The 60,948-nt window shown below is 45.0% G+C and overlaps 1 protein-coding gene across 1 annotated transcript; it reads right to left on the bottom strand.

Moving 5' to 3' along the window:
- Positions 1-1,000: 1,000 nt before the first annotated feature.
- Positions 1,001-42,716, bottom strand: CALHM4 (calcium homeostasis modulator family member 4). Its single transcript, XM_069726178.1, has 2 exons — positions 42,085-42,716; positions 1,001-1,578 (listed from the first exon to the last, which is right to left on the bottom strand). The coding sequence occupies exons 1-2, from the start codon at positions 42,643-42,645 to the stop codon at positions 1,156-1,158; spliced, it is 984 nt and encodes a 327-aa protein (XP_069582279.1). The 5' UTR covers positions 42,646-42,716; the 3' UTR covers positions 1,001-1,155.
- Positions 42,717-60,948: the final 18,232 nt, after the last annotated feature.

The following is a 60,948-nucleotide window of genomic DNA, read 5'->3' as shown; positions in this document are numbered from 1 at the left end:
CCTCGCTCCATGTCCATGGATAGTCCTCAATACAGTATAATGCAGGTCCCATATAGTACATATAATATAATGCACTCCCCATGGTCCTTGATAGAGTATACTGTAGCCCCCCTTAAAGTATACTGCAGTCACCCTCAGGGTATACTGCAGTCCCCAACAGAGTATACTGCAGCCCTCCTCAATATATACTGCAGCCCCCCTCAGAGTATAATGCAGCCCCCTCAAAGTATAATGTAGACCCCTCAGAGTATAATGCAGCCCCCACACACACAGTATAATACAGCCCCCCTAGAGTATAATGCAGCCCCCTCAAATTATAATGCACCCCCACCCCCGAGTATAATGCAGCTGTCCACACACACAGTATAATGCAGCCCCTTCAGCGTATAATGCAGACCACCACACACACAGTATAATGAAGTACCCACACACAGTGTAATGCAGCCCCACATACACACAGTATAATGCAGCCCCCCTACACACACATACACACAGTATAATGCATACACATACTGTATATACACATGTACGCATAAACACACTGTATAATGCATGCGCTGAGTCACCATGCTTTCAATTGTATCGGCAATGATGCCAGAAAGTTGAATTCGCGATGCTGGGTGAGGTGGCGCCGAGCCCCTTTTACTCACGGGACCCATAGCGGGCTGTTAGCAGCACGCCACTGCTGGGGGACACTGGAGCAGCGGGGGCTCTAGGCAGCTGCCTGGTCTGCCTGCCCCTAAAGCCAGCCCTGGCTGCCAGTGAGCATTTCAGCTAACACTATTAAGAATTTGATATTAATATTCCTAAAATACTGTAGCTCAGAGGTGAGACCACGCTTCAAAAGAAAACAGAAAAAGCTTGTCATATTTCTTTCTCCCCCATAATTTGGTTCATTTGTGCACCATTACAGCACTGAAAGTGAAGGTAAGTTACAATTCTTATTTATATTCATAAGACTTGGTTGGTAAGATGGAAATATCATACAAATGACACGTGATAAGATTAGAACATTTTTTATTGCTTGAAGCCAATCATTTCTGTTCAGTCTCTTTACGTGGGAAATGATTTACATCGATCCATGCTCCCATCCAGGAACCTATACCCTTAGATTCACTGAGGCATTCACCTACAAATATAGTAAACTATAACATTTTAGGAAGTTCCAGCTGGAGGAGTCGTATCCATCGGGACTTGTCCTACATCAATAGGAATAACTTTCCCATCAGTTGGTTCCTCATCCGCCCATGCATGAAGAAGACTGTAATGACAATAGTCCTGATTGACTACCTTTAACAGGTCAAGGCCAGAGATAGTTCTCCAATCCATATGTGAAGGGATGCGAATTTCAGATATGTTTTTACTACCAGGTGAGAACCCAAAAAACTTCTTGATGTTCTGCATGGCATACACTTTCGAGTGCTTATTTGCTGCCTGCTCAAACAGAGTCTGCTCATTGTTGACGTAGCTGGTCCAGTACCTCAAATGCAGGTAAGTAAGAGGAGAACAGCACCTAGCGACACACAGGACCATGAAGAACAGGATCGCCACAAATGCTATCAAGAGCCATCCAGAAACCTGTAAGAAATCACAAGGAGGAACGATTAATTCTTCATTAAACAACCTGGAAATATCTGAGTTGCTCTGGAAAGAACATTACTTGAAATAACATAAAGTTACCTATTAAAATATCAATTTACATGACTGCTGAAAGAATTAGAATGGTATGATCTAAAGGGATATCGAATTCTTTGAAATTGATTTCCATTAACACATAGACAGGTTGGGGCCTGGCTCCTTGCACCCCACTGATAAATTGTTTGAAGCCATGATGGCTCCTGGAAGCTCCAAATGCCCTTTGTTCTTTAGATTCGTTGGTCTGCACACACAATACTTTAAGTCTGCTGGAATTGCAGTTTTGTCCCATTCAAGTGGGTGCCCCAAACCCTTCAATTGGTTGATTGGTGATGGTTCCAAGAGTCGATCTTCCACCAATCTAATCTTTTGGGCCTATGCCAGTGGCATGCCACTAACAGCAGCAGACCATGTGACTTCTATGGGGCTTGTGAGTCAGAAAATGGGGGTGGCATCATACTCTATGGGAGCCATGAAAGGGGTATCATAATGGTTGAGTAAACTAAGGGCTTCAATAGGGGCTACATTATTGTGCAAGGGTCACAATGCATGTCCCTCTCCCTGTCTTTAAATGGAATCTGTCAGCAGGGATTTACTAACCAATCTGAGAGCAGAGTGTTGGAAGAGCAGAGTGTTGCTTCAACACAATCAGGGCCCAATTCATCAATACCAGTCTTGTTCACGCAGGTCTTGACGAGAAGGCGTTCTTGGATCGGAAGCTCCTGATTTATGAAGAAGTGCATATGATGAGTGGTGTACACCTCTTATGTGCTGCGCCAGAAATCATACTCGAGTGAGATTTTTGGTGTAGGGAACGCCACGTGTCATCGTGAATTAATTAATGTTCCATCCTGCTCAGCATCTGCCTCAGCATCTCTGTCCATACCTCATGATGCTGTCAAATTACACAGCAAAAATCTGTGACAGCTTCCCTTTAAAAGTTGGGAGATATGCCCTTCTCTCTGACTGGGCCTATGTGCTGTGAACTCAGCAAATATTAATTTTATTTTAGGGAGTGAGGGAAGGACCCAATTGGGACTTTATGCTATGGAACCCAATGATTTCTGTTAATGCCCCTGGCCTATGTTAAGCCATACATTTTAAAGAAGTGGATAACCCGTTTAATTGAATACCGCTTTCCTTCTTGTCTTTTTTTATAGTTAAAGCAAGAAAAGGCAGCCCCACACTAATAGATTTCTAAATATCTATCTAAAAAGTCCCTAAATTGCCTGTAAAAGTAAACTACAAAAAAATGTCCTAAATGACCTCTAATGAAAACGACTTTCAATCAAAAGTTGGGTGTGAGCTTCTGGGTTGTGGGATCACATAACCCTCCATGGCAGACCTTCCTGTCAAAACATGAGATCTTGCCCGTTAATGAGACATCTCGCACTTTGGCATAGTTAATACCTTCCCTCAACAGCCAATTTTCTATTTTAAGTTTTCATATTCTTTTTGCGTCACTTTATCCAGAAGCCATAACTTTTTTAGAACTCTGCTGACATACCCATAGGAGGGCTTGTTTTTGGCGTATGCGTTGTAATTTTAACCCCCGTCACCCCGAAGCCTGTTTTCACCTTCCTGACCATTCCAATTCTTACAATTCTGACCACTGTCACTTTATGAGGTCATAACTCTGAAACGCTTCAACAGATCCCGGTGATTCTGCGATTTTTTTCATGACATATTGTACTTTATAATAGTGGTAACATTTATTTGATATGACTTTTTTGTGAAAAAAATTGAAATTTGGTGAAAATTTAGCAATTTTCAAACTTTTAATTTATATGCCCTTAAGTCAGAGAGTCATATCGCACTAAATAGTTATTAAATAACATTTCCCACATGTCTACTTTACATCAGTGCAATTTTGGAAACGTTTTTTTTTTTTGTTAGGAAGTTATAAGGGTTAAAAGTTGACCAGCGATTTCTCATTTTTACAACAAAATTTTTCAAAACCATTTTTTTAGGGATCGCCTCACATTTGAAGTGACTTTGAGGGGCCTATATGACAGAAAATACCCAAAAATGACACCATTCTAAAAACTGCACCCCTCAAGTTACTCAAAACTATATTCAAGAAGTTTATTAACCCTTCATGTGCTTCACAGGAATTTCTGGAATGTGAAAGATAAAAAATAAACATTTACTTTTCTTTTACAAAATTTTTCCTTTAGACCTATTTTTTTTTTACTTTTGCAAGGGTAACAGGAGAAAATGGGCCATAGCTTTTTTGTGCAATTTCCCCTGAACATGTTGATACCTGATATGTGGAGAAAATCTCCTATTTGGGCGCACGGCAGAGCTCGGAAAGGAAGGAGCGCCATTTCACTTTTTGAATGTAAAATTTGCTGGCATAATGAGCAGTCGCCATGTCACATTTGGAGAGCCCCTGATGTGCCTAAACAGAGGAAACCCCCAACAAGTGACACCATTTTGGAAACTAGACCCCTTTGGTAACTTATCTAGATGTGTATTGAGCACCTTGGACCCACAGGTGGTTCACAGACGTTTATAACGTAGAGCCGTGGAAATAAAAATCATGTTTTTCCCAAATAAATCTTTTTTAGATCTATATTTTGCATTTTCATAAGACTAACAGGAGAAAATGCTCCTTACAATTTGTTGTGCAATTTCTAATGACTACGCCGATACCCTATGTGTGGGGGAATACTTTTTGACCTCACGGCAGGGCTTGGAAGGAAAGGAGCGCCATTTAACTTTTTGAATGCAAAATTTGATTGAATAATTAGCGGTTGCCATGTTGCGTTTAGAGAGCCACTGATGTGCCTAAACAGTGGAAACCCCCCACAAGTGACACCATTTTGGAAACTAGACCCTTTTGGGATCTTATCTAGATGTGTCTGTCTGAGCACCTTGAAACCCCAGGTGTTTCACAATTTATAACGTTAATCTGTGAAAAGAAAAGAAAAATCACATTTTTCCCACAAAAATCTTTTTTTAGCTACAAATGTTGTATTTTCACAAGGGCAAAAAGAGAAAATGGACCCCAAAGTTTGTTGTGCAATATCTCCTGAGTTCACCGATACCCCATATGTGGTCGAAAACTACTTTTGAGGCACAATGCAAAGCTCAGAAGGGAAGTAGCGCCATATTACAGTGCAGATTTTGCTGCACTTTTTTGAGAGTGCCATGTTACTTTGGCAGTGCCCCTGAGGTGCCAGAACCGCAGAACCCCCATAAGTGACCCCATTTCAGAAATTATAACCTTGTTATCTACAGATGTAGTGATGATTTGGACTCCATCGGGTTTTTCCAGAAACAAGCAGCAGTGGATGTTGCTGAGTGAAAATTGCAAACTGCTGTTGTAGTGACCAGTACATTATGCCCAGCTCATTGTTCTGGAGACACAAACCTGTAAATTAGGTGGGCTCTCATCACTACAGAAATGCCAAACAAGTGGGCACTAAATGTGATTTAGTCACCATGGGGCTCAGAAGGGAGGGGGGCATTTGGATTTGGGAGAGGAGAATTTGCTGAATTTCTTTTGGCGGGTTAGGAGCCGTTTCTCTCTTCCAGAGTCTTTGTACTATCAGTAGCGTGGAAGCCCCCTATATTTCCGATAACAGATGACAAATCTGGGGAGGGACTTGCTTTTTTTGTGGATTGAGTTGAAGCTTTTATTGGGAACATTGTGATAACATTTATCTGGCGCTCTACGCTGAGCACTTATTTTGGGGTTTCCATCTAAATCTCAATGACATGATTAAGATGAAACCCCCGAGGGATCCATTCACTATAAAGAGGCAGGACGATTTTCTCTGGACTCCATCTGGCCTCTGCTCAGCGGTGTCCTTTTCAGAAGTGCACAAAACTGGCCGACAGCACTTTTTTTAATCCTAAAAAGACGGACACCGCCGGATCACAGGTCCTATGGCATCCACAGTGCCTCCATCAGCCTCTGACTCACCAGGGGTTATGTCCGAATCACATATTTGCAGAGCTCAGGATAAATGTGCACCGAGCCTTTCTGCGATCTTTGGGAAGCAGAATGAAAATAATCAACAGCATGTGAAGAATTGGTTTTATTTATTTTTACACCAGTCATCATGCGGTATAAGTGATTAGGCGACTTCATTCATCGGGTCGGGGCGATTACAGTGATACCAGATTTATATCGGGTTTTTATGTTTGGCTGCTGTCACACACTAAAAGGCGCTTTTTATTGCGAAAACTAGTTTTTGCGTCACATATTTTGAGAGCTATAATATTTTCATATTTTGGCCGACAGAGTCATGTTATGGCTTGTTTTTTGCGGGACGAGATGACATTTTTATTATTATCATTTTTGGGCACGTGACATTGTTTGATCGCTTTCTATTCTGATTTTTTTCTAAAATTGATCAGACCACTTTATTCATCAGGTCAGTATGATTACAGTGATACCTCATTTATATATATTTTTTTGATTTTAGTGCTTTTACACAATAAAAACTATTTTATAGAAAAAATAATTATTTTTGCATTGCTTTATTCTGAGAGCTATAACTTTTTTATTTTTCTGCTGATGGAGCTGTATGGTGTCTTGTTTTTTGCTGAACAAGATGACATTTTCAGGGGTACCATGTTTATTTACATCCGTCCTTTCGATCGCGTTTTATTACCCTTTTTTTTATAGAGTGGGTCGTTACAGACATGGCGATACATGTATACTTTTATTGGTTTTTTTTATTTACATAAATACATGTACTTATTGGAAAAATATCTATTTTTTTCTTTATTTAGGGATTTTAAAAAAAAATATATATATATTTTTACAGTTTGTAAATTTAATTTTTTTTAAAACTTGTATTATGTTGTCCCAACAGAGTGTCAGATCAGCGATCTGACAGGCAGGGAAGGAGGCATGTCTCACAGGCGCTCAAAAGTCACAAACCTGCAGGACCTGGAAGCACGACGCGGCCATTTTGGTGCCGGGAGTCTCCATGGAGACCTGTTATGATAAGGTAATTCAGTACCACAATGGACATAGAGGTCAGAGCACATACAGTGACCTGACAATAACCCAAAAACATAGAACGAGCTCTGAGACGTGGGAACTCTGCTGACCGCAATCCCTAATCCTCTCCAACCACACTAGAGGCAGCCGTGGATTGCGCCTAATGCTCCCTATGCAACTCGGCACAGCCTGAGAAACTAGCTAGCCTGAAGATAGAAAATAAGCCTACCTTGCCTCAGAGAAATACCCCAAAGGAAAAGGCAGCCCCACATATAATGACTGTGAGTTAAGATGAAAAGACAAACGTAGAGATGAAATAGATTTAGCAAAGTGAGGCCCGACTTTCTGAACAGAGCGAGGATAGGAAAGGTAACTTTGCGGTCAACACAAAACCCTACAAAAACCACGCAAAGGGGGCAAAAAGACCCTCCGTACCGAACTAACGGCACGGAGGTACACCCTCTGCGTCCCAGAGCTTCCAGCAAGCAGGAAAAAACAAATAGACAAGCTGGACAGAAAAAAAACAGCAAACAAAATAGCAAAGCAGAACTTAGCTATGCAGAGCAGCAGGCCACAGGAACGATCCAGGAGGCCAGGATCAAAGCACTAGGTGGAGTTAAATAGAGCAGCACCTAACGACTTCACCACACACCTGAGGAAGGAAACTCAGAAGCCGCAGTACCACTTTCCTCCACCAACGGAAGCTCACAGAGAGAATCAGCCGAAGTACCACTTGTGACCACAGGAGGGAGCTCTGCCACAGAATTCACAACAGTACCCCCCCCTTGAGGAGGGGTCACCGAACCCTCACCAGAGCCCCCAGGATGACCAGGATGAGCCATATGAAAGGCACAAACAAGATCGGGAGCATGGACATCAGAGGCAAAGACCCAGGAATTATCTTCCTGAGCATAACCCTTCCACTTAACCAGATACTGGAGTTTCCGTCTTGAAACACGAGAATCCAAAATCTTGTCCACAATATACTCCAACTCCCCCTCCACCAAAACCGGGGCAGGAGGGTCAACAGATGGAACCATAGGTGCCACGTATCTCCGCAACAATGACCTATGGAATACGTTATGTATGGAAAAAGAATCTGGAAGGGTCAGACGAAAAGACACAGGATTAAGAACCTCAGAAATCCTATACGGACCAATGAAACGAGGTTTAAACTTAGGAGAGGAAAGCTTCATAGGAATATGACGAGAAGATAACCAAACCAAATCCCCAACACGAAGTTGGGGACCCACACAGCGTCTGCGATTAGCGAAACGTTGAGCCTTCTCCTGGGACAAGGTCAAATTGTCCACTACATGAGTCCAAATCTGCTGCAACCTGTCCACCACAGTATCCACACCAGGACAGTCCGAAGACTCAACCTGCCCTGAAGAGAAGCGAGGATGGAAACCAGAGTTGCAGAAAAACGGCGAAACCAAGGTAGCCGAGCTGGCCCGATTATTAAGGGCGAACTCAGCCAAAGGCAAAAAGGACACCCAGTCATCCTGATCAGCAGAAACAAAGCATCTCAGATATGTTTCCAAGGTCTGATTGGTTCGTTCGGTCTGGCCATTAGTCTGAGGATGGAAAGCCGAGGAAAAAGACAAGTCAATGCCCATCCTACCACAAAAGGCTCGCCAAAACCTCGAAACAAACTGGGAACCTCTGTCAGAAACGATATTCTCTGGAATGCCATGTAAACGAACCACATGCTGGAAGAACAATGGCACCAAATCAGAGGAGGAAGGTAATTTAGACAAGGGTACCAAATGGACCATCTTAGAGAAGCGATCACAGACCACCCAAATGACTGACATCTTTTGAGAGACGGGAAGATCTGAAATAAAATCCATAGAGAAATGTGTCCAAGGCCTCTTCGGGACCGGCAAGGGCAAAAGCAACCCACTGGCACGAGAACAGCAGGGCTTAGCCCGAGCACAAATCCCACAGGACTGCACAAATGTACGCACATCCCGCGACAGAGATGGCCACCAAAAGGATCTAGCCACTAACTCTCTGGTACCAAAGATTCCAGGATGACCAGCCAACACCGAACAATGAACCTCAGAGATAACTTTATTCGTCCACCTATCAGGGACAAACAGTTTCTCCGCTGGGCAACGATCAGGTTTATTAGCCTGAAATTTTTGCAGCACCCGCCGCAAATCAGGGGAGATGGCAGACACAATTACTCCCTCTTTGAGGATACCCGCCGGCTCAGATAAACCCGGAGAGTCGGGCACAAAACTCCTAGACAGAGCATCCGCCTTCACATTTTTAGAGCCCGGAAGGTACGAAATCACAAAGTCAAAACGGGCAAAAAACAACGACCAACGAGCCTGTCTAGGATTCAACCGCTTGGCAGACTCGAGATAAGTCAAGTTCTTATGATCAGTCAAGACCACCACGCGATGCTTAGCTCCTTCAAGCCAATGACGCCACTCCTCGAATGCCCACTTCATGGCCAGCAACTCTCGATTGCCCACATCATAATTTCGCTCAGCAGGCGAAAACTTCCTGGAAAAGAAGGCGCATGGTTTCATCACCGAGCAATCAGAACTTCTCTGCGACAAAACAGCCCCTGCTCCAATCTCAGAAGCATCAACCTCGACCTGGAACGGAAGCGAAACATCTGGTTGACACAACACAGGGGCAGAAGAAAAACGACGCTTCAACTCTTGAAAAGCTTCCACAGCAGCAGAAGACCAATTGACCACATCAGCACCCTTCTTGGTCAAATCGGTCAATGGTTTAGCAATACTAGAAAAATTGCAGATGAAGCGACGATAAAAATTAGCAAAGCCCAGGAACTTTTGCAGACTTTTTAGAGATGTCGGCTGAGTCCAATCATGGATGGCTTGGACCTTAACAGGGTCCATCTCGATAGTAGAAGGGGAAAAGATGAACCCCAAAAATGAAACCTTCTGAACACCAAAGAGACACTTTGATCCCTTCACAAACAAAGAATTAGCACGCAGGACCTGAAACACCGTTCTGACCTGCTTCACATGAGACTCCCAATCATCCGAGAAGATCAAAATGTCATCCAAGTACACAATCAGGAATTTATCCAGGTACTCTCGGAAGATGTCATGCATAAAGGACTGAAACACTGATGGAGCATTGGCAAGTCCGAATGGCATTACTAGATACTCAAAATGGCCCTCGGGCGTATTAAATGCAGTTTTCCATTCATCGCCTCGCTTAATACGCACAAGATTATACGCACCACGAAGATCTATCTTGGTGAACCAACTAGCCCCCTTAATCCGAGCAAACAAATCAGATAACAACGGCAAGGGGTACTGAAATTTAACCGTGATCTTATTTAGAAGGCGGTAATCTATACAAGGTCTCAGTGAACCATCCTTCTTGGCCACAAAAAAGAACCCTGCTCCTAATGGCGACGATGACGGGCGAATATGCCCCTTCTCCAAGGACTCCTTCACATAACTCCGCATAGCGGCGTGCTCAGGCACAGATAAATTAAACAGTCGACCTTTTGGGAATTTACTACCAGGAATCAAATCGATAGCACAATCACAATCCCTATGCGGAGGTAGGGTATCGGACTTGGGCTCATCAAATACATCCCGGTAATCAGACAAGAACTCTGGAACCTCAGAAGGGGTGGATGACGAAATAGTCAGAAATGGGACATCACCATGTACCCCCTGACAACCCCAGCTGGACACAGACATGGATTTCCAATCTAATACTGGATTATGGACTTGTAGCCATGGCAACCCCAACACGACCACATCATGCAGATTATGCAACACCAGAAAGCGAATAACCTCCTGATGTGCAGGAGCCATGCACATGGTCAGCTGGGTCCAGTACTGAGGCTTATTCTTGGCCAAAGGCGTAGCATCAATTCCTCTCAATGGAATAGGACACTGCAAGGGCTCCAAGAAAAACCCACAATGCCTAGCATACTCCAAGTCCATCAAATTCAGGGCAGCGCCTGAATCCACAAATGCCATGACAGAATACGATGACAAAGAGCAGACCAACGTAACGGACAGAAGAAATTTTGACTGTACCGTACCAATGGTGGCAGACCTAGCGAACCGCTTAGTGCACTTAGGACAATCAGAGATAGCATGAGTGGAATCACCACAGTAGAAACACAGCCCATTCAGACGTCTGTGTTCTTGCCGTTCAACTCTGGTCAAAGTCCTATCGCACTGCATAGGCTCAGGTTTAAGCTCAGGTAATACCGCCAAATGGTGCACAGATTTAAGCTCACGCAAGCGTCGACCGATCTGAATGGCCAAAGACATAGACTCATTCAGACCAGCAGGCATAGGAAATCCCACCATGAAATCCTTAAGGGCTTCAGAGAGACCTTTTCTGAAAATAGCTGCGAGCGCACTTTCATTCCACTGAGTGAGTACGGACCACTTTCTAAATTTCTGACAATATACCTCTATCTCATCCTGACCCTGACACAGAGCCAGCAAATTCTTCTCTGCCTGATCCACTGAATTAGGCTCATCGTACAGCAATCCGAGCGCCAGGAAAAACGCATCGATATTACTTAATGCAGGATCTCCTGACGCAAGAGAAAATGCCCAGTCCTGAGGGTCGCCACGTAAAAAAGAAATAATGATCCTAACTTGTTGAACTGGGTCACCAGAGGAGCGAGGTTTCAAAGCCAGAAATAGTTTACAATTATTTTTGAAGCTCAGAAATTTAGTTCTATCTCCAAAAAACAAATCAGGAATAGGAATTCTCGGTTCTAACATAGAATTCTGAACCACAAAGTCTTGAATATTTTGTACTCTTGCCGTGAGCTGATCCACACATGAAGACAGACCTTTAATGTCCATCGCTACACCTGTGTCCTGAACCACCCAAATGTCTAGGGGAAAAAAAAGGCAAAACACAGTGCAGAGAAAAAAAAATGGTCTCAGAACTTCTTTTTTCCCTCTATTGAGAATCATTAGTACTTTTGGCCTCCAGTACTGTTATGATAAGGTAATTCAGTACCACAATGGACATAGAGGTCAGAGCACATACAGTGACCTGACAATAACCCAAAAACATAGAACGAGCTCTGAGACGTGGGAACTCTGCTGACCGCAATCCCTAATCCTCTCCAACCACACTAGAGGCAGCCGTGGATTGCGCCTAACGCTCCCTATGCAACTCGGCACAGCCTGAGAAACTAGCTAGCCTGAAGATAGAAAATAAGCCTACCTTGCCTCAGAGAAATACCCCAAAGGAAAAGGCAGCCCCCACATATAATGACTGTGAGTTAAGATGAAAAGACAAACGTAGAGATGAAATAGATTTAGCAAAGTGAGGCCCGACTTTCTGAACAGAGCGAGGATAGGAAAGGTAACTTTGCGGTCAACACAAAACCCTACAAAAACCACGCAAAGGGGGCAAAAAGACCCTCCGTACCGAACTAACGGCACGGAGGTACACCCTCTGCGTCCCAGAGCTTCCAGCAAGCAGGAAAAAACAAATAGACAAGCTGGACAGAAAAAAAACAGCAAACAAAATAGCAAAGCAGAACTTAGCTATGCAGAGCAGCAGGCCACAGGAACGATCCAGGAGGAAACAGGTCCAATACTAGAACATTGACTGGAGGCCAGGATCAAAGCACTAGGTGGAGTTAAATAGAGCAGCACCTAACGACTTCACCACATCACCTGAGGAAGGAAACTCAGAAGCCGCAGTACCACTTTCCTCCACCAACGGAAGCTCACAGAGAGAATCAGGCGAAGTACCACTTGTGACCACAGGAGGGAGCTCTGCCACAGAATTCACAACAGAGACCATCAGGACAACACGATGCGATGTCCTGATTGTCCCCTCCCTGGGCGATGCCCCTCTATGTCACTGTCACTACTGACAACGGCATTAGAGGGGTTAAATGCCTGTGATCGGTGCTAGCACTGATCTTTGGCATTGCTGTGGGGTGTCAGCTGTCACATACAACTGACACCCGCATGAGATCGGTGCAGCGCTCAGCTTGAGGTTGTGCAATCATGTTGCTGTACCAGTACTACGGTTTGAGGGAACGCACCTCCCGCAGAGCAGTACTGGTATGGCGCATGTCGGGAATGGGTTAAATGATGCCATTTCATTCAGTGTACTGGAAAAAAGCAGGAAAAAAGGCCACGTGTGCTGACATTGTGAATAAAACTGTACTTCTGCCATGCTTTGTGGGGGGTTGCTTTTGTAGTCTACATTCTGTTATTAAAAATGACTCTGAATCATGATTCTTCATGTCAGTACGATTACCGCAATACCATACTTGTATTGATTGTTTTGCATTCAGGGCTCATTCAAAAATTCTTAGGCCATGTTCACACAGTGCGTTTTTTACCGCGGAACCGCGGCGGTTTTGCCGCTGCGGTTCCGCAGCTGTTTTCCATGCAGGGTACAGTACACTGTACCCTATGGAAAACAGGACACACTGTGCACATGGTCCGGAAATTGTTAAAAAAAAGACGCGCTGAATAGCTCCCGGAAAAAAGAAGGAGCATGTCAATTCTTTTTCCGGAGCCGCAGCGGTTCTGCACCCATAGACCTCCATTGTGAGGTCCAAACCGCAGTAAAACCCGCAGATCAAAAATATATCTGCGGGTTTTACTGCGATTTGATGTGCAGAACCGCTGCAGCAGGAAGTGCGGGGAGCGGGCGGAAGTGCGTGGGCGGAGTGTGGCTGCCCCCCCCGTGTTCCGATCCCGCCCCCCCGTGCTCCGATGCCCCCCCCAGTGCTCCGATGCCCCCCCCCCAGTGCTCCGATGCCCCCCCCGTGCCCTAATCTCCCCCCCTTATACTCACCCGGCGTCCCGGTGTCCGTCCGGCCGTCTTCTCCCTGGGCGCCGCCATCTTGCAAAATGGCGGGCGCATGCGCAGTGCGCCCGCCGAATCTGCCGGCCGGCAGATTCGTTCCAAAGTGCATTTTGATCACTGAGATATAACCTATCTCAGTGATCAAAATAAAAAAATAGTAAATGACACCCCCCCCCCTTTGTCACCCCCATAGGTAGGGACAATAAAAAAAATAAAGAATTTTTTTTTTTTTTTTTCACTAAGGTTAGAATAGGGGTAGGGGTAGGGTTAGGGGTAGGGTTAGGGTTAGGGGTAGGGTTAGGGGTAGGGTTAGGGTTAGGGTTAGGGTTAGGGTTAGGGGTAGGGTTAGGGTTAGGGGTAGGGTTAGGGGTAGGGTTAGGGGTAGGGTTAGGGTTAGGGTTAGGGGTAGGGTTAGGGGTAGGGTTAGGGGTAGGGTTAGGGGTAGGGTTAGGGGTAGGGTTAGGGGTAGGGTTAGGGGTAGGGTTAGGGGTAGGGTTAGGGGTAGGGTATTTTCAGCCATTTTAACCCTAAAAAAATTCCTAGAAAACACACAGACTCTGGCTAGAAAACTGCATCAAAAAAACGCATCAAAAAACGCATCAAAAAACGCATCAAAAACGGACCAAAAAAGGACCAAAAAAAGGACCTGCGTTTTCTGCCAAGAGCTGCAGTTTTTTAAAAAACAGTCAGGAAAAAAAAAGGATGGAAATCCTGAACGTGTGAACATACCCTAAGGATATGCTAAAAAAAAGTTCAGAAATGTATAAATCAAAATGTTTTTGTTTGTGTTACTATTTTGCAAGACTTGTAACATTTTTATTTTTCTGTCGATTGAGCTGGGTGAGGGCTTGTTTTCCGTCTCATGTCAGTTTTATTGACACTAATTTGGGGTACATACAACATTTTGATTGATTTTCATATCATTTTTTTTCTCTCGTTACAGTGCAACAAAAGCCATGAGACATCTGGAAAATTAGTGCAGGATGTGCCATTAATAAGGAGAGACTGCCATCTGCTGGCCAGCCGATATCAAGCAGAACCAAAGTGTGCTGGAAGATTTGCAGAGGAAAGACCTTGTGTGCTGGACCGGATCAAGTGACCCTCAGTAAGGCCTTCCCTGGTGTAAAAGCCCTGCGCCAAACCACGAGGAGATTTGTTGCCAGGGAAGAGAGTGCTACAGAGACACCGCTGAGACCAATGTGAGGCCTCAGCAGGGACTCTGTGCCACCCAGGTGTCGGTCACCACCTGGCACAGTCCGGATCCCTCAGTACGGCTTATACTGGTCAGTGCCACAATCTGCACCCTGCGCTGGTCAAGCCTCCAATGTCTGACTACTCCTGTCAAGACCTGAGGCACGGTCCTCTCTACCTCAAGAATGAGAGACTTCGGGTGATGGTCAAGCCAAGAAAAGCCGTGCAACAACTGTGACAGGAGAGAAAATTAGTGCAGGATGTGCCATTAATGAGGAGAGACTGCCATCTGCTGACCAGCCGAAATCAAGCGGAACCAAAGTGTGCTGGAAGATTTGCAGGGGGAAGGACCTTGTGTGCTGGACCAGATCAGGTGACCCTCAGTAAGGACTTTCCTGATATAAAAGCCTTGCATGCTAAAACCAGGAGGAAATTTGGTGCCAGGGAAGAGAGCGGGGCAGACGTGCTCCAGAGACACTTAAGAGACCAACTTAATGCTATTATAACAACCCCTGGGTGCTTCCACCTCATGATCTCTTCTCGTTGCATCCAGACACCTGCATTACAACAGCGTTTATTCATTCGGGCTAATTCATTTTATATTTTGATAGATTGAACATTTACAGTTAGGTCCATATATATTTGGACAGAGACAACATTTTTCTAAATTTGGTTATAGACATTACCACAACGAATTTTAAACAAAACAATTCAGATGCAGATGAAGTTCAGACTTTCAGCTTTCATTTGAGGGTATCCACATTAAAATTTGATGAAAGGTTTAGGAGTTTCAGCTCATTAACATGTGCCACCCTGTTTTTAAAGGGACCAAAAGTAATTGAACAGACTCAATAATTTTAAATAAAATGTTCATTTTTAGTACTTGGTTGAAAACCCTTTGTTGGCAATGACTGCCTGAAGCCTTGAACTCATGGACATCACCAGACGCTGTGTTTCCTCCTTTTTGATGCTCTGCCAGGCTTTCACTGCGGTGGTTTTCAGCTGCTATTTGTTTGTGGGCCTTTCTGTCTGAAGTTTAGTCTTTAGCAAGTGAAATGCTGCTCAATTGGGTTGAGATCAGGTGACTGACTTGGCCATTAAATAATATTCCACTTCTTTGCTTTAATAAACTCCTGGGTTGATTTGGCTTTATGTTTTGGGTCATTGCCCATCTGTAGTATGAAATGACAACCAATCAGTTTGGCTGCATTTGGCTGGATCTGAGCACACAGTATGGCTCTGAATACCTCAGAATTCATTCGGCTGCTTCTGTCCTGTGTCACATCATCAATAAACACTAGTGACCCAGTGGCACTGGCAGCCATGCATGCCCAAGCCATCACACTGCCTCCACCGTGTTTTACAGATGATGTGGTATGCTATGGATCATGAGCAGTACCACGCCTTCGCCATACTTTTCTCTTTCCATCATTCTGGTAGAGGTTGAGCTTGGTTTCATCTGTCCAAAGAATGTTCTTCCAGAACTGTGCTGGCTTTTTTAGATGTTTTTTTTTAGCAAAGTCCAGTCTAGGCCTTTTTATTCTTGATGCTTATGAGTGGCTTGCACCGTGCAGTGAACTCTGTATTTACTTTCATGCAGTCTTCTCTTGATGATAGATTTGGATATTGATACGCCGACCTCCTGGGGAGTGTTGTTCACTTGGTTGGCTTGTGAAGGGGTTTCTCTTCACCATGGAGATTATTCTGCGATCATCCACCACTGTTGTCTTCCGTGGGCGCCCAGGTCTTTTTGCATTGATGAGTTCACCAGTGCTTTCTTTCTTTCTCAGGATGTACCAAACTGTAGATTTTGCCACTTCTAATATTGTAGCAATTTCTCGGTTGGGTTTTTTTCTGTTTTTGCAGCTTAAGGATGGCTTGTTTCACCTGCATGGAGAGATCCTTTGACGGCATGTTTACTTCACAGCAAAACCTTCCAAATGCAAGCACGACACCTCAAATCAACTCCAGGCCTTTTAACTGGTTAATTGAGAATGACATAACGAAGGGATTGCCCACACCTGTCCATAAAATAGCCTTGAAGTCAATTGTCCAATTACTTTTGGTCCCTTTAAAAACAGGGTGGCACACATTAAGGAGATGAAACTCCTAAACCCTTCACCCAATTTTAATGTGGATACCCTCAAATGAAAGCTGAAAGTCTGAACTTCAACTGCATCTGAATTGTTTTGTTTAAAATTCATTATGGTAATGTCTAAACCCAAAATTAGAAAAATGTTGTCTCTGTCCAAATATATAAGGACCTAACTGTATGATCACAATATTACCAATTTTTTTTTTTGGGGGGAAAGGGGTTATTCAAACTTTATATTTTTGTTTTTAGATTTTTTAAAACTTTTGTCCACTACCTTATTTTTTAATTCCCACAAGGTACATGAACTTTTGCTATTCTGATTGCTTAAACTGTAACACCGCAGTACAGTTGTGCTTAAAAGTTTACATACCCCGGCATAATTTTTGCTTTCTTGGCCTTTTTTTCAGAGAATATGAATAATAAAACCAAAAAATTTTCTCCACTCATGGTTAGTGGTTGAGTGAAGCCATTTATTGTCAAACTACCGTGTTTTCTCTTTTTAAATCAGTATGACAAGCCAAAACATCCAAATGACCCGGATAAAAAGTTAACATACCCTGGTGATTTTGGCCTGATAACATGCACAGAAGTTGACGCAAATAGGTTTGAATGGCTACTAAAGGTAACATTCTCATCTGTGACCTGTTTGCTTGTAATCAGTGTGTATGCATAAAAGCTGAGTGAGTTTCTGGGATCCAGACAGACTCTTGCATCTTTCATCCAGCCACTGACATATCTGGATTGTGAGTCATGGGGAAAGAAAAAGAATTGTCAATGGATCTATGGGAAAAGGTAGTTGAACTGTATAAAACAGGAAAGGGATGCAAAAAGATAGCCAAGGAATTGATAATGCCAGTCAGCAGTGTTCAAACACAACACAAAGTCACGGTCAGGTAGACCAACAAAAATTTTCTCAACAACTGCCAGGAAAATTGGTCGGGATGCAAAGAAAAACCTACAAATAACATCAGCTGAAATACTGGACTCTCTGAAAACTAGCGGTGTTGCTGTTTCAAGATGCACAATAAGGAGGCACTTGAAGAAAAATGGGCTGCATGGTCGAGTCCCAGAAGAAAAGCCATTACTGCACAAATGCCACAAAGTATCTCACCTACAATGCCCAAAACAGCACAGAGACAAGCCTCAAAACTTCTGGAACAAGGTAATTTGGAGTGATGAGACCAAAATTGAACTTTTTGGCCACAACCACAAACATTACATTTGGAGAGAAGTCAACAAGGCCTATGACGAAAGGAACACTATTCCAACTGTAAAGCACGGAGGTAGATCGCTGATGTTTTGGGGATGTGTGAGCTACAAAGGCACAGGAAACTTGGTCAAAGTTGAAGGAAAGATGAATGCAGCACATTATCAGCAAATACTGGAGGCAAATTTGCATTCATCAGCCCAGAAGCTGCCCATGGGACGTACTTGGACGTTTCAACATGACAATGATCCAAAACACAAGGCCAAGTCAAACTGTCATTGGCTACATCAGAACAAAGTGAAGGATCTGGAGTGGCCATTTCAGTTTCCTGACCTCAATATCAATGAGCAGTTCGTGCTCAACAGTCCAGGAATTTACAGGAACTGGAGGCTTTTTGCAATAAAGAGTGGGCAGCTTTATCATCTGAGAAAATAAAGAACCTCATCCACAACTACCACAAAAGACTTCAAGATGTCATTGATGTTAGAGGGGGCAATACATGGTATTAAGAAATGGGGTATGTGAACTTTTGATCAGGGTCAATTCGATGTTTTGGGTTGTCATTATGATTTTAAAAGAGAAAACACAGTAGTTTGACAATAAATGGCTTCGCCCAACCACTAACCATGAGTGGAGAAAAAGTTTTGATACTATCAGTCATATTCTCGGAAAAGAGTCCAAGAAAGCAAAAATTCTGCCGTGGTATGTAAACTTTTGAGCACAACTGTATATAGTGAAAATCATGCTCATTTGAAACTCAGCCACGGAATGATTCAGCTGACCATTGGCAGCCATAGTAACCCATTGGTGCCCCTAATCTTGCCACGGGGCCCCAATTGAAGCCAGTCCACTACCCACAGACAGGGAGTATTTAACATCTGTTTAAACACACGTAGCATCTAGGTGTAAGACAGGAATAATTACAAACTGTATTAATAGTTTGATAAAGTGACTGTAATAACTCTTAGGGGTAAATCCTGTTGTCAGATTCACCCACATTCACGGGTTCAGTATTTGGTCAGTATTTTACCTCAGGATCTGTAAGCCAAAACCAGGAGTGGAACAATCAGAGGAAAAGTATACTAGAAAAACGTCACCACTTCTATATTTATCACCCACTCCTGGTTTTGGCTTACAGATTCTGATGTAAAATACAGAACAAATGCTGAACTTGTGAATGTGGCCGAACACAACAGATGGTCACTGCCAGAATGGCGCTAAACCAGAGTCCAAAGTGACTGACCCAATATATGAATGAATGGTTTCATTGGGGGTTTCAGTTGAATGCCATTTTTTGTTAGTTCAAGGCCACATTCACACATATATTATTTGGTCAGTATGCTACATCAGTATTTGTAAGCCAAAATCAGGAGTGGAACAATCAGAGGAAAAGTATAATAGAAACACGTCACCACTTCGGCATTTTTCACTCATTCCTGGTTTTGACTTAACAAATACTGATGTAAACTACTGAATAAATACTGAGCGTGTGAATATGGCCTTGGAAAGATATCCTAGCTTAGTGCTCAGTGTAGAGCAGAGGCTAAATTGGAACCTATTCCAAGAAAGGCAAAAAGAAGGCTTACTCTAAATCATATATATTGTACCATTCAGACAGATTGGAATATTAGTCAGCAGCTTAATCATCATCTTCTGTGAGGCTCATCCTCAGGAATGTATAGTCCATGAACAGTAGAACTGTCTCCCAACCAGCATACAAAACCCAGATTAACCCATTTTAAAGTCACATACTCTAAAGGTCGAGTGTGCATGATTTGCGGCTGCTAGACAGCCTGAAAACATGTGGGGATTCCCTATCAAACAGGCAATCAGGCTGTCTAGCAGCGGCAAATCATGTAAACTTGGAGATCACCTGAGCATGGAAAACCCGAGTAATGAGCACACTCGCTCATCACTATATGTAATATATTATTCTTTATTTTCTCTGATTTGTGCCCCTAATTTGAAGGCAAAGTCTACACAGCCTACCTTTTCATGTAATATTCATAGCATCTTAACAAGTCTGATCATAGCTTGAAACCATGAAAGTAATCATCACACCTAAACACTTTACTTTGAACTAAAACATCTTATTCTTTTCAGAAATTGATTTAACCCCTTCCTGACCCATGACGCCACATAGGCGTCATGAAAGTCAGTGCCAATCCGACCTGTGACGCCTATGTGGCATCATGGAAAGATCGCGTCCCTGCAGATCGGGTGAAAGGGTTAACTCCAATTTCACCCGATCTGCAGGGACAGGGGGAATGGTAGTACAGCCCAGGGGGCTATGATCGCTCTGAATGAAACTGCCAATCAGAGCGATTTGTAATATTTCACCAAAAAAACTGGTGAAATATTACAATCCAGCCATGGCCGATGCTGCAATATCATCGGCCATGGCTGGAAACACTGATGTGCCCCCACCCCACCGATCGCCCCCCCAGTCCTCCGATCTGTGCTCCGCTCCCCTCCGTCCTGTGCTCCGCTCCCCCGTCCTCCTGCCCGCTCCCCCGTGCTCCTGTGCCACCCCCCCGTGCTCCGACGCCCCCCCGTGCCCCGATCTCCCCCTCATACTTACCGAGGCTCCCGTTGTCCGTCCGTCTTCTTCATGGGCGCCGCTGTTATAATAAGGTAATTCAGTACCACAATGGACATAGAGGTCAGAGCACATACAGTGACCTGACAATAACCCAAAAACATAGAACGAGCTCTGAGACGTGGGAACTCTGCTGACCGCAATCCCTAATCCTCTCCAACCACACTAGAGGCATCCGTGGATTGCGCCTAACGCTCCCTATGCAACTCGGCACAGCCTGAGAAACTAGCTAGCCTGAAGATAGAAAATAAGCCTACCTTGCCTCAGAGAAATACCCCAAAGGAAAAGGCAGCCCCCACATATAATGACTGTGAGTTAAGATGAAAAGACAAACGTAGAGATGAAATAGATTTAGCAAAGTGAGGCCCGACTTTCTGAACAGAGCGAGGATAGGAAAGGTAACTTTGCGGTCAACACAAAACCCTACAAAAACCACGCAAAGGGGGCAAAAAGATCCTCCGTACCGAACTAATGGCACGGAGGTACACCCTCTGCGTCCCAGAGCTTCCAGCAAGCAGGAAAAAACAAATAGACAAGCTGGACAGAAAAAAACAGCAAACAAAATAGCAAAGCAGAACTTAGCTATGCAGAGCAGCTGGCCACAGGAACGATCCAGGAGGAAACAGGTCCAATACTAGAACATTGACTGGAGGCCAGGATCAAAGCACTAGGTGGAGTTAAATAGAGCAGCACCTAACGACTTCACCACATCACCTGAGGAAGGAAACTCAGAAGCCGCAGTACCACTTTCCTCCACCAACGGAAGCTCACAGAGAGAATCAGCCAAAGTACCACTTGTGACCACAGGAGGGAGCTCTGCCACAGAATTCACAACAGTACCCCCCCCTTGAGGAGGGGTCACCGAACCCTCACCAGAGCCCCCAGGACGACCAGGATGAGCCATATGAAAGGCACGAACAAGATCGGGAGCATGGACATCAGAGGCAAAGACCCAGGAATTATCTTCCTGAGCATAACCCTTCCACTTAACCAGATACTGGAGTTTCCGTCTTGAAACACGAGAATCCAAAATCTTCTCCACAATATACTCCAACTCCCCCTCCACCAAAACCGGGGCAGGAGAATCAACAGATGGAACCATAGGTGCCACGTATCTCCGCAACAATGACCTATGGAATACGTTATGTATGGAAAAAGAATCTGGAAGGGTCAGACGAAAAGACACAGGATTAAGAACCTCAGAAATCCTATACGGACCAATGAAACGAGGTTTAAACTTAGGAGAGGAAAGCTTCATAGGAATATGACGAGAAGATAACCAAACCAAATCCCCAACACGAAGTCGTGGACCCACACAGCGTCTGCGATTAGCGAAACGTTGAGCCTTCTCCTGGGACAAGGTCAAATTGTCCACTACATGAGTCCAAATCTGCTGCAACCTGTCCACCACAGTATCCACACCAGGACAGTCCAAAGACTCAACCTGCCCTGAAGAGAAACGAAGGATGGAACCCAGAGTTGCAGAAAAACGGCGAAAGCAAGGTAGCCGAGCTGGCCCGATTATTAAGGGCGAACTCAGCCAAAGGCAAAAAGGACACCCAGTCACCCTGATCAGCAGAAACAAAGCATCTCAGATATGTTTCCAAGGTCTGATTGGTTCGTTCGGTCTGGCCATTAGTCTGAGGATGGAAAGCCGAGGAAAAAGACAAGTCAATGCCCATCCTACCACAAAAGGCTCGCCAAAACCTCGAAACAAACTGGGAACCTCTGTCAGAAACGATATTCTCTGGAATGCCATGTAAACGAACCACATGCTGGAAGAACAATGGCACCAAGTCAGAGGAGGAAGGTAATTTAGACAAGGGTACCAAATGGACCATCTTAGAGAAGCGATCACAGACCACCCACATGACTGACATCTTTTGAGAGACGGGAAGATCTGAAATAAAATCCATAGAGATATGTGTCCAAGGCCTCTTCGGGACCGGCAAGGGCAAAAGCAACCCACTGGCACGAGAACAGCAGGGCTTAGCCCGAGCACAAATCCCACAGGACTGCACAAAGGAACGCACATCCCGCGACAGAGATGGCCACCAAAAGGATCTAGCCACTAACTCTCTGGTACCAAAGATTCCAGGATGACCAGCCAACACCGAACAATGAACCTCAGAGATAACTTTATTCGTCCACCTATCAGGGACAAACAGTTTCTCCGCTGGGCAACGATCAGGTTTATTAGCCTGAAATTTTTGCAGCACCTGCCGCAAATCAGGGGAGATGGCAGACACAATTACTCCCTCTTTGAGGATACCCGCCGGCTCAGATAAACCCGGAGAGTCGGGCACAAAACTCCTAGACAGAGCATCCGCCTTCACATTTTTAGAGCCCGGAAGGTACGAAATCACAAAGTCAAAACGGGCAAAAAACAGCGACCAACGAGCCTGTCTAGGATTCAACCGCTTGGCAGACTCGAGATAAGTCAAGTTCTTATGATCAGTCAAGACCACCACGCGATGCTTAGGTCCTTCAAGCCAATGACGCCACTCCTCGAATGCCCACTTCATGGCCAGCAACTCTCGATTGCCCACATCATAATTTCGCTCAGCAGGCGAAAACTTCCTGGAAAAGAAGGCGCATGGTTTCATCACCGAGCAATCAGAACTTCTCTGCGACAAAACAGCCCCTGCTCCAATCTCAGAAGCATCAATCTCGACCTGGAATGGAAGCGAAACATCTGGTTGACACAACACAGGGGCAGAAGAAAAACGACGCTTCAACTCTTGAAAAGCTTCCACAGCAGCAGAAGACCAATTGACCACATCAGCACCTTTCTTGGTCAAATCGGTCAATGGTTTAGCAATACTAGAAAAATTGCAGATGAAGCGACGATAAAAATTAGCAAAGCCCAGGAACTTTTGCAGACTTTTCAGAGATGTCAGCTGAGTCCAATCATGGATGGCTTGGACCTTAACAGGGTCCATCTCGATAGTAGAAGGGGAAAAGATGAACCCCAAAAATGAAACCTTCTGAACACCAAAGAGACACTTTGATCCCTTCACAAACAAAGAATTAGCACGCAGGACCTGAAACACCGTTCTGACCTGCTTCACATGAGACTCCCAATCATCCGAGAAGATCAAAATGTCATCCAAGTACACAATCAGGAATTTATCCAGGTACTCTCGGAAGATGTCATGCATAAAGGACTGAAACACTGATAGAGCATTGGCAAGTCCGAATGGCATTACTAGATACTCAAAATGGCCCTCGGGCGTATTAAATGCAGTTTTCCATTCATCGCCTCGCTTAATACGCACAAGATTATACGCACCACGAAGATCTATCTTGGTGAACCAACTAGCCCCCTTAATCCGAGCAAACAAATCAGATAACAACGGCAAGGGGTACTGAAATTTAACCGTGATCTTATTTAGAAGGCGGTAATCTATACAAGGTCTCAGCGAACCATCCTTCTTGGCTACAAAAAAGAACCCTGCTCCTAATGGCGATGATGACGGGCGAATATGCCCCTTCTCCAAGGACTCCTTCACATAACTCCGCATAGCGGCGTGCTCAGGCACAGACAAATTAAACAGTCGACCTTTTGGGAATTTACTACCAGGAATCAAATCGATAGCACAATCACAATCCCTATGCGGAGGTAGGGTATCGGACTTGGGCTCATCAAATACATCCCGGTAATCAGACAAGAACTCTGGAACCTCAGAAGGGGTGGATGACGAAATAGTCAGAAATGGGACATCACCATGTACCCCCTGACAACCCCAGCTGGACACAGACATGGATTTCCAACCTAATACTGGATTATGGACTTGTAGCCATGGCAACCCCAACACGACCACATCATGCAGATTATGCAACACCAGAAAGCGAATAACCTCCTGATGTGCAGGAGCCATGCACATGGTCAGCTGGGTCCAGTACTGAGGCTTATTCTTGGCCAAAGGCGTAGCATCAATTCCTCTCAATGGAATAGGACACTGCAAGGGCTCCAAGAAAAACCCACAACGCCTAGCATACTCCAAGTCCATCAAATTCAGGGCAGCGCCTGAATCCACAAATGCCATGACAGAATACGATGACAAAGAGCAGATCAAGGTAACGGACAGAAGAAATTTTGACTGTACTGTACCAATGGTGGCAGACCTAGCGAACCGCTTAGTGCGCTTAGGACAATCAGAGATAGCATGAGTGGAATCACCACAGTAGAAACACAGCCCATTCAGACGTCTGTGTTCTTGCCGTTCAACTCTGGTCAAAGTCCTATTGCATGGCATAGGCTCAGGTTTAAGCTCAGGTAATACCGCCAAACGGTGCACAGATTTACGCTCACGCAAGCGTCGACCGATCTGAATGGCCAAAGACATAGACTCATTCAGACCAGCAGGCATAGGAAATCCCACCATGACATCCTTAAGAGCTTCAGAGAGACCCTTTCTGAAAATAGCTGCGAGCGCACCTTCATTCCATTGAGTGAGTACGGACCATTTTCTAAATTTCTGACAATATACCTCTATCTCATCCTGACCCTGACACAGAGCCAGCAAATTTTTCTCTGCCTGATCCACTGAATTAGGTTCATCGTACAGCAATCCGAGAGCCAGGAAAAACGCATCGATATTACTTAATGCAGGATCTCCTGACGCAAGAGAAAATGCCCAGTCCTGAGGGTCGCCACGTAAAAAAGAAATAATGATCCTAACTTGTTGAACTGGGTCACCAGAGGAGCGAGGTTTCAAAGCTAGAAATAGTTTACAATTATTTTTGAAACTCAGAAATTTAGTTCTATCTCCAAAAAACAAATCAGGAATAGGAATTCTCGGTTCTAACATAGAATTCTGAACCACAAAGTCTTGAATATTTTGTACTCTTGCCGTGAGCTGATCCACACATGAAGACAGACCTTTAATGTCCATCGCTACACCTGTGTCCTGAACCACCCAAATGTCTAGGGGAAAAAAAAGGCAAAACACAGTGCAGAGAAAAAAAAATGGTCTCAGAACTTCTTTTTTCCCTCTATTGAGAATCATTAGTACTTTTGGCCTCCAGTACTGATATGATAAGGTAATTCAGTACCACAATGGACATAGAGGTCAGAGCACATACAGTGACCTGACAATAACCCAAAAACATAGAACGAGCTCTGAGACGTGGGAACTCTGCTGACCGCAATCCCTAATCCTCTCCAACCACACTAGAGGCAGCTGTGGATTGCGCCTAACGCTCCCTATGCAACTCGGCACAGCCTGAGAAACTAGCTAGCCTGAAGATAGAAAATAAGCCTACCTTGCCTCAGAGAAATACCCCAAAGGAAAAGGCAGCCCCCACATATAATGACTGTGAGTTAAGATGAAAAGACAAACGTAGAGATGAAATAGATTTAGCAAAGTGAGGCCCGACTTTCTGAACAGAGCGAGGATAGGAAAGGTAACTTTGCGGTCAACACAAAACCCTACAAAAACCACGCAAAGGGGGCAAAAAGACCCTTCGTACCGAACTAACGGCACGGAGGTACACCCTCTGCGTCCCAGAGCTTCCAGCAAGCAGGAAAAAACAAATAGACAAGCTGGACAGAAAAAAACAGCAAACAAAATAGCAAAGCAGAACTTAGCTATGCAGAGCAGCAGGCCACAGGAACGATCCAGGAGGAAACAGGTCCAATACTAGAACATTGACTGGAGGCCAGGATCAAAGCACTAGGTGGAGTTAAATAGAGCAGCACCTAACGACTTCACCACATCACCTGAGGAAGGAAACTCAGAAGCCGCAGTACCACTTTCCTCCACCAACGGAAGCTCACAGAGAGAATCAGCCGAAGTACCACTTGTGACCACAGGAGGGAGCTCTGCCACAGAATTCACAACATGCCGCCATCTTCCAAAATGGCGGGCGCATGCGCAGTGCACCCGCCGAATCTGCCGCCCGGCAGATTCGTTACATATACATTTTGATCACTGTGATAAAAACTATCACTGTGATCAAAATAAAAAAAAAGTAAATGAACCCCCCCTTTATTACCCCCATAGGTAGGAACAATAACAAAATCAAGAAATTTTTTTTTCCCACTACAGTTAGAACTAGGGTTAGGGTTAAGGTTAGGCTTAGGGTTAGGGAATGTGCACACATATTCTGGTCCTCTGCGGATTTTTCCGCAGCGGTTTTTATAAATCCACAGTGCAAAACCGCTGCGGATTTATCGCGGATTTACCGCGGTTTTTCTGGTGATTTCACTGCGGTTTTCTATTGGAGCAGTTGTAAAACCGCTGCGGAATCCGCAGAAAGAAGTGAAATGTGCGGAATGTAAACCGCTGCGTCTCCACACAGTTTTTTCCACAGCATGTGCGCAGCGTTTTTTGTAAACTCATGGGAAACTGCTGCAGACCCGCAGCGGCGGAAACGCTGTGGACCCGCAGCGTTTTCCGCATCGTGTGCACATACCCTTAGAATTAGGCTATGTGCACACGGTGTGGATTTGGCTGCGGATCCGCAGCGGATTGGCCGCTGCGGATTCGTAGCAGTTTTCCATAAGCTTTACAGTTCCATGTAATCCTATGGAAAACCAAATCCGCTGTGCCCATGGTGCGGAAAATACCGCGCGGGAACGCTGTGTTGTATTTTCCGCAGCATGTCAATTCTTTGTGCGGATTCCGCAGCGTTTTACACCTGTTCCTCAATAGGAATCCGCAGGTGAAATCTGCACAAAAAACACTGGAAATCCACGGTAAATCCGCAGGTAAAACGCAGTGCCTTTTACCCGCGGATTTTTCAAAAATGGTGCGGAAAAATCTCACACGAATCCGCAACGTGGGCACATAGCCTTAGGGTTAGGGTTGGAATTAGAGTTAGGGTTGGAATTAGGGATAGGGTTGGAAATAGGGTTAAGATTAGGCTTGTGGTTAGGGTTATGGTTAGGGGTGTGTTGGGGTTAGGGTTGTGCTTAGGGGTGTGTTGGGGTTAGGGTTTGGATTAGGGTTAGAAAAATTATTTTTTTATTTTCACGGCTATGCGTTATAAACTTCTGTGAAGCACTTGGGGGTTAAAAGTGCTCACCACATATCTAGATAAGTTCCTTTGGGGTCTAGTTTCCAAAATAGGGTTACTTGTGGGGGGTTTTACTGTTTAGGCACATCAGGGGCTCTGCAAATGCAACGTGACGCCCGCAGACCATTCCATCAAAGTCTGCATTTCAAAACGCCACTACTTCCCTTCCGAGCCCCGACGTGTGCCCAAACAGTGGTTTACCCCCACATATGGGGTACCAGCATACTCAGTGCAAACTGGGCAACAACTATTGGGGTCCAATTTCTCCTGTTACCCTTGTGAAAATAAAAAATTGCTTGCTAAAACATCATTTTGAGGAAAGAAAAATTATTTTTTTTAATTTCACGGCTCTGCGTTGTAAACTTCTGTGAAGCACTTGGGGGTTCAAAGTGCTCACCACATATCTAGATAAGTTCCTTTGGGGGTCTAGTTTTCAAAATATGGTTACTTGTGGGGGGTTTTACTGTTTAGGCACATCAGTGGCTCTGCAAACGTAACATGATGCCCGCAGACCATTCCATCAAAGTCTGCATTCCAAAACGTCACTACTTCCCTTCTTAGCCCCGACGTGTGCCCAAACAGTGGTTCCCCCCATATATGGGGTATCAACGTACTCAGGACAAACTGGACAACAACTTTTGGGGTCCAATTTCTTCTGTTACTCTTGTGAAAATAAAAAATTGCGGGTTAAAAAATAATTTTTGAGGAAAGAAAAATGATTTTTTTTATTTTCATGGCTCTGCGTTATAAACTTCTGTGAAGCACTTGGGGGTTTAAAGTGGTCAACGCACATCTAGGTTAGTTCCATGGGAGGTCGAGTTTCCAAAATATGGTCACATGTGGGGGAGCTCCAATGTTTAGGTACACAAGGGCTCTCCAAACGCGACATGGTGTCCGCTAACGATTGGAGCTAATTTTTCATTCAAAAAGTCAAATGGCGCTCCTTCCCTTCCGAGCCCTGCCGTGTGCCCAAACAGTGGTTTACCCCCACATGTGAGGTATCAGTGTACTCAGGAGAAATTTCCCAATAAATTTTAGGATCCATCTTATCCTGTTGCCCATGTGGAAATGAACAAATTGAGGCTAAAATAAATTTTTTGTGAAAAAAAAGTACTTTTTTTTCATTTTTACGGATCAATTTATGAAGCACCTGGGGGTTCAAAGTGCATCTAGATAAGTTCCTTGGGGGTCTAGTTTCTAAAATGGGGTCACTTGTGGGGGAGCTCCAATGTTTAGGCACACAGGGGCTCTCCAAACACGACATGGTGTCCGCTAAAGATTGGAGCCAATTTTTCATTGAAAAAGTCAAATGGCGCTCCTTCCCTTCCGAGCCCTGTCGTGAGCCCAAACAGTAGTTCCCCCCCACATATGGGGTATCGGCGTACTCAGGACAAATTGTACAATAACTTTTGGTGTCCAGTTTCTCTTTTTACCCTTGGGAAAATAAAAAAAAATGTTGCTAAAAGATCATTTTTGTGACTAAAAAGTTAAACGTTCATTTTTTCCTTCCATGTTGCTTCTGCTGCTGTGAAGCACCTGAAGGGTTAATAAACTTCTTGAATGTGGTTTTGAGCACCTTGAGGGGTGCAGTTTTTAGAATGGTGTCACTTTTGGGTATTTTCAGCCATATAGTCCCCTCAAACTGACTTCAAATGTGAGGTCCCTAAAAAAATGGTTTTGTAAATTTTGCTGTAAAAATGAGAAATCGCTGGTCAACTTTTAACCCTTATAACTTCCTAGCAGAAAAAAATTGTTTCCAAAATTGCGCTGATGTAAAGTAGACATGTGGTTAATGTTATTTATTAACTATTTTGTGTCACATAACTCTCTTTTAACAGAATAAAAATTCAAAATTTGAAAATTGCAAAATTTTCAAAATTTTAGCCAAATTTCCATTTTTTTTAACAAATAAACACAAAAATTATTGACCTAAATTTACCACTAACATGAAGCCCAATATGTCACGAAAAAACAATTTCAGAACCGCTAAGATTCGTTGAAGCGTTCCTGAGTTATTACCTCATAAAGGGACACTGGTCAGAATTGCAAAAAACGGCCAGGTCATTAAGGTCAAAATAGGCTGGGTCATGAAGGGGTTAAGTATCCATGTATGTCAATACTTCCGCATTCAAAGGTTCACGTAAAAGTGGTTATCCAACCTTTTAAAAGAAAAATTGACTCCCAAATAAAAACTATATTCACCTTTTCTCTATACTGGCAACCCAGCATAGCAGCTGTGGTGGTCCTCCTGATCTCACCAGCACTGGGGTGGACTCAAACAGAAGAGGGCCCCAAGTTCAAGAACAATATATGGGCCCTTTACAGTCCAACAGCTCATCTTAATGCACAACTCCACCTGCTTTGGAGATGGTAATGTGTTGTGAATTCTGTGGCAGAGTTCACTCCTGTAGTCACAAGTGGTACTTCGGCTGATTCTCTCTGGGAGCTTCCGTTTGTGGAGGAAGGTGGTACTGCAGCTTCTGAGTTTCCTCCCTCAGGTGATCTGGTGAGGTCGTTAGCTGCTTCTCTACTTAACTCCACCTGATGCTTTGATCCATGCTTCCTGTCAATGTTCCAGTGTTGGACTTGTGTTTCTCTAGATCATTCCTGTGGCCTGCTGCTCTGCATAGCTAAGTGCTTCTTTGCAATTTGTTGCTATTTTTTCTGTCCAGCTTGTCTATTTGTTTTGCTGGAAGCTCTGGGACGCAAAGGGTGTACCTCCGTGCCGTTAGTTCGGTACGGAGGGTCTTTTTGCCCCCTTTGCGTGGTTTTCTTTAGGGTTTTGTGTAGACCGCAAAGTTATCTTTCCTATCCTCGTTCTGTCTAGATTATCGGGCCTCACTTTGCTGAATCTATTTCATCCCTACGTTTGTCTTTTCATCTTACTCACAGTCATTATATGTAGGGGGCTGCCTTTTCCTTTGGGGTATTTCTCTGAGGCAAGGTAGGCTTATTTTTCTATCTTCAGGCTAGTTAGTTTCTCAGGCTGTGCCGAGTTGCATAGGGAGCTTTAGGCGCAATCCACAGCTGCCTCTAGTTGTGTTTGGAGAGGATCAGGAATTGCGGTCTACAGAGTTTCCACGTCTCAGAGCTCGTTCTATTATTTTGGGTTATTGTCAGATCACTGTATGTGCTCTGATCGCTATGTACATTGTGTTACTGAATTGCCTATCATAACAGTACAGGAAGACTAAAGTACTAATGATACTCAATAGAGGGAAAAAAGAAGTTCTGAGACCATTTTTTTTCCTTTGCACTGTGATTTGTCTTTTTTTTCCCCTAGACATTTGGGTGGGTCAGGACACAGGTGTTACAATGGACATTAAAGGTCTGTCTTCATGTGTAGATCAGCTCACGGCAAGAGTTCAAGATATTCAAAATTTTGTGGTTCAGAATTCTTTGTTAGAACCGAGAATTCCTATTCCAGATTTGTTTTTTGGAGATAGAACTAAATTTCTGAGTTTCAAGAATAATTGTAAACTGTTTCTGGCTTTGAAACCTCGCTCCTCTGGTGACCCAGCGCAACAGGTTAGGATCGTCATTTCTTTTTTGCGTGGCGACCCTCAGGACTGGGCATTTTCTCTTGCGTCAGGAGATCCTGCATTGAGTGATATCGATGCGTTTTTCCTGTCGCTTGGATTGCTGTACGATGAGCCTAATTCAGTAGATCAGGCAGAAAAAAATTTGCTGGCTCTTTGTCAGGCTCAGGATGAGATAGAGCTATATTGCCAGAAATTTAGAAAATGGTCCGTGCTCACTCAATGGAATGAATCTGCGCTTGCAGCCATTTTCAGAAAGGGTCTCTCTGAAGCCATTAAGGATGTCATGGTGGGATTTCCTATGCCCGCTGGTTTGAATGAGTCTATTTCTTTGGCCATTCAGATCGGTCGACGCTTGCGTGAGCGTAAATCTGTGTACCATTTGGCGGTATTACCTGAGATTAAACCTGAGCCTATGCAGTGCGATAGGACTATGACCAGAGTTGAACGGCAAGAACACAGACGTCTGAATGGGCTGTGTTTCTACTGTGGTGATTCCACTCGTGCTATCTCTGATTGTCCTAAGCGCACTAAGCGGTTCGCTAGGTCTGCCGCCATTGGTACTGTACAGTCAAAATTTCTTCTGTCCGTTACCTTGATATGCTCCTTGTCGTCGTATTCTGTCATGGCGTTTGTGGATTCAGGCGCTGCCCTGAATTTGATGGACTTGGATTATGCTAAGCGTTGTGGGTTTTTATTGGAGCCCTTGCAGTGTCCTATTCCATTGAGAGGAATTGATGCTACACCTTTGGCCAAGAATAAGCCTCAATACTGGACCCAGCTGACCATGTGCATGGCTCCTGCACATCAGGAGGTTATTCGCTTTCTGGTGTTGCATAATCTGCATGATGTGGTCGTGATGGGGTTGCCATGGCTACAAGCCCATAATCCGGTATTGGATTGGAATTCCATGTTGGTGTCCAGCTGGGGTTGTCAGGGGGTACATGGTGATGTTCCATTTCTGTCAATTTCGTCATCCACCCCTTCTGAGGTTCCAGAGTTCTTGTCTGATTACCAGGATGTATTTGATGAGCCCAAGTCCGATGCCCTGCCTCCGCATAGGGATTGTGATTGTGCTATCAATTTGATTCCTGGTAGTAAATTCCCAAAAGGTCGACTGTTTAATTTATCCGTGCCTGAGCACACCGCTATGCGCAGTTATGTGAAGGAATCCCTGGAGAAGGGGCATATTCGCCTGTCATCGTCGCCATTAGGAGCAGGGTTCTTTTTTGTAGCCAAGAAGGATGGTTCGCTGAGACCGTGTATAGATTACCGCCTTCTTAATAAGATCACTGTTAAATTTCAGTACCCCTTGCCATTGTTATCTGATTTGTTTGCTCGGATTAAGGGGGCTAGTTGGTTCACTAAGATAGATCTTCGTGGTGCGTATAATCTGGTGAGAATCAGGCAAGGCGATGAATGGAAAACTGCATTTAATACGCCCGAGGGTCATTTTGAGTATCTAGTGATGCCGTTCGGACTTGCCAATGCTCCATCAGTGTTTCAATCCTTTATGCATGACATCTTCCGTGAGTACCTGGATAAATTCCTGATTGTGTACTTGGATGACATTTTGATCTTCTCGGATGATTGGGAGTCTCATGTGAAGCAGGCCAGAACGGTTTTTCAGGCCCTGCGTGCTAATTCTTTGTTTGTGAAGGGATCAAAGTGTCTCTTTGGTGTGCAGAAGGTTTCATTTTTGGGGTTCATCTTTTCCCCTTCTACTATCGAGATGGATCCGGTTAAGGTCCAAGCCATCCATGATTGGACTCAGCCGACATCTCTGAAAAGTCTGCAAAAGTTCCTGGGCTTTGCTAATTTTTATCGTCGCTTCATCTGCAATTTTTCTAGTGTTGCCAAACCATTGACCGATTTGACCAAGAAGGGTGCTGATTTGGTCAATTGGTCTTCTGCTGCTGTGGAAGCTTTTCAAGAGTTGAAGCGTCGTTTTTCTTCTGCCCCTGTGTTGTGTCAACCAGATGTTTCTCTTCCGTTCCAGGTCGAGGTTGATGCTTCTGAGATTGGAGCAGGGGCTGTTTTGTCACAGAGAGCTTCTGGTTGCTCAGTGATGAAACCATGCGCTTTCTTTTCCAGGAAGTTTTTGCCTGCTGAGCGAAATTATGATGTGGGCAACCGAGAGTTGCTGGCCATGAAGTGGGCATTCGAGGAGTGGCGTCATTGGCTTGAAGGAGCTAAGCATCGCGTGGTGGTATTGACTGATCATAAGAACTTGACTTATCTCGAGTCTGCCAAGCGCTTGAATCCTAGACAAGCTCGTTGGTCGTTGTTTTTTGCCCGTTTTGACTTTGTGATTTCGTACCTTCCGGGCTCTAAAAATGTGAAGGCGGATGCTCTGTCTAGGAGTTTTGTGCCCGACTCTCCAGGTTTATCTGAGCCGGCGGGTATCCTCAAGGAAGGAGTAATTGTGTCTGCCATCTCCCCTGATTTGCGGCGGGTGCTGCAAAAATTTCAGGCTAATAAACCTGATCGTTGCCCAGCGGAGAAACTGTTTGTCCCTGATAGGTGGACGAATAGAGTTATCTCTGAACTTCATTGTTCGGTGTTGGCTGGTCATCCTGGAATCTTTGGTACCAGAGAGTTAGTGGCTAGATCCTTTTGGTGGCCCTCTCTGTCGCGGGATGTGCGTACTTTTGTGCAGTCCTGTGGGATTTGTGCTCGGGCTAAGCCCTGCTGTTCTCGTGCCAGTGGGTTGCTTTTGCCCTTGCCGGTCCCGAAGAGGCCTTGGACACATATCTCTATGGATTTTATTTCTGACCTTCCCGTTTCTCAAAAGATGTCAGTCATTTGGGTGGTCTGTGATCGCTTTTCTAAGATGGTCCATCTGGTACCCTTGTCTAAATTGCCTTCCTCCTCTGATTTGGTGCCTTTGTTCTTCCAGCATGTGGTTCGTTTGCATGGCATTCCAGAGAATATTGTTTCTGACAGAGGTTCCCAGTTTGTTTCGAGGTTTTGGCGAGCCTTTTGTGGTAGGATGGGCATTGACTTGTCTTTTTCCTCGGCTTTCCATCCTCAGACTAATGGCCAGACCGAACGAACCAATCAGACCTTGGAAACATATCTGAGATGCTTTGTTTCTGCTGATCAGGATGACTGGGTGTCCTTTTTGCCTTTGGCTGAGTTCGCCCTTAATAATCGGGCCAGCTCGGCTACCTTGGTTTCGCCGTTTTTCTGCAATTCTGGGTTCCATCCTCGTTTCTCTTCAGGACAGGTTGAGTCTTCGGACTGTCCTGGTGTGGATACTGTGGTGGACAGGTTGCAGCAGATTTGGACTCAGGTAGTGGACAATTTGACCTTGTCCCAGGAGAAGGCTCAACTTTTCGCTAATCGCAGACGCCGTGTGGGTCCCCGACTTCGTGTTGGGGATCTGGTTTGGTTATCTTCTCGTCATATTCCTATGAAGGTTTCCTCTCCTAAGTTTAAACCTCGTTTTATTGGTCCGTATAGGATTTCTGAGGTTCTTAATCCTGTGTCTTTTCGTCTGACCCTTCCAGATTCTTTTTCCATACATAACGTATTCCATAGGTCATTGTTGCGGAGATACGTGGCACCTATGGTCCCATCTGTTGAGCCTCCTGCCCCGGTTTTGGTGGAGAGGGAATTGGAGTATATTGTGGAGAAGATTTTGGATTCTCGTGTTTCAAGATGGAAACTCCAGTATCTGGTTAAATGGAAGGGTTATGCTCAGGATGATAATTCCTGGGTTTTTGCCTCTGATGTCCATGCTCCCGATCTTGTTCGTGCCTTTCATGTGGTTCATCCTGGTCGGCCTGGGGGCTCTGGTGAGGGTTCGGTGACCCCTCCTCAAGGGGGGGTACTGTTGTGAATTCTGTGGCAGAGTTCACTCCTGTGGTCACAAGTGGTACTTCGGCTGATTCTCTCTGGGAGCTTCCGTTTGTGGAGGAAGGTGGTACTGCAGCTTCTGAGTTTCCTCCCTCAGGTGATCTGGTGAGGTCGTTAGCTGCTTCTCTACTTAACTCCACCGGATGCTTTGATCCATGCTTCCTGTCAATGTTCCAGTGTTGGACTTGTGTTTCTCTGGATCATTCCTGTGGCCTGCTGCTCTGCATAGCTAAGTGCTTCTTTGCTATTTGTTGCTATTTTTTCTGTCCAGCTTGTCTATTTGTTTTGCTGGAAGCTCTGGGACGCAAAGGGTGTACCTCCGTGCCGTTAGTTCGGTACGGAGGGTCTTTTTGCCCCCTTTGCGTGGTTTTCTTTAGGGTTTTGTGTAGACCGCAAAGTTATCTTTCCTATCCTCGTTCTGTCTAGATTATCGGGCCTCACTTTGCTGAATCTATTTCATCCCTATGTTTGTCTTTTCATCTTACTCACAGTCATTATATGTGGGGGGCTGCCTTTTCCTTTGGGGTATTTCTCTGAGGCAAGGTAGGCTTATTTTTCTATCTTCAGGCTAGTTAGTTTCTCAGGCTGTGCCGAGTTGCATAGGGAGCTTTAGGCGCAATCCACAGCTGCCTCTAGTTGTGTTTGGAGAGGATCAGGAATTGCGGTCTACAGAGTTTCCACGTCTCAGAGCTCGTTCTATTATTTTGGGTTATTGTCAGATCACTGTATGTGCTCTGATCGCTATGTACATTGTGTTACTGAATTGCCTATCATAACAGTAATGGGACTCCATACCTATTGGGCCCCTGTGCGGTTGACAGGTTTCACCAATGGTGTGTCCACCCCTTGTACAGCGTACCATTGGCATCACTGCTCAGGAATGAAAGCCATAATGCTACAAGTACAGCATATGATCATTGCAAAAATCACATGCCAGCTGCCTGTAAACAAAGACCAGAAGGACCACATGAACATCATTGTGGAAACACTAGGGAAAGAAGATGTGAAGATCTTTTGATAATTCCTCCCATTTGCTGTGTTTTTAATGCTTTTTCAATGGTTAATGGCCTCTTTAACCCCTTCATGACCTGCCCCGTACTATTACTGTGCATGTCGTGTCTCCCCCTTTGATGTGGGCTCTGGCGCTGAGCCCACATCAAAGTCGCGACATGTCAGCTGTTATGTACAGCTGACATGTGCGCACAACAGCGGCAGGTGGAATCGTGATCAAATGCTGACAGCGGCATTTAACTACCGCTTCCGGCCGCGCAGCTGGAAATGCACGCATCGCCGACCCCCGTCACATGCGCTCATAGCAAGCCTGAAATTCAGCTACATAGCAGCGATCTAATGATCGCTGCTATGTAGCAGAGCCGATCCAGTTGTGCCAGCTTCTAGCCTCCCATGGAGGCTATTGAAGCATGGCAAAAGTAAAAAAAAAATGTTTTAAAAAATATGAAAAAAATAAAAAAAATATAAAAGTTTAAATCACCCACCTTTCGCCCCATCCAAAATAAAGCAATAAAAAAACAAACATTAAAATATTTGGTATCGCCGTGTTCAGAATCGCCCGATCTATCAATAAAAAAAGCATTAACCTGATCGCTAAACAGCGTAGCGAGAAAAAAATTTGAAACGCCAGAATTATGTTTTTTTGGTCTCCGCGACATTGTATTAAAATGCAATAACATGCGATCATAAGAACATATAAGCACAAAAGTGGTATCATTAAAAACGTCAGCTCGGCACGCAAAAAATAAGCCCTCACCCGACCCCGGATCACAGAAAATGGCGCATTTTTTTTTTTTTTTTTTAGCCAAGCTTTTAATTTTGTTTCACCACTTAGATAAAAAATAACCTAGACATGTTAGGTGTATATGAACTCGTAATGACCTAGAAAATCATAATGGCAGGTCAGTTTTAGCATTTAGTGAACCTAGCAAAAAAGCCGAAGAAAAAACAAGTGTGAGATTGAACTTTTTTTGCAATTTCACCACACTTGGAATTTTTTCCCGTTTTCTAGTACAAGACATGGTAAAACCAATGGTGTAGTTCAAAAGTACAACTCGTCCCGCAAAAAATAAGCCCTCATATGGCCATATTGACAGAAAAATATAAAAGTTATGGCTCTGGGAAGGAGGGGAGCGAAAAACGAAAACGCAAAAACGAAAAAGGGCCGCGTCTTGAAGGGGTGAAGTTCCATCCAATGCAAGCTACATACTACTTGCTGGGGTTGGTTGTGAAGAGCTGCTAAGATAGTGCAGCACCTGCTCTGGCATACTACTTTAAGCCATATATTGCCTGTTCATCCATTTATCCTAATAGACACCATGTAATATTACATTACCACTGTAGCAAAGTCAGACCCAAATAAATCATTTGATCTTATCACAGTGGCTTCAATTCTGGTTTTCACTGACTCTTTCTATTTTCTGCATTGTAAAAGGATAGAAGCAAATCACATATGGTATTGCTAGTAGGAATTTCAATGGCTTCTTCTGACAGTTTCTCATCATATACTTTTCTGGAGTCTGATAAGCTAAGCTACCCAACAAATCAGGTTTTCATCTTTTCCTTATTATTGCACAAGTCATAGAATTATTATCAAGGCAATTGCCGCAATTTCAGGACCTTCTAAAAACATTAGATATTGGGCGGCTGTGAAGGTTGAATTTGGAAAACACTGGGCTAAGGGATGGGGCACTAACACTTTGAGGTCTGGAGTGATGTGTGACACGGTGAGGAAGGAAACTGTGTTTCCAAAGCACGTTGAATGCTTTGTGGTCCTCTTCGTTATGCCTATCCAGCGCTGGTCAAGCGGTGTCATGTGATCCACACAGGTCCTGCTCCCATCGCATACCGCTAGGAAACAGATACCGACCAGAGTGACCAGATCCCCCGGAGACCGCTTGAGGCACTGTAATTAGCAGCATTGCAGGAGCTTGTGTTCCACAGCACGCAGCACTCCGCCGTGCGACGGGTTCCCCACCTGCTGCCGAAAACTTCATCCGGAGTAGCTGGCTGGGGCAGCTCTCCCTACATAACTAGACATTCACCCATAAGCCGTACCATGGCTAGACATGTCTTTTAGACACCGTAATCAGGACATTGTGGACTACCTCTTGTTCTGGGACCCACTACTTACCTTCATATGATAAAACCATTTTAATATATGCTTCATAGCTATTAACCCTTTACTCCTTGCTGCCTACTTTTTGCAGCCTTTATTACAGCATCATCGGCTCATCACTGGATCATTTACTTCTACTAACCGACCATTTATTTATCTAACCTTATACATTTTTTCAGTTTTATCATCGGGCCGGTTGTAATATCACTTAGCACTAACTGACTACTGGACCAATTGCTGATTGCATTATTGTTTTATTATTATTGTATTATTTACATTTTCTTCAATCCCCATTTTATCATCGGGCTAGTTGCAGCATCTGTTACACTAATTAACCATTTGACCTTTCTTTGTTGAGTACTATCAGTAAATCCCCTCTTTTCTTTGTGTTTACCTTTATCAACTATTTTTTTTCAGCGCAAATCTACTTCCATTACAAATCTCATATTGGGCAGCATATTTTGGTGACAGATCTGCTTTGAAATGGTCCTTTAACACACTGGAACTGATTCATCATTGCATTTCCAACCTTTTTTTGGCATGATTACCCCTCACTTAGTGACTTTTTGATCTGTGACACATTCATCAAACAATTTGAGCCTTTTTTTAAGTTGTCTTTCATGGTTTTAGTTAATTTCAAATTTTTACGTCAATTTGGATTTGAGCAACATTCATGAAACGCGTGGGAAAATCAATGAATCTGGGACAAAAAGATAAAAGCAAAAACCACAAGTAAAAAAAAAACTGCAAATGATGAATTGGCCCATTGTGAAAAATTGCATTATTAAAATTGAGAGGAGCAGGAAAAGGAAAAAAAGGTATTATAAGTCTAAAGGAATTTGAGGAAAGTATATTTACGCTAACAATACCACGTGAAAAACTATGATATACCTATTAAATCACCTCCTATAGTGGCATATAGACTAACCACCCTGCATCTGGAGATTAATGTACCATGTATGTGCAAACACTTGCTAAGAGCCTGGGTTGGGTTCATAATTACCTGTTTTTCCTGGTTTTTGATGCATTAAACACAGTGAGTCAGCATTAAGGAACATCACCTCAGGTACTATAATGGCAGACTGTCACATACACAGTATTGTCTACAAATCAATAAATATGCTAAAAATGTACAGCAGATGTGGATTTCACCAAAGTGATGTACATATGTGAATATGGACACCTGTACTCATTTATATATTTATGGCATATTCTGGGAAAACCTCTTTAACCTATAGTTTAGAAATTTATAAATGGGCCTGTCGAAAAAAAGAACACTATGGCAGAATTACTATTGTGAATTCTCAACTTTGGTAGAAAATATCAAATATGTTGTCGCTTTCTGTTGCATTTAGTTTTAGACTAGTCATGATGTGATTTTTTGGGGAATTTGTGGGGAGCAGAAAGGAACCAACTTGCGCCAAAATTTTGACACAAAAAATTAGTCTAAAAATAAACCTACCAAGATGTGATATTATATCAGCCAAAAGTTTCTGAAATGATGAGTGAATCTTTTGCAATTTGGATTTGCCAAATTCTCCCCAGATATTAATTTTGTGGCAAATTTCAATACTGAAAAGCTTGAAATTGCTCATAAAGTAAACGGAAGGGAGAGTAGAGAGAGAACCTTGCTGACCAGAAGAGCTTACACTTTACAGTAGAGAGAGACAGAGGACCACACTGATCATAAGAGATTACCATCTGCAGGAGAGAGAGGACTCCCAAAGGCCATAAGAGATTACACTCTACAGGACAGAGAAAGAGGGCCCTGTTGACTATAAAAGCTTATACTTTACGGGTTAGTGAGAGCGAAAGGACCTCACTGATTTTAAGAGCTTACACTATACAGGACAGAGAGGAACCTTGCTGGCCATAAAAGCTTACACTCTACAGGAGAAAGAGGAACCCATTGATCATAAGAGGTTACATGATACACACAAGAGAGAGATCCCATCTAGTCATAAGAGCTTACACTCTACAGGAGAGAGAATATCTTGCTGACAATAAGAGCTTACACTGTACAGGAGAGAGAGAGGATCCCACTGACCATAAGAGCTTACACTCTACAGGAGAGAGAGGACTCCACTGATGATAAGAGCTTACACTCTACAGGAAAGAGAAGACTCTGCTGATCATAAGAGCTTACACTCTACATGAGAGATCGAGAATACCCCGCTGAGCATAACAGCTTACACTCTATGGGAGAGAGTAAAGACCCAGTTGACCATAACAGCTTACACTCTACGGGAGAGAGTAAGGACCCAGTTGACCATAACACCTTACAATCTACAGGAGAGAGAGGACCCTGCTGACCATAAGAGCTTACACTCTACAGGTGAGAGGACCCTGGTGACCATAAGAGCTTACACTCTACAGGAGAGAGAGGACCCTGGTGACCATAAGAGCTTACACTCTACAGGAGAGATAGGAGCCTGCTGACCATAAGAGCTTAGACTCTACAGGAGAGAGAGGACCCTACTGACCATAAGAGCTTAGACTCTACAGGAGAGAGAGGACCCTACTGACCATAAGAGCTTACACTCTACAGGAGAGAGAGAGGAGCCTGCTGACCATAAGAGCATACATTCTACAAGAGAGAGAGGACCTTACTGACCATAAGAGCATACACTCTACAGGAGAGATAGGAGCCTGCTGACCATAAGAGCTTAGACTCTACAGGAGAGAGAGGACCCTACTGACCATAAGAGCTTAGACTCTACAGGAGAGAGAGGACCCTACTCACCATAAGAGCTTACACTCTACAGGAGAGAGAGAGGAGCCTGCTGACCATAAGAGCATATATTCTACAAGAGAGAGAGGACCTTACTGACCATAAGAGCATACACTCTACAGGAGAGAGAGGACCCTACTGACCATAAGAGCTTACACTCTACAGGAGAGATAGAGGACCCTACTGACCATAAGAGCTTACACTCTACAGGAGAGAGAGGAGCCTGCTAACCATAAGAGCTTACACTCTACAGGAGAGAGAGGATCCCTCTGACCATAAGAGCTTACACTCTACAGGAGAGAGAGGACCCCACTGATCATAAGAGCTTACACTCTACAGGAGAGAGAATATCCTGCTGATCATAAGAGCTTACACTCTACAGGAGAGAGAGAGAGGATCCCGCTGACCATAAGAGCTTACACTCTACAGGAGAGAGAGGACCCTGCTAATCATAAGAACTTACACTCTACAGGAGAGAGAGGACTCCACTGATTATAAGAGCTTACACTTTATAGGCAAGAGAGAGCGACAATCCCGCTGACCATAAGAGCTGACACTGTGCAGGAGATATAGGCTGAGGTGGAAAACGACTATTTCATACAAACTTTGATCTGCTGGGAACCGCTGATTTGTGATGGACGAGGTACTGATCACTAATGTACAAAGTACAGTATATTAATCCATAAAATGTCATAGCTGCAGGGCATCATGGGGAAGCCTCGCAGCAAGGCAGAAATGATGTTGCATGCTCTCTGATTTTATCATTCATTGCTGATATTTATGTGTATTTTCACTAGGCAGTCACCATAATAACATAATGTAAATCAGTCAATCAATTAGTTGACAATCTTAGCTCAGCTATGAATGTAGTTGCACATAAACCATCTTCCTATTTATGAAAATGTCCCAATTTGTAACTTCAGCAATGTTATGTAATCCGGAGATCAATTATTCCCTGCTTGTATGACAATTACTATTCATGTATTAAGTCGGGGTCCACCAAATCTGCATGAGTAACATCGTAGTAAATCTGTAGCAGAATAGGCATGCAGATGTTGTTAGAAATTTACCTCACATTTCACCTCTTCCATTTTGAAAAGAGTGAAATCTGTGATGAAAATCCACAACAGAAAAAGTCTGTGGATGAAATGTATCTTCCAGATTACATGTCTATTCCGGTATCTGCTGCAGATTTGACCTCGGCAGGCCACATGTACAATCTGTTGCTGCTCTGTCTGGTAAGAACATACCCTGATAGAAAGTCAAACTGGCACCAAAACCTGACGTCCACTTATACCTGTGATTGGTACTTGAGCTCCAGTAACACTTCTTCTCTGACCCTGGACAAATTGCTTGGAACCAGCTGGGCACAGGGGAATTGTGCCAGGGTGAACTTCCTGATGTCAGCACTCATATTCCTAAAGATATCATAGTGATCCACATTGGCAAATTCGCTGACAGCACAGGCATAGTAGGAGCCATTTAACAGAGTGACTGCCAGCCAAGTGACTGGCGCTACCACAGCTCTGCCAATGATATTGCCCATCACGAAGCAGATGAGTTTATACTTCATGAGGAGGCTTTGCCTGCTTCGCTCCTGGATGCTGAAGTCATAGGTTGAGCCTGTGAATAATCTCCATGTATTGTCATTGAATATGAAGCCTACAATCAGCAGGATCAATGCTGGTACTCCCAGGAATGCCAGTCCATACCTCAGATTTTCTGTGGGGCTACACGGGCAGCTAAAAGCGAAGAACGAGAAGAGTTGCTGCCCTCCCACTGTCAGCAAGGCCACAATAGCATTGAAGATGATGGATTCCTTGCTTTTGAGGAAAGCTATAAGAGAAGTTAAAGACATGTTTGCAGCGTCCTGTGAACGTCTCTATCCTGTGTCCCAGTGTTATGTGATCTGTCTGCCTTCTCTGGGTGTGCCCTACACACGTCCTGCCCTGCAACCAATTCCTGTACCTATTATGTATATACATTTATGGATATCACCACTCCTACCCCATCTCCGAAATACACCCCCAGCTATTTACTGACTACACCCATACAAGTCCTACTCCTCCATCCAGTGAAGATACCCATGAAACTCCTCCTATTCTCTAAAATCTTCAAGGAAATACATGTGAACTGAGATAGTCCCATATATCAAAGGGTAAAAAGTTAACGTTGCTATGGCCTATGCTGATCTGCAACCAGTGGCTCTCCCGCTGTTACTAAACTACATACTACATACGTACTCCCATGTACTGACATGCTTCTGCTGTGCGCATTGATGTAAGCCTCCCATTAAGGTTTTTTTATTCTTTAAATGTGTGTATATGTGCATGTGAGTGTGGTAATATACACACCTACTGCCGCCTTCTCTGGGATCCTGAGTTCTTCTCTTTTTCTCGGTGACGTCACAATTCTTCAGACTATTCGGCTCACTCTATACTTCATTCTTGCACTCAATAAGGCTTACATTTTAAGTGCCACTTCCAGAGCGCCGTGTGACCCCGAGAGTCTAAAGAGTGGTGACGTCTCTCAGAAGAGGAGCAAATGAGCACTGGATCCCAGAGAAAGAGGCGATAGGTGAGTAAAGGGATTCTGTTAGTAAGATCAACCTTCCTCAGGCTTGGGTCACATTGCGTTAGGGCAGTCCGTTTAGCACATAGCGCTACGGACTGCGCCAGGGCCGGCGTCAGCACCTGGCGTACCCAGGCAAGTGCCAGGGCCCTGGCGAGACAAGGGGGCCCTTTCAGGGGCGGCGTTAGGGGCAGGCAGCTGCCAGTGCCTAGGGCACCCCTCTCCCAGGGGCCCTAAGCTAGCGGCACATCACACAGCTGCTATGGGGCCCCTGTGAGGCAGGGGGGCCCACCTGTCACAAGCGCCAACTCCCCCGCCACCGCTTTGAACTTTACCGGCTTCTGCCGGTAAAGTTCAAAGCAAATGATGGAGGAGAGAGCGTCACCTGACGCTCCCTCTCCCATCATTCCCCACTCTGCCTCTGACACTGCCGCTGCGGATGCGCGATTACATCATCGCGCACTCGCTGTGTGTCAGGCAGTGCAGCGGCAGCCGCCGAGACCGGAGCAGGGAGGGAGCAGCGCGGCGCTGGAACGTTGAGAGGTGAGGAGTAACATAGTAACATAGTAACATAGTAACATAGTTAGTAAGGCCGAAAAAAGACATTTGTCCATCCAGTTCAGCCTATATTCCATCATAATAAATCCCCAGATCTACGTCCTTCTACAGAACCTAATAATTGTATGATACAATATTGTTCTGCTCCAGGAAGACATCCAGGCCTCTCTTGAACCCCTCGACTGAGTTCGCCATCATCACCTCCTCAGGCAAGCAATTCCAGATTCTCACTGCCCTAACAGTAAAGAATCCTCTTCTATGTTGGTGGAAAAACCTTCTCTCCTCCAGACGCAAAGAATGCCCCCTTGTGCCCGTCACCTTCCTTGGTATAAACAGATCCTCAGCGAGATATTTGTATTGTCCCCTTATATACTTATACATGGTTATTAGATCGCCCCTCAGTCGTCTTTTTTCTAGACTAAATAATCCTAATTTCGCTAATCTATCTGGGTATTGTAGTTCTCCCATCCCCTTTATTAATTTTGTTGCCCTCCTTTGTACTCTCTCTAGTTCCATTATATCCTTCCTGAGCACCGGTGCCCAAAACTGGACACAGTACTCCATGTGCGGTCTAACTAGGGATTTGTACAGAGGCAGTATAATGCTCTCATCATGTGTATCCAGACCTCTTTTAATGCACCCCATGATCCTGTTTGCCTTGGCAGCTGCTGCCTGGCACTGGCTGCTCCAGGTAAGTTTATCATTAACTAGGATCCCCAATTCCTTCTCCCTGTCAGATTTACCCAGTGGTTTCCCATTCAGTGTGTTTTTTGTTTTTTTTTAACTATAACAGTGAGTACTGGACTATGGGGCCATTCTTGGGGGGAGGGGGCTGTGCTGTATACTACATTTCTGTGCTATATACTACATGGCTGTGCTATACACTACGTGGGCTGTGTTATATACTACATGGGCTGTTATATGCTACATGGGCTGTGCTATATACTACATGGCTGTTCTATATACTACGTGGACTTTGTTATATAATATGTGGCTGTGCTATATACTATATGGGCTGTTATATGCTATGTGGGCTGTGCTATATACTACATGGCTGTGTTATATGCGATCATGAATCGTGGCATGTGAAAAAGGGGGGGGGGGACCCACTGAGACTCTTTCGCCCGGGGCCCTCAAAAACCTGAAGCCAGCCCTGGACTGCGCTAACGCAATGTCCCAAAAGGGATCGTGTTAGCAGATCCCGCTAGTGCAGTTCCCCAATCTGCGCTAGCGATGAACGGACCGTGAACGCTGCAAGCAGCGTTCGCAGTCCGTCACTCAAATGATGGCACATCGCTAGCGCAAGCCCAATGTGGGCGTGCGCTAGCGATGCGTTCGCCATTACAGGCAATGGCGGCGTTAATGGACCACGTTACACCACGTTATATACTAGTGGGCTGTGTTATATAATATGTGGCTGTGCTATGTACTATATGGACTGTTATATGCTACGTGGGCTGTGCGCTATATACTATGTGGCTGTGTTATATGCTATGTTGGCTGTTATATACTACATGGCTGTGTTATATGCTACATGGCTATGCTATATACTACGTGAGCTGTGTTATATACTACATGGCTGTGTTATATGCGATCATGAATCGTGGCATGTGAAAAAGGGGGGGGGGGACCCACTGAGACTCTTTCGCCCGGGGCCCTCAAAAACCTGAAGCCAGCCCTGGACTGCGCTAACGCAATGTCCCAAAAGGGATCGTGTTAGCAGATCCCGCTAGTGCAGTTCCCCAATCTGCGCTAGCGATGAACGGACCGTGAACGCTGCAAGCAGCGTTCGCAGTCCGTCACTCAAATGATGGCACATCGCTAGCGCAAGCCCAATGTGGGCGTGCGCTAGCGATGCGTTCGCCATTACAGGCAATGGCGGCGTTAATGGACCACGTTACACCACGTTATGCCGCGGTGTAACGTAGTCCGTTAAATGTGGTCACATAACGCAATGTGACCCTAGCCTTAGTTGTCTATATGGGGTTGAAGGTCATACAAAATAATAAAACGATTCCTTGATATCTCCAATTTGATGTCTTATCTCAGAAAAATCCACATTTTTCTAACCCCTATGGGTTCACTTTATTGAAATTCGGCTTTCAACTCTTTCCTGTCCTCAATCTCTAGTAACATCATTAAACATTTCCCTAATATTTCTTAAATAACTACACGCTATTCATTACTATTCCTATGTAGAACATCATTGCTATTTAACTTTCTTAAGGCAACACTATACTTAAGTGCAACACGTGAACATTCCCTTTAAGAGGGAGCCAAGTCTCTTAGAGGTAGTGCAGACTCTCTATCTGCAAGTCCGTTTAAAGCAAAAACTTCTGTGCTGTATTCAGGAACAGTCTCTTCAGAAAGCTCTCCTTTTTGTAAAACCAGTAAAGGGCACCTTTAAGAAAGTGCAAACTATTTACAACACAGTTTGTGAACCATTCACCGTCCATGATTCGGCAGTCTCTTGGAACAATGAAAACTTGTGCAAAAACATAAAACAATAGGGATCCCGGGTCCACAAAGGGATCCCTTTAAGGATTAACCCTAAACGGGTTGAAGCAGCAAAAGAGCAGGAAACAAACAGTTAACTATTTACATCTGTCGGGGTTTCGAGGTTTACTCCTGCTCCGGCGGTCTCCACCAGGGCCTGACCGGGCAGGTAGGCCTCTGTGGCTTGGGAAGGCTTGCATCCAAGTCTGCTCCCGGCGCCAGGTGCACCGGATGAGACCAGTGAACGATTCCAGGGACGGCAGCGGTGGCTGCTGCCGCTTCAGCAAGTTCCTCCTCTAAGGTCTTGGAGACGGCTAAGACAGCGGTACATCCCTGGATATCTTGGGCCCACCAGCCATGGCCCCTTTGGTATCGACGATAACTTACTGCATCCACCGGCGTCAGGACAGGACCTTTACCGTCACCACTCAGGCAGGACTCTACCTCTTCCTGGCTGATGTGGACCCTTACCGACGACCCGATCTCCTGGACGAAACCTTTTCCCCTCTGGGGCTGGTAGACGATCACCACTCCCCATTTCGGTAAGGAACCATCCAGCAACTCACCGCGGGCCTCTCGCTCCACCTCTCTAGCATATTCCGCAATTAGGTGCCTCCGATAGTCCCCCCAGGGGAAGGGTCCAAGATCCCGCCCACACGATTCCGGGCCTGATAGTGGGGACTCCGGAGCTCCGTCAGCCATGGTGAAGGTCGGGTCCAAGGTCGGAGGAGTACTGACTCCCGGTCGGTTGGGACACCGAGCTCTCTCACAGGTGGGGGCTCTGCCGGCGCAACACCACTCCTCTGGGGCTGCCGCCAGAGCTGGTGCAGGCAGCGGAGGCTCCACGGACAGCTCCCAGGGATCGATCTTTTCCAACGGTGGCATGCCGGTGTAATCCTCTGGTGATGGGGATCTATGCAGAGCCATTCTCTTTCGTAGACCTTCTCTGCTCTCCAGTTCCACTCCATCTGAGTCATTGTTTTGTTTCTTCGGCCTCCGCCCACCATAGAGAATGAGGAGGCGGACCTCAGCTGCTGACGGACACGTCCTCAAAACACAGAAATATTTAGACTGGGCGGCCATGGTTTTTCGCGCTTCTCAGTTTGTTCACGCCCACAACTCCATGCCCTTCTTCTTCTCCTGCGCTCCTCATGGCGCAGCAATGGCGGCGGTTTTGGCGGGAATCTTGTGGCAGTTAACAATGCACAGTCTTTGCAATAAGTCACAGTTCAAGCACAATTCCAACACAGTTCCAAGGCACACATGACCTGATTCCTCAGGCTTAAGTACGATCCTGTTCGTGATGCCAAGTTGGAGCACCCCCAGACACAGGGCCGCGGGGTACTCGGTACCGGTCCTCTCTGTCTCGGTGCTGGGGTTGTAACGGTGGCTGGACCCGGTCCGTGACCCTGCTAAGGGGCGTCCAATGAAAGGTCATGCAAGTTTGTCAAGGTTTCGTGACGCCACTTGTGGTATTCGGTCAGGATGACCGATGCTGCTTAGGGGTCCACTGGGGTGATGTAATGGCAGCTAGATGGAATACCTTCCCACAGGTGAAGTGCTTCCCCAGGGCTTCCCAGTAGTGTAGGTGGTGATGATGCGAGGTGCGGTTAATAACGAGGACACAGGGTTGAAGTCTCTTTACCTTTTACTGAAGGCTTCGGGATCCGCAATCCAGAGCACTGTTAACAGGGCTGACTGAGACCGGCCGGTCCGAAGGCACATCCAGAGTTCCCTTTCCAGGTGGAAATCGTTGCCTACCAACTAGCGCCTGTGTGTTGTAGTCCTTCCCTGCTGAGCACCACGGGATAGTCCTCACAACTCGCTGCTGTTTGAAGTAATGCTTGGAGTCAGTTACTTCCTCGGCGTGCCGGCCACCGGCTACGCGCCTCAGTAGGATGTTGCCGTTCTCGGGGAACGACTCCTACTGGTTCTATCTCCTTGTGCTGTGATCTCGTTTCTCACTTCTCCACAATATCCTTCGCTTCGTGTCCTTTCTTAGGATGCCGCCGCAAGGTAGTGCAGGCACGGCTCCTTCACGTTCTATCCTTTCTACTAGGTACCTGCCAGGAACCCACCCCTGACAGGTCCTCCCTGGAGCTCTCCCAGGCTGCGTTCTGACTAACTTCCTATCCAACCCCCAGTTTTATCAGAGTGTGATGAGTGAATACAACTGCTACAATAAATCATATGAAGATAAATCAAATAACACCCATAATAACTAAAAGTACCTACTCAAAAAAGGGTGAAATAAATTAAATATCCAAAACCAATGTAATAAAAAATATGAATTTTATTGAATAAATATTAAAAGACATATTAAAAAGGGGAGAACACAAAACATCAAGATAATATAGGAAAATCCCCATAGTGCAATTATTGGAGTGGGCTCAAGGACAAAGTAGTCCACAAATAAAAGGGTAGAAAAAGGAGATGAATCCTCTAATAAGTAGCCAATATTTCTTTTGCAAACATGCATTCAACAGAATATAGTGAGGCAATAAGAAGAGGAATAAAATAGCATAAATACCCTACAACATAAGACTGTCCATACCCAATGTAATCCTGCTAGCTCCAACGCACGTTTCGCCTGGACGTGGCTTTTTCTTTTTTAATATGTCTTTTAATATTTATTCAATAAAATTCATATTTTTTATTACATTGGTTTTGGATATTTAATTTATTTCACCCTTTTTTTGAGAGTGTGATGAGTGGCCTAATACATAGTGCCTTTTGCTCCCCCTGGTGGCCGGAGTGTGAAGTGTAATGTGTGACTGTGATACCTTGTCAGGTGAACTTCTTTAGTACAATCAGACATAACATCACTCCCCTTAGTGGCAGAGCGACATTACTGCAACGACCAGGACTCTGGGGCGCTGCATATATATACATATACTAGCTATTGAACCCGTTCTACGCCCGGGTGGCGAGCATTTATATTGGTATATGGTCTCCATCCTGGTATGTGCAGCTCCATCCTGCGTCCCCATCCTGTCATGTGCTGCTCCACCCATCCTGCGCCCCCATTCTGTCATGTGCTGCTCCCATCCTGTGCCCCCATTCTGACATGTGCTGCTCCCATCCTGCGCCCCCATTCTCACATGTGCTGCACCCATCCTGCGCCCCCATTCTGACATGTGCTGCACCCATCCTGCGCCTCCATTCTGACATGTGCTGCACCAATCCTGCGCCTCCATTCTGACATGTGCTGCATCCATCCTGCACCTCCATTCTCACATGTGCTGCACCCATCCTGCGCCTCCATTCTGACATGTGCTGCACCCATCCTGCGCCTCCATTCTGTCATTTGCTGCTCCCATCCTGCGCCCCCATCCTGTCATGTACTGCTTCCATCCTGCACACCCGTTCTGTCATGTGCTGCCCTATTCTGTCATATGCTGCTACCATCCTGCGCCCCCGTTCTGTCATGTGCTGCTCCCATCCTGCGCCACCATTCTGTAATTTGCCGCTCCCATCCATATGCCCCATACGCTGCTCCATAAAGGTTGAAGGCCCCATAAGATGCTCCATAGTATATGCCTCATATGCTGCTCCATTATGGTTGATGGCCCCCATAAGATGCTCCATAGTATATGCCCCGTATGCTGCTGCATTATGGTTGATGGCCCCCATAAGATGCTCCATAGTATATGCCCCGTATGCTGCTCCATAAAGGTTTATGGCCCCCATAAGATGCTCCATAGTATATGCCCCGTACACTGCTCCATAAAGGTTTATGGCCCCCATAAGATGCTCCATACTATATGCCCCGTACATTGCTCCATAAATGTTGATGGCCCCCATAAGATGCTCCATAGTATTATATGCCCGTATGCTGCTGCGATATATAAAAAAAAATAACATACTCACCTATCGTCGCTGGGCGCCGAGTGCTGGGGGGCCTGAGCAGGCGGGGACACCGGCGCGCTGTGGGGGTGAGGTGCCGGACTCACCTCTAGCTCAGGCCCCCGACACTTGATATATTCACCTGGCACTGATCCAGCGCTGCGTGCCGCTTCTTCCGGGTCCTCTGGCTGTGACTGTTAGGTCAGAGGGCGGCGCGCATTAAGCGCGTCATCGCACCCTCTAAACTGTGAACGTCACAGGCAGAGGACCCGGAAGATGGAGCGGCGCGCAGCGCTGGAATGGTACAGACAGGTGAATATAGCTTATACTCACCCTCCTGCCACATCCCTGTCTCTCCATTGGAGATCACGGTGTGCGTTCAGTGCTTACGCATACCGCGATCTACTGGGAGCGTCACTCTATGGGGTCCAGACTGCACCGGCGCTTGCGCTTGAGCAGTCTATAAAGGCTTCGGACAGAGTGACGCTCCCAACCTTATATTTTATATATATATATATATATATATATATATAGTACAGACCAAAAGTTTGGACACACCTCATTTAAAGATTTTTCTGTATTTTCATGACTATGAACATTGTACATTCACACTGAAAGGATCAAAGCTATGAATTAACACATGTGGAATTATATACTTAACAAAAAAGTGTGAAACAACTGAAATAATGTCTTATATTCTAGGTTCTTCAAAGTAGCCACCTTTTGCTTTGATGACTGCTTTGCACTCTCTTGGCATTCTCTTGATGAGCTTCAAGAGGTAGTCAACGGAAATGGTTTTCACGCCCCCAGGAGGAAGCTGTCGCGAAACGCGTGTGGGGTCTGGCAAGGATCAGCGTGCCATGTGGCTGTAAGCAGGGATGACCATGTCTCTAGGTAATATGTATTTATTCAGATTTTTTAGTGTATTCATTTTGTGTGTGCCTATTCATTTTGTCAGCAAAATTTGACTATACGGGTCTTATGGAGTTGAGACAATCTGTCAGCAATACGCAATTGCACTAGTTTTACGGTGTTGACATACTGGTTAAATAAAAGCTATATATTTTCGTGCAAGTTTGAGCTGCACCTACATAATTGGAGCTTTACCATCTAGAACAAGAGGGCATTTTGGCAGTATAATTTTGATGTACCAGTTTGTATATTATTACATTAGTCTTGCGATGTTGAAATGCTGATTAATAAAGTCTGCATGTTCTTGTGTAGATTTGAGCTGCACTTATACAATTGTGGTCTTACCATTTAGAATAAGAGGGCACTTTGGTCAGTATAATTCTGATTTATCTGGTCTATGTATTTGTGATGCACATTGCATGTAGCCAGTATCTTACATTTTTTGGGATATATAGAGTATACAACATTGATATAAAAATCGAAACATTTTGTTTGTATGCTTTAATAACTAAAGTGCTCTGTAATTTTCTCAATGTTAATCAGTGCTGACCTGCTAATTTTGTGATTTTTTGCACTTACCTGCCATTATTTTTGATATTTTGTGTGGTTCAGAAGCATTGTTTTAAATTATATGTGTAATGTGTTTATTAATAAAGTTATAACTTTTTATATAAAAAAAGCAACAACACTTTTTTGATTCACAAGTGTATGGGGTAGCGGCGCTCGTGGGATGGTTAGAGATGGCTGCGGGTACTGCTCCTCACCACACAGAGGAGAAAAAGGAGCTATAGGCAATAAAAAGAATATTTTTACAATATTTGTACCTGCGCTAAACTTTAAAGTACTTTAGTCAACATTCACGGTGGATGGTTACCTGTTTGGTGAGAGGATTGCTGAAAGTTCGTCTGTGAGCGTATGTGGCAAATCAGAGATTGAACGCCCTCCCCTAAGTTTATCTTAGGGGGGTCTCATGAGAACACAATCCCCAATAACATCTGTATGTAATGGATGTTTTGTGGTAAACAGTAAAGGGTTAATTGAGTTTCCTGCTAAGTAAGCTGTGCGAGGCACGAGCAGGTTATAACCGGTTTATTCAGGTTCGTCTTCTGTGTGCTTCCCGCAATTTATCGCCATTTTGATTGGTTAACAGGTTTTGTGCGGGAAGAAATTTTTGTATATAATCAGCTGTTTTTGGGACCATTTCATCAGTCGACCACAGGAAGATCTGAAGATAAGAAGACGTCAGATGGAAGCATTGGTGGAACAGCTGCTGAGGAGGGCTGAAGAGGAGGTCAGCACCGAGTGGTTACAAAGCTGCCTGGCTATTAAACCTGCTATATTACCTACCTCCGCTCCGGAGGTTCTCTCAGCTTGTGATCCTCGGCCCCTGCTCTCTCCCGATGTCCCTCCAGCGTCTCCGGCACCTCAGCTTTCTTCCCGCAGCTCCGGAAGGAATCGCCAGCCGAAGAGATCCTTCTCACCGCCGCCATCTTCTACGTCAGCTGACCGGACTCGCGATACCCGAAACAGGAACAGGAAGCCATCACGGCTGAACTCTTGCAGCCCATTACGTGATTCTGCCGGTGGTCATCAAGCGACGCCGCCGACGTCATCTTCCACGGCCGCTTCCGCCATAGTTCACCGAAGAAGCCGCACAGCTGTGGCAGGCGGAGGATGTGTCGGCAGGGACCCATCTAGCCTTCGCACCCATAAAAGAGGTGCGATGGCACAGGGAGCTCTGGTGCCTGAAGCGCACCTGACGAGGAAATCGGCTGCAAGAAGACCGAGTGTCGCCTGCGCTGCAGCGGCCGCTTGGAGATCCGAATCACCTGGCTCGGAGGAAGAGCAGGAATTCCCTCCACAGCAGCATTCGCCCTCTGATACGGACTTGAGTGCTTCTGCTCCCACGGACCAGGACGACATCCGACCGGATAGGGGTGAGATTTTAAATGTGCCCCTGTGTGTCCCCTCTATCGATCTAAAATCTATGGTGAAGGATATTGTTACTGAAAATCTATCCAAGGGGTCTCCTCAGATCTTCACCACACCTGCTTCACAATGTGTTGCAGATAGGGTTAATCTTACTCATAAACCGGGTTTACCTGAGGTATTTTTAAAGGAGTCCCTTACATGTGAATTGTCAGCACTTGGATTCCATCTTAGCTCTGCGCTAAAAGAGCAGATATGGAATAGGGAGTATGTTGACATTTTCTCATTAATGCCGTCTGTCAAGGAACAGCAGCATAGATACGAGAAGAGAGACGAGCAGGAGGATAAAAAGAAGTATTCCCATGTTAAATCATTTAATAATTGGCTCCAGGCCTTTTCTATCTATGCTGCAGTTCTAGGTGAAAAATTCCCTAACATATGTTCAGGCCTCTTTCAACATTTGGATTCTGTCTTCGAAGCCTATAGGAATTTTGGGGGCATGGCCTGGCTCATTTACGATGAATCTTTCAGACAGAAGCTAGCCATGCACCCCAATTTATCTTGGGGCAAGAAGGACATAGGGCTGTGGATTAATTTGATGTTGCCTCAAAAATTCTCTTCATCTAGGCAGGGCGTGGCTGCTCCCGCTAAAAAAGGAGTTTGTTTTGCATTCAATTAAAGCAATTGTAAGTGGGCACTTAATTGCCGCTTTCGGCACGAATGCTCTTTTTGTGGAAACAGCCACCCCATTTCTAAATGGTATAAAAAGCAATTTCAGTCTGGTCAGCAGGGGCCCCCTAAGGAATCCATTCCAAAGGGCCCCGACTCCGGTGAAGTTACAAAACATGGTTCCGTGGCTAGAGGTCTTTCCAGATCAGGAGATTAGCTCATTGGTTTTTCACGGTTTTTACTACGGATTTTTTGTTCCACAATTTAAGGGGGTAGGTTGCAGTTTTTCTTTCGGAGCTTACCGTCTGCTTCCGAATTCCCCTTGAAGGAACTGAAGACGGGTAGGGCAGCTGGCCCCTTCGATTCCCCTCCCTTTGTAAATTTCAGGATCTCCCCTCTCGGGGAAGTTCCTAAAAAAGAGCAGGGCTCCTTTCGTTTGATACACCATTTATCGTATCCGAAAGGGGCTTCGCTTAACCCCTTCATGACCCAGCCTATTTTGACCTTAAAGACCTTGCCGTTTTTTGCAATTCTGACCAGTGTCCCTTCATGAGGTAATAACTCAGGAACGCTTCAATGGATCCTAGCGGTTCTGAGATTGTTTTTTCGTGACATATTGGGCTTCATGATAGTGGTAAATTTAGGTCAATAAATTCTGTGTTTATTTGTGATAAAAACGGAAATTTGGCGAAAATTTTGAAAATTTCGCAATTTTCACATTTTGAATTTTTATTCTGTTAAACCAGAGAGTTATGTGACACAAAATAGTTAATAAATAACATTTCCCACACGTCTACTTTACATCAGCACAATTTTGGAAACAAAATTTTTTTTTGCTAGGAAGTTATAAGGGTTAAAATTTGACCAGCGATTTCTCATTTTTACAACGAAATTTACAAAACCATTTTTTTTAGGGACCACCTCACATTTGAAGTCAGTTTGAGGGGTCTATATGGCTGAAAATACCCAAAAGTGACACCATTCTAAAAACTGCACCCCTCAAGGTGCACAAAACCACATTCAAGAAGTTTATTAACCCTTCAGGTGCTTCACAGCAGCAGAAGCAACATGGAAGGAAAAAATGAACATTTAACTTTTTAGTCACAAAAATGATTTTTCAGCAACAATTTTTTTATTTTCCCAATGGTAAAAGGAGAAACTGAACCACGTACGTTGTTGTCCAATTTGTCCTGAGTACGCTGATACCTCATATGTGGGGGTAAACCACTGTTTGGGCGCACGGCAGGGCTTGGAAGGGAAGGAGCGCCATTTGACTTTTTGAATGAAAAATTGGCTGCACTCTTTAGCGGACACCATGTCACATTTGGAGAGCCCCCGTGTGCCTAAAAATTGGAGCTCCCCCACAAGTGACCCCATTTTGGAAACTAGACGCCCCAAGGAACTTATCTAGATGCATAGTGAGCCCTTTAAACCCCCAGGTGCTTCACAAATTGATCCGTAAAAATGAAAAAGTACTTTTTTTTCACAAAAAAATTCTTTTAGCCTCAATTTTTTCATTTTCACATGGACAACAGGATAAAATGGATCCTAAAATTTGTTTGGCAATTTCTCCTGAGTACACCGATACTTCACATGTGGGGGTAAACCACTGTTTGGGCACATGGTAAGGCTCGGAAGGGAAGGAGCGCCATTTGACTTTTTGAATGAAAAATTATCTCCATCGATAGCGGACACCATGTCGCGTTTGGAGAGACCCTGTGTGCTTAAACATTGGAGCTCCCCCACAAGTGACCCCATTTTGGAAACTGGACCCCCCAAGGAACTTATCTAGATGCCTAGTGAGCACTTTAAACCCTCAGGTGCTTCACAAATTGATCCGTAAAAATGAAAAAGTACTTTTTTTTCACAAAAAATTTATTTTCGCCTCAATTTTTTCATTTTCACATGGGCAATAGGATAAAATGGATCCTAAAATTTGTTGAGCAATTTCTCCCGAGTACGCCGATACCTCATATGTGGGGGTAAACCACTGTTTGGGCACACGGCAGGGCTCGGAAGGGAAGGCGCGCCTTTTAACTTTTTGAATGGAAAATTAGCTCCAATTGTTAGCGGACACCATGTCGCATTTGGAGAGCCCCTGTGTGCCTATGCAATGGAGCTCCCCCACAAGTGACCCCATTTTGGAAACTAGACCCCCCAAGGAACTTATCTAGATGCATACTGAGCACTTTAAACCCCCAGGTGCTTCACAGAAGTTTATAATGCAGAGCCATGAAAATAAAAAATAATTTTTCTTTTCTCAAAAATGATTTTTTAGCCTGGAATTTCCTATTTTGCCAATGGTAATAGGAGAAATTGGACCACAAATGTTGTTGTCCAGTTTGTCCTGAGTATGCAGATACCCCATATGTGGGGGTAAACCACTGTTTGGGCGCACGGCAGGGCTCAGAAGGGAAGGCACGCCATTTGGCTTTTTAAATGGAAAATTATCTCCAATCATTAGCGGACACCATGTCGCGTTTGGAGAGCCCCTGTGTGCCTAAACATTGGAGATCCCCCACAAGTTACCCCATTTTGGAAACTAGACCCCCAAAGGAACTAATCTAGATGTGTAGTGAGCACTTTGAACCCTCAAGTGCTTCACAGAAGTTTATAACGCAGAGCCATGAAAATAAAAAAAAAAAAATATTTTCTCAAAAATGAATTTTAGCCCGCAATTTTTTATTTTCCCAAGGGTAACAGGAGAAATTTGACCCCAAAAGTTGTTGTCCAGTTTCTCCTGAGTACGCTGATACCCCATATGTGGGGGTAAACCACTGTTTAGGCACATGCTGGGGCTCGGAAGTGAAGTAGTGACGTTTTGAAATGCAGACTTTGATGGAATGCTCTGCGGGCGTCACGTTGCGTTTGCAGAGCCCCTGATGTGGCTAAACAGTAGAAACCCCCCACAAGTGACCCCATTTTGGAAACTAGACCCCGAAAGGAACTTATCTAGATGTGAGGTGAGCACTTTGAACCCCCAAGTGCTTCACAGAAGTTCATAACACAGAGCAGTGAAAATAATAAATACGTTTTCTTTCCTCAAAAATAATTTTTTAGCCCAGAATTTTTTATTTTCCCAAGGGTTACAGGAGAAATTGGACCACAAAAGTTGTTGTCCAGTTTCTCCTGAGTACGCTGATACCCCATGTGTGGGGGTAAACCACTGTTTGGGCACACGTGGGGGCTCAGAAGGGAAGTAGTGACTTTTGAAATGCAGACTTTGATGGAATGGTCTGCGGGCGTCACATTGCGTTTGCAGAGCCCCTGGTGTGCCTAAACAGTAGAAACCCCCCACAAGTGACCCCATTTTGGAAACTAGACCCCCAAAGGAACTTATCTAGATGTGTGGTGAGCACTTTCAACCCCCAAGTGCTTTACAGAAGTTTATAACGCAGAGCCGTGAAAATAATAAATACGTTTTCTTTCCTCAAAAATAATTTTTTAGCCCAGAATTTTTTATTTTCCCAAGGGTTACAGGAGAAATTGGACCACAAAAGTTGTTGTCCAGTTTCTCCTGAGTACGCTGATGCCCCATGTGTGGGGGTAAACCACTGTTTGGGCACACGTGGGGGCTCAGAAGGGAAGTAGTGACTTTTGAAATGCAGACTTTGATGGAATGGTCTGCGGGCGTCACGTTGCGTTTGCAGAGCCCCTGGTGTGCCTAAACAGTAGAAACCCCCCACAAGTGACCCCATTTTGGAAACTAGACCCCCCAAGGAACTTATCTAGATATGTGGTGAGCACTTTGAACCCCCAAGTGCTTCACAGACGTTTACAACGCAGAGCCGTGAAAATAAAAAATCATTTTTCTTTCCTCAAAAATGATGTTTTAGCAAGCAATTTTTTATTTTCTCAAGGGTAACAGGAGAAATTGGATCCCAGTAATTGTTGCGCAGTTTGTCCTGAGTATGCTGGTACCCCATATGTGGGGGTAAACCACTGTTTGGGCACACGTCGGGGTTCGGAAGTGAGGGAGCACCATTTGAATTTTTGAATACAAGATTGGCTGGAATCAATGGTGGCGCCATGTTGCGTTTGGAGACCCCCTGAAGTGCCTAAACAGTGGAAACCCCTCAATTCTACCTCCAACACACCCCTAACCCTTATCCCAACTGTAGCCGTAACCCTAATCACAACCCTAACCCCAACACACCCCTAACCACAACCCTAACCCCAACACACCCCTAACCCTAACCACAACCCTAATTCCAACCCAACTCTAAGGCTATGTGCCAACGTTGCGGATTCGTATGAGATTTTTCAGCATCATTTTTGAAAAATCCGCGGGTAAAAGGCACTGCGTTTTACCTGTGGATTTACCGTGGATTTCCAGTGTTTTTTGTGCGGATTTCACCTGTGGATTCCTATTGAGGAACAGGTGTAAAACGCTGCGGAATCCGCACAAAGAATTGGCATGCTGCGGAAAATACAACGCAGCGTTCCCGCGCGGTATTTTCTGCACCATGGGCACAGCGGATTTGGTTTTCCATATGTTTACATGGTACTGTAAACCCGATGGAACACTGCTGCGGATCCGCAGCGGCCAATCCGCACCGTGTGCACATAGCCTAATTCTAAAGGTATGTGCACACGCTGCGGAAAATGCTGCGGATCCGCAGCAGTTTCCCATGAGTTTACAGTTCAATGTAAACCTATGGGAACCAAAAATCGCTGTACACATGCTGCGGAAAAACTGCACGGAAACGCAGCGGTTTACATTCCGCAGCATGTCACTTCTTTCTGCGGATTCCGCAGCGGTTTTAGAACTGCTCCAATAGAAAATCGCAGTTGTAAAACCGCAGTGAAATGCGCAGAAAAACCGCGGTAAATCCACGATAAATCGGCAGCGGTTTAGCACTGTGGATTTTTCAAATCCGCTGCGGAAAAATCCGCATAGGACCAGAATACGTGTGCACATACCGAAACCCTAACCCTAGCCCTAACCCTACCCCTACCCCTAACCCTAGCCCTAACCCTACCCCTACCCCTAACCCTACCCCTAACCCTAACCCTACCCCTAACCCTAGTTCTTACCCCAACCTTAGTGAAAAAAAAAAAAATTCTTTATTTTTTTTATTGTCCCTATCTATGGGGGTGACAAAGGGGGGGGTCATTTACTATTTTTTTTATTTTGATCACTGAGATAGGATATATCTCAGTGATCAAAATTCACTCTGGAACGAATCTGCCAGCCGGCAGATTCGGCGGGCGCACTGCACATGCGCCCGCCATTTTGGAAGATGGCGGCGCCCAGGAAAGAAGACGGACGGACCTCGGGCGGCCAGGTAAGTATAAGGGGGGGGAGATCAGGGCACGGGGGGGGGCGTCGGAGCACGGGGGGGTGGATCGGATCATGGGGGGGGGTGGATCGGAACACGGGAGGGAGGATTGGAGCACGGGGAAGGATTGGAGCACGGGGTGAGGGATCGCTGTGCGGGGGGGGGGTGGATCGGAGCACGGGGGGGGGGTCGCTGTGTGCGGGGGGGGGATCGGAGTGCGGGGGGGTTTGATTGGAGCGCGGGGGGTGTGATTGGTGCACGGGGAAGCGGACAGGAGGACGGGGGAGCGGAGCACAGGACGGAGGGGAGCGGACGACAGATCGGGGGGCTGGGGGGGCGATCGGAGGGGTGGGGTGGGTGCACATAAGTGTTTCCAGCCATGGCCGATGATATTGCAGCATCGGCCATGGCTGGATTGTAATATTTCACCAGTTTTTTAGGTGAAATATTACAAATCGCTCTGATTGGCAGTTTCACTTTCAACAGCCAATCAGAGCGATCGTAGCCACGAGGGGGTGAAGCCACCCCCCCTGGGCTAAACTACCACTCCCCCTGTCCCTGCAGATCGGGTGAAATGGGAGTTAACCCTTTCACCCGGCCTGCAGGGACGCGATCTTTCCATGACGCATATGCTGCGTCATGGGTCGGAATGGCACCGACTTTCATGACGCAGCGTATGCGTCAAAGGTCGGGAAGGGGTTAATGACGAGGTTGACCCAACTTTATGCTCAGTTAGATATTCTTCTTTTGATGAGGCTATGGAAATCTTACAAAAATTTTGTTGTAACGCTCTGATGGCTAAATCAGACATAAAATCGGCCTTTAGACTGTTACCAGTGAACCCAGATGGGTTCAATTCCCTCGGTTTTTGTTTCAATAATAAATTATTTCTTGACAAATGCCTCCCTATGGGTTTTTCATTGTCATGTTATTATTTTGAGTCATTTTCCTCATTTTTACATTGAGTGGTCAAATTTTCCCTTTCAGATGGCGGGGTTCTTCACTATTTAGATGACTTCCTTTTTATAGGCCCTGGTAGTTCAAATATCTGTAGTTCTCTACTAGATAGGTTCCTTAAAATTTGTCTCCATTTCGGTGTTCCTATTGCCGTAGAAAAAACGGTTTCTCCCTGCACTTCGTTGGAATTTTTAGGCATTCATATTGATTCCTCCAACATGACATATTTCCTCCCATCTGACAAGATAGCTAAAATGTGCTCTTTAATTAATGTATTTCTAACGAGAGAGTTACCCTTAGAAAGCTTCAATCTCTTTTGGGTATGTTAAATTTTGCGCTTCAAATCATCCCTATGGGTCGTGCTTTCTCCAAACGTCTTTATGAACTTACATCCGGTGAGTCTTTTCATCGCGCTCTTATTCATTTGAGCGGAGAGGTTAAGGATGACTTACGGATCTGGCTGAAATTCCTGATAAGTTTTAATGGGAAAAATTTATGGCAAACTCCTTTTGCCTTCACTGAGGATCTGGGTCTGTCTATTTTTACTCATGAACGCTTAGGTATCGGCCTTTCCCTCGTTTCTTACTGGGCCTTTGAGTCTTGGCTCCAGTCATGGGTGGATAGCAAGGTCACTAAGAACCCATCATTTTTGGACCTGTTTTCCATCTTTTTAGCTATCCAGCTTTGGGGCGTTCATCTCTCCAACAGGCGAATTACGTTTCGCTCTGACAAACAGAATTTGGTTTTCATGTTGAATACCCTTTCATCTAAAAATAAGCCGTGTTCCATGATCCTGAGGCATCTTACTCTTATTTGTTTGAAATTGAATATCTGGTTGAAGGCTGTTTTTTCCAGCGATATTAATATTTATAATGCACAGTTTATTTGTCACTGCCAAGCGTCTCGTGCTTTGGATCAAGTTTCAGAAGAGGTCTGTTATG

The sequence above is a fragment of the Ranitomeya imitator genome, chromosome 5 (assembly GCF_032444005.1).
Source record: "Ranitomeya imitator isolate aRanImi1 chromosome 5, aRanImi1.pri, whole genome shotgun sequence".
Taxonomy (NCBI): Eukaryota; Metazoa; Chordata; class Amphibia; order Anura; family Dendrobatidae; genus Ranitomeya; species Ranitomeya imitator.
Note: the sequence above shows the minus strand (reverse complement) of the source record. Positions and strands in the feature narration are given on the sequence as shown.

Bases quoted from the DNA above. Each gene is read 5' to 3' on its own strand.
- CALHM4 (XM_069726178.1), bottom strand. From the start codon at position 42,645: ATGTCTTTAACTTCTCTTATAGCTTTCCTCAAAAGCAAGGAATCCATC. The intron at 1,579-42,084 runs GTATAAGTGGAC...GATTTCTTACAG, and splicing joins AGCTCAAGTACCAATCACAG to GTTTCTGGATGGCTCTTGAT.